The sequence below is a fragment of the Anopheles coustani genome, chromosome 3 (assembly GCF_943734705.1).
Source record: "Anopheles coustani chromosome 3, idAnoCousDA_361_x.2, whole genome shotgun sequence".
Classification (NCBI taxonomy): domain Eukaryota; kingdom Metazoa; phylum Arthropoda; class Insecta; order Diptera; family Culicidae; genus Anopheles; species Anopheles coustani.
In genome coordinates, this window is record NC_071288.1 from 53,870,717 (window position 1) to 53,942,805 (window position 72,089).

At 47.1% G+C, this 72,089-nt stretch overlaps 1 protein-coding gene across 1 annotated transcript; it reads left to right on the forward strand.

Annotated features, from left to right (window-relative positions):
* Window positions 1–28,744: 28,744 nt before the first annotated feature.
* LOC131258536 (B-cell lymphoma/leukemia 11A) lies at window positions 28,745–57,012 on the forward strand. The gene is made up of 5 exons (XM_058259871.1): window positions 28,745–28,796; window positions 38,885–39,034; window positions 39,270–39,506; window positions 40,745–41,038; window positions 53,933–57,012. The coding sequence occupies exons 1-5, from the start codon at window positions 28,748–28,750 to the stop codon at window positions 57,010–57,012; spliced, it is 3,810 nt and encodes a 1,269-aa protein (XP_058115854.1). The 5' UTR covers window positions 28,745–28,747.
* Window positions 57,013–72,089: the final 15,077 nt, after the last annotated feature.

The following is a 72,089-nucleotide window of genomic DNA, read 5'->3' on the forward strand; positions in this document are numbered from 1 at the left end:
TTGATGCAAGATTAGATGAACACTACCCTCCGGTACACTTCACTTGTAACCCAGGTCAAACGTCGAGGTTTCCCGAAATTTTCCCTTTTCTCCTGCAAGATGACAACCAGTGCAATGGCTTCTGACCGCGGGCCAGAATGGTACAGTCCGAGGGGACACCGGTGACAACTGGGCTGGAAAAAGGGTGATATCGAGTGCATCGAGTGGATCTGCCACACCCAGCTGGGATGGATTTTTAATTAAGAGCGGTTATCCCTTCGCAGTGTGATAATGGTTTGGCGGTTTGACCAGGATGTATAAAGAGTAATATACAATTTTGATTTGAAGGAGATTTGATTCAAACAAATACTGCAATAATACATATTAAATGATACAGCTATGGAATATAATATCTGCCTGAACAGATTTAGCATTTGGATAAAATAAGGGGTCATAGAAGCCACCAAATTAACATTAATTCCACATAACAAGCCAATAGTGGACGAAGGAAATTGCATGCTTTGAATCGTTGCAATGTTTGGGTGCAAGACAAATATACATTAATCACGTTCTGCAAACCCCCCGGATCTTTTCTAGAATTCTGTAGCATGGTTTTGTGGTGGATATACGGTATCCATAACTCGTGGTCACCATGTATCCACGAATACTGCCATCAAGGTTCTTGTTGTTTTCTTCCTAAATGATGGTACCAGTGATATAGTGATCAAACTGAACAATCGTAACGATGATTCGAGTCACTTATTAATCACTTCACTCCGAAGATTGCTGATTTAAATCACGGTCGCCATGTGGTGGGGAATTTGAGCTGTATAGCATAGGCATGCAACAGTTTGTTGACCAAATCCATTCTTTTGCCAACATTTTATTGAAAAAATTGTCAATAGAAATCCGTTGTCGAAGTAAATATGGATTGATATCCACAGGCATTTTCAGAAGCAAAGAAACAGACTCGACAAGTTGTTGCATAATTTTGTGATGTGTTTAGTTCGATTTTTTGACAGGCATGTTTAAAAGTATGCTACGTAATAGACGATGAAATGAACCTTATCAACGAAGGTTCCATCACTTTCAGTCGATTTTCGTTGCTATACTTAACCAAAAACAAGTTGGTCCCTTCTGCATACATTTGGCTGAATCGGAAAAAAGTATCCATTCACCCACCGACGAGGGAAAACTCTCCCCACATGCAGGCTGCTCTCGAAACCACACGCACATCTTAGCAATAGCTGACGAGGCAAGATTCCTATCACTGTTACATGGTTTTCGCGTGGACTTCATTCCCCCGCACGACGTCCTAAAGGCCTTCAAGATGATGGCTAGCCCCCCACTACTATCGCCATCTGGTGGCGCTTCCGTTCCAATTGCAACGCGAACCCGTTTCCCCGAAGGAAGCCCAGGCGAACAAGATGAAGATAATTATTAAAGTGCACTTCATCAATTCCCGATTTGGCAAAACGAAAACTCGCGAAGCTCGAGCAGGGCACCGAACGCGACAGGTGCCGCGGTGCAGCTCGGTGTCTGCGTGTGTGATGGTTGAACTTCCCAACAAGTGTGTGAGAGAGAACAAAGGCGAGGAGAAGGGATGGGGGATTGGAATGGAATGGGGACTCGTCGATTCCATTGCACCATTTCCGCATACATTCGCATGTTATGGGAACAACCTCACGGATTCCACGCTCTTTTACGCATGGGCCACCGACCACCGCCTTCCCTCTACGTGCTCCGCCAAAGGTCCAAAGGGGCCTTCCGATGTTGGCATGGACCGTTAGAATTGCACCGCTTTTCCAGCGCACGGGCAGCCAGATCGGTTAATTAGATTAGACAGATTTTCCCTACGCACCCGGCACGGTGGGAAGATACCGAGCAAAGGGTCATCCACGGTGGCCACGGAGGCTTGGAAAGCTAGGAAAAAATGGCGAACGCCCCGGCAATTAATAAGTGCCGCAGTCACGAAAACCTAGCCACCAAGGGCCTCGGGAGATGGAAATGGAATTGGACGGATGGATGGATGAATGAGTGAGTGAGTGAGTGAGTGATCTCCAAAGGTCATGCCGTGGTGAAGTGATTGCGCCTGCAGATTCCTAGCATAATTTCTGGCTTTACTCTCCCACAAACGTTTGCCCTCGACCGTGGAACCGAGCAGCTGCACATGATGATGTGGCACATTGTTTGCATACGAAATGAGGTGAGAAATGCGCACGGGTGGACGGCATAATTTCCCACAAAGGCAAAGCGATCGTAGGCAGCACGCATCACGATTCGCCGGAGTCCTCGGAGGAAGACTTTATGACTACCGCTCCTGGGCTGCTCCAGGGGACAAAGATCCACCGAATGACGATGTTGATGAGAAGGTGGACGGCCGAACCGGCCGTATGATCAGTCCGACAGGCCGGTCCATCTGCCGCCGGATCGTTCCGTTCCCGAGTTCATCGCGCGCGCGCACCCGGAGTCTGTCTCCATAAATTGACAACTGCCGCCAAGGAAATGAAGTCCTCTTCGGGAAGGCAAACCCTTCGGTTCCCACCGGTACGGGAGTTGGTGACACTTTTCCCGTGACCTGCCCCGACGTGGCACGTTTTTCGCGGGCCGGGGAAAAAAAGAACGCCCCAGTCGGTCCGAAGTCGGTGCGCACGGGATTGTCATGTAAAATTGAGATGAATGTGACATTCCGTGGTCAATTAGAGAAATAAACTGCCAGCGTTCTCCGAGGTCCACAAGGATTCTGCTTTTTTTTCCTTCTATTCCTCCCTTCGTCCGAGGAATCGGATTTTCCGATGCCACGAGAAGCGCGCCCCGTCGTCGGCGTCTCGTCGCCCCGTTTGAAATGTAGATGAATGTGACAGACTTCAGCCGGGACGGAGGAAAATTTATGTCTTACTCGGTGCAACGCGTCCATCCATCGGGCGGCGATCGGCGAGATAGGCGCACTTCGGGACCGTCGTCCGGGAATGCCATTTTTCGCGGCTATTAACAACGCCGCCCTGTGGAGCGGGTTTTTAGTCTCCCCCTCCCTATCTCTCTCTTCCTCTCTTCCTGGGCCGGATGTTGGGACACGGTTGCGGCTTGCACGGGTCCGTTTTGGGCAGATGGATAAAGATAGATTGAGATAATTAAGCCGCAACGCGACCTGCCCTTCGCCTTTTGGTCGGTGGGGCTGCCAGGCTCGAACAGGCCGCTCGAAGGTCAAGATCATCAGGACTGCACCTAAACTCTCCGAGTCTGCGTTACACTCGTTTCACCGGACCTGGTCCGAAATATGAAAATTGATACCAATCTCCCCGCCATCGGTTCAATAGCCTTTGGGCGAGCATCGATGCGATCCATTTGCTTACAGATTTCCTGTAAAGGTCTCATCGCGGGCTTTTTACTTCTCAATTTGCATTTACCTTCACGACGTTTTAGTCGATTTGCCCAAAGGATAGTACGCTCAGGTGGATCGTACGCGAGTATTTTCTGCATGATAGTTTTTGCGCTACCGATCGTATGCGATTTGTGTGATTCTTTTTCTTCAACTCACTTCCCATTCGTTCGGCCTCGTTGATTTCACTGATTGTTATCACTCGGCCGCATCTTCTGGCTACATTGCCTTTTAAAGGGTTCTGCTTTTTGCTCCCCGAGCGATCACTTTAAATAAAATACGAAACCGAGAGAAAAAACCCTCCCCACTGCAAGAAAAATTCGCGGATCGGGTGATCTTTGTATGCTCGATGGGAATAGTTTTGTGATGCGAGCAAAACCTAATAAAAAATTGCCTCCAAAGTCCACTCAGACGACAGCTTTCGTTTGCCTTCCGAAGAAGAAACTTTTCACTTGTGGGCCTCCCTCCCTTTTATTCCATCCGCATCTCCTAGGGGCCTAGGTAAAGCCTTCTTATAGCTATTGCTTATCTTTTGCCCCGGTTTGGCTCGATTTGAATATTTTAAACTGCATAATTTCCACCGCACACCGTCAATTTCCAACGCACGTAGATCAAGCAGGCATCTCGGCAACCAGTTGACTAAATAAGTAGAAGGATTTTTTACCCCATTTCGTTTATGCATCTATTCTCCTACACAAGCTCTTATGGGAAGAATACAGGCTCTTATAAAATACCCTTGAATAAATGGCAATAGAGAAAAAAAAACAGCATGTCAAACAAAACCACATGCAGATACAAAACAAAAAAAAAAGGAATGGGAATCGATTTGTGTAAGATAACGATCTGTGTCGCTGATTTAGCATTCACCGCGCTTGCATTCGGCACAGAAGATCTTTTATCGCCTTAAAAAAGGCTTGAGAAAGAGTGAGAGTGGGAAGATGAGAGGAAGGAGGATGTTGAGGACGTAAGGATTGCTGGTCAAGAGATCGCTCATCGGATAATGCATGCTGATCTGCGAGTCACTGACCTCTCGAGGGTCATTTGAGTTTATTCCGAATACTCAAATGAGATTTTCCGAATGCTCAAGGGCCAATAACAATATTTAGAATATAAAAAACTATTTCTTCAAATTGTTTGACTTCAAAGCGTACAACATGCAACTACAGGATTTTTAACCATTTTACAAGTTCTCTTTACAACAAGTTTTTGCACATTTTCGTTGCATTCTCTTTCTATTTGGCGACAGGACGTTCATTTTTCGTAATGTCTTCTCCAACAAGGAAGCAGCCAAGATTTATGATCTCCGAACTGTGGTTCGCTAGTTTTAGAGCAATTTATGGTTTCATTTCTCGAAAATCATCCTCCCGCTCTTTGGGCCACCGACTCGTGTTCCTTCAACCGAGTTAGCGACCATTCTTACGACACTGATAACAGGCGCTAGTAAAGAGGGAAGTACAAAAAACCATCACCAAACGAACAGAACGGCGCACGAGAGGGGCAACGTTGTCGTGCGGCCATAAAACAGAAGTAAATTGATTTTGCGCTCCAATGCTTCAATCCACGAGCCGCGCGCTTGGCGAACGCGGGCTGAAGGATTCGATCGGAAGATCTAGATCCCGAAGCGATTACGATTGGCAACAAAACTGGGCATTGCAGTCGTCCGATAGTGCATCGCGCGTCCGGCTCGCGAGAGAGCCTCCCAACCTTCGAATGAAAACCTGGCTGATCGTTATCATCCACCGTGTATCATCCGGTCTCCCACTCCCGCCAGGTTTCCCCACCCGCATCGATTCAAAACCGAAGGCAGTGCAATTGAATTTAATTTAAATTTATGTTCTCTTTCGCCCTCCGACCATCGGCTAGAGACGGTGTACGATTTGGTCTAGCCGGCTCATCTATATATCGATTCCTACCGCGGCGCAGTGGCTACTCATTTTCCTAGCACACAGCCTGGCGGTATGCACCTCGCGGGGAGTAAAAAGAGGAAGCAAAGGCAGACCTCCGATGGTAAAATTAATCGTGAGAATGTTTGCCCACCATTTCTTACTCGTTCAGAGCACCGGACCCGACGAATGGATGACGGTTCTGGAGGACTTCTTAGAAACCGCGCCGAGTTTGGGAAGCTCAAAGAAGCGGACCTCGCCAATAAACTCCATCGGGAGCGCCATTTCGATGGTCGGTCGTTTATTTATACCACCTTTGTCGATGTGCTATCGGGATTTTGCCGGATGTTTGGTAAAACGAACTCGGAACGAGATATATTTACCCAAGATCAAAGTGCGAGCGAAGATAAACACAAATTATGAGTATGCCAAGGGAAAACTATACTTGCAAACACCGCGTCCAAGCGTTTTGCAGTCGATGTCGAATTTATTCGATCCGGTTCCGTGTCAATCACACGCGACAAATTCTTCCGCAACAGATGACGTACACGATGCGGAAATATTTTGAATCGGAAAGAAGAAGGAAAACACTAGAATAGTGTTAAAGTTTTCACTTTCACTCCACGTAACGTGCGCCGCACTGAGCTGAGAAGTTTGAGAAAGAAAACCGGAAAAGGACTAGCTCTGAACGAAGTAAAGGAAGACGTCTGGCATACTTTTCCAGCGCCGTTGGAAAATAAAATTCCAAACACAACGCGAACAAAAAAATCGACCCAAACGTTCCGCTTTGTCTATCGCGGACTCGAACGGAGCAGGAGAGAGAGCTAACTCTGTGAAGCGGAAGCTCGTAGGACTCGCAGGACACAAGGATACAATCACGCGGTGGAGTAAAAATTAAATTTACAACTCGTGAAAAGCGAAACTTTGCCGCGACCGCGACTCCAGGCACTTGTTGGGTTCGGAAAAGGCGCGAAAAAGAAGGGGCCAACATTCTGCGCGACCGGAATACATAAAACGTCATGTTTTCGGGGTGGGGAAAAGAAATGCAGGCAATCTCCTTGCTGAAGCGAAGGAAGTGTACTTTGAACGAACGCGCCACGTGGCACAGGGTACTCTCAGTTCACTTCCCTTCCCTTTGCCTTCAGCTCGTGTTCCTTCCACCACGAGAGCATTTCCTTCCTTCGACGTTCGACGCGGGAGTATTTTTATATTCCTTCGCTTTTCGCGGGCGCGAACGTGCGAAAGCAAGTTTTTGCATACCGGAATCGCGATCGGGCCTTGAATTAGGGGGTCACGACTGACACTACCACCACAGCAGCGTGATGACGATGATGGTGATGACGCCACGTCGCGAGCGGTGGAAAAATTCGCACCATGAAAGTAAAACCAAAGCACGGCCAAGCGAGCAAGCAGCGGTTGCCTTTTCTGTTATTTTCTTTTTCGTTCCCCGAGTTTTCCACCGCCTTTTCCTATTGTAGTTGTGTGTGCGTGTATGTGGGTAGCTTCGTGACTGGGCGCGTCTTTTTCCCTCCAGCAGGCTACATCCACAAACAGTTGGGTTTTGAGGGAGAAGAGAAAGAAACCTGCTCGTCCGCGGGATCAGTGACTTCGGAAAGCGAGAAAAGAAAAGTTTCTTTAAACTTGCAACCTGAAGAAATTCAAAAATCGATGAAATTAAAGTCTAACGAGCTTGCCTTGTGAGGCGGAGGCTTAAAGTTTTCGCACAAACGACCCTTCGTTTCGCATTAAGAAACACAGTTTGACGATGGAAACTGAAATGTGGAGCAGCTTCGTTCGCTCATTCGTTTGCTTCGTTCCGCCTAATGTTTGCTTCTTTCCTTTGTCGCCGCGCTCCGAGTGAGTTGAACGATCTTCAAGCGGCGAACAAACGGCGATAGTCCGATAAGCGTTTCCCGATGCAGTCTGACCCGGTCCGATGCTGGCCTTGGGTCTGGCCACTGGCAGATCCTTCTTCCTCACCCCCCTCCTGACGAGCGGGTTTGCACAGACACTTAGAAATACGAGATATGAGCCGGCCGCAACCGGAAACCTGTTTGTGTAGCAACTATGTTAAACATTTTTATCGTCTGTGTCGAACTGTAATCAACTGATAAAGTGTTACTGGCCGTGCACTCGCGGAGAAAGACCAGCAGAAAGCCGTTGAAAGAAGTAATGTGTAGCCTTATAGTTCAACTGATGGAATGGAAAACACATTCGCATTGTCCCATACAAGTGACCGGTTGTTTCAAATGTGGACCTCAATCGCTAAAGTTCATCGTCTTCAAACAGTGCGTTCGTTGTTAAGTTTACAAAGCAAGCAAAATGTTTTTGATCTCTCTCCCTTTCTGGGTTTGTTAGACTTGCTCCTATCATCTTATCGACCGTATCGACATTAGATATCGTGTTCGATTCGATCACTTTTCGTAACAACACATGCTACTAGTTGTAGCACCAATCAAGATTCTTGGTATCATGCTTGATTTGGATTTTTTTATCGAAATATCTCACTGAATATGATCTCTGCCAGTTGCAACTCTTTAGCTAACCCATTTTATAATGCTCCTCTAATAATAAATTTGGAGCAGAAATATCATAATTTTTCAAAACGTTGATTGATTTGTAATTTCACGGGACATCAATAACGCGGCGTGAGAACATTATTAATCCTTTCCAAAGCATTACCAAAACAGAAATCCCTCACCTTGTCAGCGAAGTTCCGAAATGACAAAAGGATTCTTAAAGATGCTTTCATTTCTCCTTGAGCCGCAGCCCATCGAGTTTACCAGAAGCGTAGTTATTGTGTATTGACACAATTCTCACTCCTCCTCGCCCCATTGTCCTTGGGTGCTCGGATAAATCATACCCCAACACCGTGCGAGAACAGTGGATTCCCGAGCATAATATAAAAAAATGCTTCTCCTTCTCCTACAGTGCAAGAGACCCTTTGGTGGTTACTTGAGGGGCGACTTTAAAAGCGCTCGTCGGGTCAGGAGGAGTGTTTCGGCCTCTTTTTCAACTGTTTTCCCACCGCCACCGGACAACCGGAGATGCTAAATCATCGAGGCCGGGCATGAGGATAAAAATTTGTCACTAAATATTAACTCCTTCCGTTTTATTCCCTCCGATCCCTCAGTTCTTCGCTTAATCGGCATCGCACCCTGTTCACGGGAACATCGTGACTTGTTCCGAACCCGCTCCAGCAAAGCGCGGTTCTAACTAAGGTTCCGAAAAAGAAACTCAATAAGATCCTCCGGTTCTTCGCATTGGGACTTGAAGGGAAGGGCAACAAACGGTGGAAGAGTAGAACGCGCAGGGACATCTTCAATGACCGCCGCAGCCACTGAAGCCACTTTCCGCTCGCCTCCGGGTGGCTTTCAATTTCGCCACAATAAATCAACCTTCATAATAGTAAATATTATTTATAGTTTCACCCTTTCACCCGCCGCACCCTCAAGGCCAGAAGCCGGCGAGAAAAGCGACCGGCCAGAATCGCGCCCACGAACGCGAACGTCCTTTCGGGCTGGACCGGTTCTTTTCATATGCATTTTGTGTTCGCCGCTGGTTCGCTTGGTTTTTCGGTGGATGCCTCCAACACACAATGGAAATGCACACAGGCATGGACACACAAATCCACCCCGCTCTCTACCAAGCGTCCGTTTTCCCAGTGGCGTTTCTTCTTTCATCGTTACTTTTCCTCCGCTTTTCGTTCGACCGGAGAAGCGAAGAACCCTTTTCTCGCTGAATGGGTCAAAGACGAACGGAAAAAAGCAGATAAACTTATGCACTGCAAGTGACAAAAGCATCGTCCAAAACGCAGGGGCAAAACAAAACTTGACTGCGGGATCCCAAGATCTGTCCCGGTTCTGGTGCTGGACGCTGCGCTCGCATTATGCATCGGGACGACGCCGGTCCTGGTCGGCCAAAGGGTAAAGCGAAGGGAAACAAGAGAAGCGAGGAGAAGGAGAAGGAGCGGTTCGCGTGAGCTCGAAGTCGGAGGCAAAAACCGGGACAGAGTCGCCGTTGCATATAATTTCTCACGCTCGGGCGACTCCGGAACCGGCCATTAGAACGGCATTGAGTACGGGAGGCTGGGATTTGTGAACGAAATCTGGGGAAGATTTTGAGGAGAGGTGTGCCGGACGATCGAATTCAATAAACCCATTCAAACGCGGGCGCGCACACTCACACACACGCCTACTACTACTGTTCCAGGCGCGAGCGAAAAGCTATCGACAAGGATGACAAAAGATCACCAAAGCAAGCTGTGAATCGAAAACGGCCAGTGCAAGACCAAGCTAAGCATAAACATCGGGAAGCATAAGAAAACTTCTTCAAAAACATCCAAAGACCTACAAGCGTCCTCTTTGAAAGCCTTTCAACAACAACCAAAATTACCCTATGGAGGAATGAAACTATTTTCCTTTTTCCTCGTTCACTTCGCAACATGTGTTGGGGTAGGTCGCGTCTACCCTTCCCGTGCCTCCCTCTTCCAATTGACGACAAATATGAAATAACTTTGTTCCGCTGCCGCGTTAGCGCGGGTGGTAGGAAAATACCGATGGGTACACATGTTGCCCATGTTCCGAATGGGGCTCGTGGCCCGTGGACTTCGACGGGTCACCGTTTTGGGAATGGCACCGACAGCTCGACGATACGACGACACGCGCCTCCGATGCGTTTCGATGTTCGATTTGCCGGTTATTGCCGCAAACCCAACAAGCCGATCCATTCAGTTAGTTAATGAGGGGGAGGCTTTTGTGAATGGCCTGGAGGAGATACTTTCGATGGGATCGAAATTAATTGAATTCGCAAGCCGTTTTTGGTGAGCCTGCGCAAAGCGGAAAACACGCGGAGGCACACGCGGAATGGAAATTAAGTTCAAATTAAACCACCGCAGAACAAGGAAAGCTAGTTAGTGGAGGAATTTTGATTAAATGTCGCTAAAACACGCTGTATTGGTGAAAGTATTTGCAGCTGCAGTGAATTGCGATACACTTCGTCAGTCGAACAACTAATTTAAATACTGATGGTCGGGGAATTACAACCCAGCGGCGAGAGGAGGATGTCCTCCGAATGGAGACATACACGCATTGCTGTTTGAACTGAAGAGAAAATGGAAAGCATTGGTTCTCACTAGTGAGATGATTTATTCTTCTTTTTTTCTGCAGTTAAAAGAGCTCTATCATATTTAATTTCAACCCATATGTGCTAGTTTAACAGCTATAAAAAATCTTTCTTCTTTTTCTGCCATCATCATAATCATCATCACCGTTTACGATTTATCGATTTATCATACTTTACACCTGCAAGGTTTGCCTCCAGAAACACAGTTAAAAATAACTAAATACAAGGAAGCCTTGCAAGAGTCTCTCCCTCCTATATCTCCACGGTGCAATATGCAGTCGATCGAAGCGGATCTATTTGCTCACTTAATTCTGCACGCCGCGTCGTCCGTGGGAACCTTGCAAACTTCTGCTTCCATCCGTCGCTGACCGTTTCGTATCACGTTAAGTGATTTGTTTTCCTTATACCCTCTTCTCAGTGTCGTTTCCTTCTTGGGTCAGTTTCACTTGAACAGAAGGAACGTTGGACCATCATAAATCATCGGAAGTCTATGAAAGCGGGAAGGGGGTTGACTGTCGGTTCTATCGAGTCCTCGTACCGTTCACGATGACGATGTTGATGGTCAATATCGCTCCAACTCAGAAAGGATTAACAAGCAACGTGTACGACAACACCGCTTACCCCCTTGGCTCGATTTCTTCCATTGAGTCCCGTTTTCACCCGTTTGTAGGTTGATTCGGGAGCGGTTTCTCGGTTCCAGATGGTCGCCGTCGTCGTCGGAAATGGTGATGATTAGAAGCGGTCACGGAAGCGACCATATTCCCACGTGGAAACAACCGTCCGTGGGAGTTCCGTCCGGAGCGATGGGCATGAAGAATTGTGCCGTGCATGTTGCCGTGCGGAAACGGCGGAAGTTCATTAGTCGCCCTTGGTCTTGGAACTAACTTGGCGAGCATTGAAGATGATGCAGCTCCCAGACCCAACCGATCGCCCTCCCCGGGACTAGCGCTGCTGATCTTATCACCGCTGGGAGAGGGCAACCGCGTGCGTATGCAGTTGCATGTGTGCCACCCTCACCTGACGTAGGGCACATTTTAACGGGTTTTCTAAGCTACCCTGCGGACTTTTTCTTTCTTTCCTTCTTTCTTTAAGGTGGAATCGGTGCGGCGTATCTTCAACTTTGCCACCGCCGTTACTCTCCCCAAAGGGAATCGGCATCCAAAGGGAGCTGGATGACGCTGTTGGTTTTATTTCTAGCACATTCGGTTGAAACGATGTCACGAAAGTGTTGCCCGTGTTTTCCCCACCTTTTTTTCGCCTTCGCCACACATGCGAATGGTTTTGATTTGAAGAAGGAAAGCAACGGTGCATGGATGCATTTATGCTCTGGACCTGGCGGGGGCTCTGAGGCTGTGAAAAGGGGCGCCGAAGCGCGTCCGAACCATTGTGCTCACTAACGCTAATTTTTAATTGCAACGGCAACCGTCCACCCAGCATCCCTGCTGCGTCGCACCGTCGAAAATACGACCCAGGGCGGCTCTTTGGGAGTCACTTCGCAGTGGAATGATTTTTGCTTGACCCGCCTGAAGAATGGGATGCTGTGGGTGGTGCTCTGACCCGTGGGAAGTGGAAGCCGCCAATGGCCGCTAAGAAGAGGGGGGGTGGTGAGGGGAGGGGTTCGGTTATGAGGACGGTGATTTTGTATGTGATTAGTACCGGGCGTGTGAGCCTTGTAAATCACTGCCATCATAATGCTTGTGAGAGGCGAGTTTCTGGACCGAAATGGGGGAAGCGGGTGGCGACCATGCCGCGGGTGAAAGTGCAATTGTGCATCATGCATGCAGCCACCCACGCACAGACACTCACACACGTGCCCATGGATGCTTCGCAAAAATTGGCGAGCACGTTTTCATTCGCGCGTAATCCCTAACTCATTGGTGTTTTCTTCGACGACAGAGTTTCTCAACCATATTGCAATAACGATACATCTAAGAAGTTTAAAGAACGTTACTTGATTTAGCACGTAACAATAAAAAAAATCGATTCAATTTAGTAAAAACTCATTTATTAAATTGTTAGTTAGGCGAAGGACATAAAGAAACGCACTAAAACAATTTGAGAAGACTGATTTTCGTTTCGGAATCCATCTTAGGTTCAAATATCCTTCCACGATCCAACTCTAGCACTCTTCTGTATAGTAAACAGCTGAGCATCCACTACACTATTCTCTAATAGGTTTTAGTGACTCTCCTCTAAGAAATGCCAAGTCCTAATGCGGCATGTCAGTTTCCAAACATTTTCCAAATTAAGTAGATGACAACGCACAAATATCCTGCAAATTTGTGCTATTTTCCGCATATTATCCAGCACAAATTATTAGCTTACCGTTGCATTCGACGGTCATGAACCCTTCATGACGTTTTAAGCTGTTATTTGTAAGTTTTCTGAGAGGCTTAGATGATACGCTTTTTAAATTTCGAAATTTATAACGAGATCTGGTAAAAAAGTTGAGAATCACTGTTTTACGCATTCATACGTCAACACATACCCAACCTACTCAAGAGCAGGGTTAAACGAAGGCAGAAGGATAGGAAAAGGTACCAACGGACCTCATCAGCTGTGCAGCTGTGTACCGCTGGGCCAAAAGTCCTGACTTGCATCGTTGGCACGTTGCCCTTTCGGAGAAGTCGTGCTGCAAGGGAAAAGCACGTCGAGAAAGAAAACGGCGAGGTGTGTAGAGCGAAAAATAAACCAAAGTCGGGAACCAAACCCGGGGACCGATGGAGAAGAGACGGAAAAGAACGGAAAAACAGGTCCCAGGGCGAAGCTTTTTCGAGGCTCCAGAATGAAACTCCCGCGAGTGAGCTTGCAGAGCTGCTGCTGGGAAGCTGCAGACTGGACCTACCTTAAGGTTAATCGGAACCGAGCAGATGCGCTCCCCACCATGATGGGGAGATTAATCATGTCACAACAAACCGCGTCGGCCGCGCGCGTGTTGACGTTTGCAGTTCGCATCTCACCATCTCGCAGTCCCGCCAGGTCTCGCCAGCCGTCTCATCAGCGCCTGAAGGGCTTCTCACTCGACTCTCATCGACGAACGCGCTATCCTCTCACTTTTCGGTGCCCCACGATTATCCGTTTGTTGCCCTTTTGCTGACAGACGCGATGCAATTTCGTGGAGCAAAATATCGTTGTTTTTTCTTTGCTCCCCCGGTTTGCCTCCCTGTTCGCGATCTCTCTTCCTCGAACCGCCAGTTTCTTTCTGGCATCCACCACCCCCTCGGGCCCTTTGCAGACCGCCCTTCCAGGGCGTCGGGAGGGACTTGTCTCGTTAATTTTTCGGAATACGGAAAACGGGAGTTGGCAGGGTAAGGGTAAGCTGCACGACGAAGCGTGGGAGATTTCCCTTCGGGCTGTAGCGAAACTTTTTTCCTCCCTGTCTCCCTTTAACACCCCCTACGCTTCCAGTGCCTTATCCACCCGTCGCTTTCTTCAGTGCCACAACGGAATATGAAAATTGCACGCGGTTTTATTTGCGTTTTACCGTTCGCGGCTCGTGCACGGTCCGCTTCCCTCACTCGCACCCCGGTTGGCTTCGACCTCTGTTCAGCGGAATATTGCTTCATCTGCGAGCCGCACCGCCGTTCTTGGTATGTTTTTCTTTTTCCCTTCGGAGAGCGCGTTGGCGCGTGATTTTCGCGCGCGCTTTCGCGGTTCTCGCGTTCATTGATAAACGCGGACTAGTACCGACAGAAAAAAAAAACCGACCGTTTAATGGCAAAGAGCGCACCTTGTTGCTGCTTGGCGTTTAGTGGAACGGACGCAACAGCTGGCAGCCCATTTGAAGATGCTTTTTTGGGTACGATACCATATTTTAGATTTAAATCTGTAGCATTTATTTTTTTATTTTACATTTCCACGAGGAACTGCATTTGAATTTTGACTGGAATGAATCCAATGTTGCTTTGATTAAAATGATCATCTAATTTTATTTTAATAGACAAAATTATGCACAGGTCATCGAATATTAATTTACGGAAAAATGCTATTCTTGATCACTTTGAAGAATTAATCCATTGAGTAGCACTTCTTTGAGGCTTTTTTTATTCAAGATTAATCCAATGGTTGAACAACAAGTTCAAACATACTTATTTTCTTTATTTTAATCTGAACATTATATCAAATTGAAGATATTTTACATTTTTATAGAAGGTTGATTGAAAAAATTAATCATGTCTTGTGTGGTTAGGTTTGCGCAGAACAATAGTTTTAAACCGTTTTATAATTGGCCTGAATATCTGACTTTCAACTATTCGTGCCACACAGTTTTTTGAAAAACTACTCCCATTTATTATGTGCTTTGCATCCTGCTATCTTGCTCTTACTTACTAAAAATATTAAAACTTGCCTTCTTTTCGCTTTCATTTCCTTCGTATCCATGCTCCATCCTTGTACCTCTGATGGAGTTTTTTTCCATCTTTGATGGCCCATTGATTGTGCCACAAATCGGAGCTGCAATAATCAAACATCTCACAACGAATGATACCGCTCCGGACTCATCAAAGCTCGTCCGCCCGAACCGCCGCTAATGATAATTCACTGTTCTCCGTGGAGCAAAGTGCAGCCTTTACGCGAATGCTCAGGGCCATCAGTCGTAAGTGGAGGCCGTTTGGTGGCCACTTCAACTCGAGACGCCGATCAAACGAATAAAAAAAACAAAAAACCAGAATCGCCAGCCGAAAGGACGCGCTCCAAAACGACGGCTTAAATTACTGCCCAACACTGCCCTTTTATTGCCTTCCGAACGCGTGCCTCCCTCTTCCCTTGCGGACCGTTAAGCATAAATTACATGTTTCACTTATGATCTTTTAGCACCGACCGTTGCACCGACCGGTGGAAAAGTGCAGCGGCTTTTCTTTTCTAGGCAAGTGGTCTTCTGCACGAAATGGATCATTGTTGGCGATTCGGCGGGTGGGAGTGAGGAAATCGGGTGACTGACTCTTCCCCATCGCGAGCGCTTGGGAAAGCGGGCTGGCGGTTTCCTTCCTGGTTAACCTTTTTCAATCTTTCACCGAGCGTTTCTTGCTTCCAACGGGTTTTTTTTTCGTGTGTGAGTGTGTGCGCCCGTGTTTCTTCCGTCCACATCTTCGCACCTCGTCCGGCAGATCGCGCTGGATCGAGGAAAACGATTAAAGTGCAACCCCGGACCCATCTCGTGTGCGAGTGTGCAAACACTTGCGCCGCGGTAAATTATGAAAATGGACACTTCAAATTGAATACAATCGTGTGAATCTTCTCATTACAATTAATTTACCGCCCGGGCAAACGAGAGCATTGGTTGGATGGGTGGAAGGGCGTGCCGAAGGGCCGGAGAAGGGGAGTGATTTTAGAGAAATGCACACAACAACCGTCGCCGCATTCCGGTGGCCGCTTGCTGTAGGTCAGGGATGGGCTCTGCACGAACCGAAACCGAAACAAACGGGAATGTTGCCACATGCTCGCGTGCACGTGGGAGCCGCCATGTGTCGCCTGGGAATCCGAACGGTACCTCCCGGATGGCAAACAAAACGAGTTGAGCAAAACATATGGCGTGGAGTCGACCGATCACTGAAGGGAGCAATATCTAATCCTCCCAATTCGACTCGTTTTTATTAGAAGTAGAGATTTTCTATCGGTATTCGGTCGGTCAACCCGTCCACAAACCGCATCTAGATCGGGTGTCCACGTCCACCGTTCTGCCCCGAGGACAACACACAAGCCTTGGAAGCCCTTCTTGTCGCTTTGACCTACCGGTTCACCGCGCAATTGATTCGATCCCGCGTGACATCGGCCCAGCATGCCACCGCCGGGCTCGAAAGCGGGCTCAAAATCGTGAATTTGTGGATGACCTCCGCGCGGGAGGACCTCGACTGAACTTTCCGAAGGCCCGACTCTAGGAACTTGACGCTGATATTTGAATGTTCGTTACCTCACCGTGCTGTAGGCTGCTTATGTGTACGATTTATTAGCAACCAGTTCACCGTCTAACATTAAAATAAATCTCTAAGCATAGGGGATTTGATTGTCTTGCTAATTATTATCGTTCTCTGGAAGTCATACCTGCCTTTTAACAAACTTCTTTCCCTAAAAACATTGTCCAGAGTCTCCCGGAATAGTTACCGCCACCAAGAACTCACGACATTCTACCGAACCAACGTGAGCATCCTCAGAACAATGTTGGCCTACCACACGATGCTGCATGCTGTTCCTCCCCCCAACCAGAGGACTTCCCCTCGACGGGGTTGATGATGAAATTGTTGCACTTAATGGTCTCCATGTGCGCATAAATCACGCGGATATGAGTAGCATCGGGTTGGCAAATGTGTCGTCGCCTAGCCGCTCGCGCAAACAGAACGGAAAAAACATAAAACATCGAAGGCTCTACCGCGCGAGTGTGTGTGTCAACCATCCCTGACCATTTCACGACCATGTTCTCCGGCGGGGGAGCAGACATGACAACAAACAAAACTGGATGGGGGTAGAAGAAAAAAACCCCATCCCATGTGGTCTCAGTTGAGGTTTTCCTTTTGTCGGCTTTGCTAACAAACACAAGTAAATGCGGTGCAACCGTAACTCTGGCTGTGGCGCTTTGGCTTCTCTCACTTGGTCTATGATTTATTGACCTCCTACACCGCGGTGAAATCGGTGGGAAAATGGATCGGATCGGAGAAAAAAAGCCCCCCCTTCGCGAAAAGGTTCATTGACTGTGGGTTTGGCAAAACACTTTGCAGATTGGAGGTCTTGGAACTACAGGACAAGGAAGTAGAAGTGATATGCCTTTCATGAGTTGGACCATAAAGTCGGTCAATATTTCGTAAAATGTTCGTATATATATTCTTTTACGGTTATTCAAGCCATATGAAAACTCCTTGAGTTTATTACTTTATTCTTCTAACTAACGCAATGCCAAGCTTGGATAACATTCTTTCATAATTTGTAGCGGTCAGCAAAGTGCGAATCTGTCCTCTATCAAACCGCAAAACGAAACCCCATGTGGTCAATTCTTCGCGTTCCTTTCTAGTCAGTTTCTTCTGCAACTCTAGGGCACTGTACATCGAACACATGTGGCCAGATTCGGTGTCTTAAGATCAGCGTGAGAAAGAAATCCTCCTGCCCGCTAAATCCCAAACCACCGAAGGATCACCGCATCTTTGGCAGAGCGACCCTTGGGTGCATGAAAAATATCTGGAAAAAATTCATTAACTTTTCCTTCTCTCATCCACCAACTGACCATCGCGGGAAAGATGAAGCTGGGAAAAGGAAGAATCACTGCCCCGCAACCTCGAGAGTCCCGTTATTCGTTGTCCTTCTTTTTTTTTACTGAGTCCATGCTCGGCCCGAAAACTTGACACCCCTGCCGGCAGGTCCTCGGCGTTGCTGATGTGTCCTTCTCTTGCTCGAACGCAAAGTCGCGCACAAAGTGTCCGTTAACATGACAAATTTAATTTGTTATGTGGTCGAGACGGACGAACATTTTTTTTTTTTTGCCCAACGGACCCTTCACTGACCTTTTCTTTTCCGTTGTCCCACGTTTGTTCGGTCACTCGCTGCGTTGAACGATTTCAGTGCCACTTGATTCCGCCCGGCACTACCACGTCCATGGCCACTTGACATACGTCCTCGCGATGTTCTAGAGAAATGCGGTTAGGACATGAATTTGCATCTTGAAAACATATTTCATGTAGCTCGGGTGTCTTTTTCGGGCTTGCCAGCTCTGTGCATCCTGCCACCGTTTGTATTTGTACGGCTCGAGAAAGGCAGAACAAGCAAACGTAATGGATTTTGACCAGGGATAGGCGCAGGCGAACGTCTCAAGTGGTCAACTATCGTTTTGCATCCTCGCAGCAACATGATCGTGACTTGTTTCTTGTGTCGCTCGCCCTCGTTCCCCTTGCTTCCACACTCCGATTATGTCATTAGGGTCTGTGGCTTTGAATCTTTTTTCGAACCATTTCACAAGCAGATATTTTTTGTCTTTCACGTCTCACCCATTCTGTCATCTGTGGTTCTTATAACATAACGAAAAACGAAAACCGCAAACTGACCAAGACCGTCGGCTGCAAAACCTAAGGAAAAGCGAAAGTGGCAAAAACTGTCCAGTTTGTTAGCTTACTCCACATTCGGATGTGTTCTACTGCTTGATATTCTGGTCGACAGATGGTTCGGGATTTTTCGCTGCCTGCGCGTCTAATCGCATAAAGATACGCAAATTGATTTTGGTTTTTGTTGCTTTGAGCAAACGATCGGAAGATGTATTAGGTCTAGGGTAGGAATAAGAACATTTTTTTCTTTCTTCAAACAGCCAAGTTAACACACGGACGCAGGCAGAGTAAACAGAGGTATTTTTATATAGGGGTTTACGTGAAACCCAAAGCCTTCAAACGTAAACACCGCCTGCTCGAGTCGGCGGAAGATTCGTGACGACACAAGTGGAGAATGATTAGAGACCAGACTTGGTTGTACTACAGTTGCCAGTTAGTCGAGCGTTTTGTTTTTAAATAAAAAATCGAGCATATGATGGATTGCCTTTACTCAATTTACAAACTGTTCAGATATCAGAGGAAAGTGATAAAGAAAATAAAATGTAAATGTACTGGAATATATGTGAATGAAAATTATTCTATTAGAACATCATTTGTTGTGTGTTTCAGAAGCGCACTCCCAATTTTGTTTGAAATGTTGTGCCTTTGAGTTGTTATGACATTCAAATAAAATGCCACAAGGATCTCTTTTGTTTTTGTTTGTCGAACGATAAAACTCACAACGGGAACGATTGCCTCAATCCTCAATTGCTCTATTAGAGTTTCTTTTATTCTTGGTGTCGTGCCCGTAAAATAAAGCGCATACAAACTTCGGACTCGCATAGACAAACAAAAAGAGGAACCATTGAGATAAGAAAAAAAAGAAAAGCAAGTAAAACCTTCCACTAGCCTCAACCAAAAACCGTGCCAAAACAAAACGGCAACAAAACACACTTGCCGGTTAAATTTACGAGCTGTTTACAACCGATATAATACGTAACCAAACAGGACTCGCCAGGGGCCAAACGGTTTGTTGGCGATAGCGAAAAAGGAATTTGGAAGAAAAAAGTAAAAAGCTGGCGGCAGAAATTCTCCTGCGAACGATACTCTTAAACAGAAGAAACACACCAACCATCCAACCATTGTCCTGCGAACCGTGGCGTTAATCATCGATGGGCACCTAGCAGTGCGAGGGAGAAGAAGGACCAACAACCAAAAAAACACAAGACCCCCAAACAACCACCAACATCAAACACGGTAACGAGAAAAAACAACATGACCCAACATAGAACTTTGCTTTCACCGCAATTGCGAGCGACGCGGCGGGCGAGGACCAGGGATTTTTATTGCTTTATTGAACCGACCCGAACCGACCGGCGAAAGGTGAAGTCCCGGGGAGAAAAACTACCAACCCTCAACGAGCAGGACAACAGGACAATGCGATGGCCGGCGGTCCGATCCATCGCCAAAACCACCAAGACCAATCCGACGATGGTCGAGGATCGAAAACACGGAAAATTGCCCGGAGTTTCCGTGTCCGCACTTGTCTGCCTGCTACCGTTGGGTTTAGGTCACGCACACCCCATCCCTTTCGAGCCGCTCCGAGTCCCAACGGTGGGCAGCGGCCTACCGGGAGGGCTTTGTTTCAATAATTAGGCTTCATCCAAAACAAACCATAAAACCATAAAGCTCACCACTTTGGAGACAAAATCAGCACGAAGCGTGGTTTTATGATTCACTTTTTTCGGTTTTTTGTTTAAACCTAATTGTTTTTTGTCTACACCGGGAAACTATTTATACGATCAGTCTGTAATAGCTTTGGCAAATTCCGCACACCTCGAAAACACAATGCAGGTCATGTTTGAAATCAACGACATCATAACAAGTATGCAGGTCACTCGGGTAAAGTAGGCTATGTTTGTACCTCGCACAATTTGCTCGTTGGCGAAAAATGCCGCCAGCAACCCGGGTTTGCCCATCCGTTTTGGGGCGGATCCCGGAGGTTCTCTCTGTGGGTGGATTGTTTATGCTAGAAATAATATGTAAATCATTCCTGGACACTGCGCTTGACCGGTTGAAAATATCCTACCCTGGCGAAATGAATGTCGGGTAAGGGAAAATGAACCCCGCTCCATTCGAGGAAAGGACGTCCTTACCCGGAAAAAGGACTCAATAAATGATTGAGAACATCCCCAGTTGAATTGTGGCCGGCAATGGCTTAGAAGCAAAAGGAAACCCGAAAATATGGGAACTGTACATCTTTCGGACCTTTACCTTGATACACACACGTACACACGCGAGCACAGGAATGCAGTGCGATGGGAAGGATCAAACTTTTCACCGAATTCCCGCACGTCCAGCTTTCCTCGCTCGACCGCAACACCTGTAGTGCACTTTCCCACGCACGAATCAATCAAATTGGCTTGGACGAATTTAAATCGTTCATCTTTCTCTCGAAATTCGTCCTACGCCAAGTAAACCCTTGGGCCAATTGGGAGAAAGTTTATCCTTTAATCGGTCACTTGACAGTCGCACCTCCGAATTCAAAAACTCCAACCAAAAAGAATACGGAAAAAGTACCATTTGTGGTGGGTTTCTTTACGGGACCGTTTTTCATTATTTCGTCCAGTTTGGTCGCCTCCGAACGGACGGATCACGAAGGGCTGGACAACAATGCGATAATTGTAGCCCGAAGGGATGCTCTCGCCAGTCGCTTCGAAAGCAATTCCTTCGCACTCTGATTGGGATGTGGATGGCGAATCGAAGGTTTTGGTCTGTCGTCGTTTATTTTAATTCCATCCTTCGGTAGCTAATCCTCCGAAGGCGCACAAAGACGATGAATCGGGTGACGAGCCCCGTGTGGTTGTGTTTCGAGTACGACAAGTGATTTTCGAACAAGATTTATGTTTGATGGCATGCTGATCGAAACCTGGGAAGGCACAGACGAGCATCGAACTCTGGGATTAGCAGGGCTTAACTTATTATTTTCTACAATTTATATTTTGCCCTCATGTGAATTTGTTGTTGCGCTCACCAATTTTGTTTTGCTTGAAAAGGGGAGAATACGATTTCATATTAGGTGGAGTCGAATGATCCAGTTTGACCCATTGGAATCGACTGACATTAGACCCTGTTTGTTTTTTTAACGATTCGTTTCGATTCTCCACAATCGACCAGTTTTGTGGCCATGGGAACCCATGGGACATCGAGAAGAAAGAACTAGCCGTCGACGAGAAGCGCATTATCATTTGCCAATCTACGGTCCGGCTCCGAAACAACGGACTTGGGCCAGCGCGACACGATCGTAGAAGCCGTCGGCAGCCGGCACTGACCTCTGGTGAACATGCTCGCTGAGGAAAATCTTTAAGAGGGGGACAACAGCACCGACTGCCCCCAGCGGTAGGAGGCATTAGGTTACTCACGTTTTCCACCTTCGGAGCCCCCCGGCAAACAGAGTGAGAGTGGTAAAGGTGTGTCTCCGGGGAGTGGACCATCGAGCCGGGATCTGCTCGATTTGCTTGTGCAGGAGCAGACCACCGTCTTCTCGAGTGATGCAATACTGGCCGCATAACATCACAAATATGACTCGCCACCGGTGGGAAGTGCGACGACACGGGGGGAAAAACGAAGCAGATCATGGGGTCCCATCGAGGTAAAGTTCATTTCGGAGGGCCAAACCGTTGAATCAGGATTGTCGATTTTGTCTTCCGCGAATAAGTTGCGAACTCGTGCGATATGATGAATTTCTGTAGCGAAAGAAATAGCTTGAAACATAAAACCTGGATGAAACCGTAAGCAAGTTAGAAGTTATTTTTCACTTCAGTATTCTGTCCAGCAATTATTACTATAAAAATGTATGGCTCTTTATTAACTAAAATTCAAATGGTTAACACATGTTATTGGATTTGAAATGAGTTAAAAAATCGGAATACTTTCTCACTTTATTAAAAGGATCATCTCACCCTTATTCAGTGAAGTTTATCAAACCAAATAAAGTAAAACACACATACTGATCCCATTCTCTTTCTCTTCCAGGTACGGTCCTTCATTCATTGTAAAGCACAACCCACAACAACCTAGTTCTGTTTCCGTTGCCATTGTGTAAGTTAGCCGTTTGTTAAGTGTATATTGATCGCTGTTGCCCATGGTTCTTATCCACGCGCGTTCCCTTTCATGTTACTGGGTTTATTCGTAACCATACCATTTCTCTCCAAAACCATCGAAAAGGCACGATTTTCTTCCAAGATGTTTATTATTCCATTGCTGGTGGGAATTGTTTCGTTAGTCATTGTCTCATAACTGCATGCTTTTTTCGTTCTTTTCAAATTGTAGCTAACAATCAATTCTTTCGTAGAGCTAAATTTTCACTGTAAGATATAAATGTTTGAGGTATAAAGTTATAAACTAAATGCATTTCACGCAGGACCTGGATGTTCCGGTATTGATCGATCTAAGATCTTTAATAAATTGGTAGTGTTATCCAATTGAACCAATTGATTCGTATTGATTGACTGTAAGATAAAGGGACACATATCGTCTGGCCAGGGCTAAGACAGACGCTTGCGAAAAATAACCAACAGCTGTCCGTACCATTTTCCCAGCCGGCTAAAAAATGTCTTTTTCCCATTTCTCACGGTCTTTAAAGTGTCCATCCCATGACCGGGCGGGTTTTTGCGAGCGTTATCTCACGCACGTCACGGTATCCTCTGGGAAGATGCCACGCTCGGACCTGGCAAGGATAGTCACAGGGGTGACGCGCATCCTTTCCACGCATTTCCCTAGCCCTCGGAGGATCTCTAAGGATGAGCCCTCCGGATGTGCATCGCGGAAAGAATGGGAACAGATTCGCCAATGATCATCATCGCCACCGTGCGTGATCATTCCCAAGACGGTGACGAGGTTTTTTATTTTCCTTTATATTAATAACCCAGATGGATGAAGGGCGAAAAAAACCCTCATCCTAGGAAACGTTAGCCCAATGTCGACGAAATAAACCCCCTTGGTTTTTTGATCGAAAGCTGCCAACGGTTGCGAGGGCAAAAAAAAACAACACAAGACCCTGAATTAAACAAAAAATCATCCCCTACCGATGATTGCTGCATCCTTCCCTACCCTACCGGTACCGTCACCCAGGTGTACAAGCCTCGTCTTATCTCGCAACTCCTCAAGAAATAGAGACAGAGAGAGTGTGAGTTCCTTACGCACTGCCAAAATCTCGAGGCATCCTTTTTTCCGAGGGTCAAAATCGAGCGCTATGAGCCGTTTGGAAGGGAGCAAAAACTCCTAGGGGGTAGTTTTTCAATCTCCCGTCTCCCAATTCACTACCTCGGACCGGTAACGCCGTGAATCTTAGAACACACGAAAGAGAAAGAGCCGCATAAATTGTTTTTTAACGCTTACCGTACCCTCACGGGGTCCTAAAGACGCACACTCGTTGCTAGCTGTGGGTCGCTCGACGCAGTTTTTTCTTTCCAATTTCTTTCATTTCCACTACCCCCGGTCCACGGCGCGTTTGTTTGCCAGATCATACGGGGAGATTTTTTTCCCTGCTGCACTTCTCCCAGCGGAATCCAGTGGAAACGCGATTTGATGTACGATCATCTTACGCGGGGTCCTTCGGCTCGAGGCGGATAGTTGGTCCGCCACCGGGGGAAGATGCTGGAAAAAAGTGTTCCCTAGGAAAAAAAAACAGGAGATTCCTTCATCCATCTCGCTCACACATCCTTGGTGTGTTTTACCGGGAAAGGAGGACAACAAATAAATCACGCATTCAAACACGCACGCAATATTCTAATGTTCCTGTCGAACGGCGGGGCTAATGGAAATCTAGAAAGGCAGGAGAATGGAAAAAAATCATACCCTCAGCGGAACAAGGCATGGACGGAAATTTAAAAAAATTCATCCTATTTGGTTGCTTTTTTTCTCACTCCCGATCCCGTGTCCCGCCAAAGAGTGTAACGGTATTCCAAACGGTGGGTTGAAGGATTCTTTTTTTCCTTGCCCTTCGCCACACCACCAGCCACACCGGGAATGTTTTTTCTAACGTTAGTTTTTTCCCTTTGCATGCGTGCTGTGTGTTTCTCAATTTTCCGTTGTTGTTTTCGCCCAAGCTCCCCGGCGCTCAGGTCGCTTTCCGATGGCGATGGCTTTGTTATTAATATAAATCAAAGATATAATTAAGCATTCATTCACGATGCGTTCCGTCTCTCTTTTTACCCGCTTTTCGCTCAGTCGTTTTTTTATCTCCCTCTCTCTCTCTCTCTCTTGCCCCGTGTCCCGGTGCAACTTCCGGCCAGGCGCGAAGTGGGCCAGCGGATGGTTTGTTGATGGACGGCGGAAGTCGATCGGTCCAAAGGACGACGGATGTGGTGAATTTGATCCTGGTTTTTTTTTTGTTGTTCCAAAAGCCTGTTTAGTTTGGTGGCCGATTTTTTTTATTTGACGCTCTTATTCTGGCAAGATCTTTTGTGCGTGTACCCGATACCCGTTATATTGTGTGCCGGTAGTTTTTTCATGTTATACCACGATGATCCTTTCTACTTGGCGCAAGTATTGTAAGAAGAAAAAATGTCTTGGATGTCTTTTACAAAAAAAGACCATCTTACCAAGCAAACTAACACGCGATAAGAATGTGTTTTGGTGGTTTGCTTTGGAAAAAGCGCTCCGGAAAAGATCCGAACTGCCAAGGATGTGGAGATCTTGAGGCTTTTCAAGTGCAGCTCGAGCAGCGATGAGAGAAGCAAGGCTCGTGTTTTTGAATTGTTGATTAATTTTCAATCTCCCTGGATGGCTGGTGAATAACGGAAATTTTCTCTACCGGTCGCAAGGATTCATACCAAGGAGCATGCACACTCACACCCTAACAATCCTGCTCCTTCACGCTTCCTCCACCGGATGCACCGGATGACGATTTCCACGGTCGATTGAATTGTATCCACCGAGCGAGGGCGAGGCGAACGGGCAGGATCTAATATAATACCGTCGACCGGATATAAGCCAATTCCAAATCGAAGTAAAATGCGGTCCGCTGCGCTTCTGCAACCTCCGCCCGTATTGCGTTTGGCTTGCGCGATCGCCAAAGTGATGCTACTCGAAAGGATAGTGGGACGGTCCCGCTTGGGCACTTGGAAAAGGATGCGGCGAAGCTGTGGGAGGGACCGTTGATGTAAGATGATTATTTTCTTTACGCTGCCCCGCTTTCCTCCGTTAATCGGTTGCCAGCTGCGTGACGGTGGAGGAAGCGACCGTCCTTTGAAGGAACAAACATAAAAAAAAAACTCACGGTAGCAAACGGAGGCGGCGTTGTCGATCGTGGCGAAAGGATCATTTTCTTGCGCGGCCGTGTTTCGATTCGTCACCGGGACGTCGATATCGACGGAAATGAATTTCTTTACAATTGAGCGTTTTTTACTCCCAAACCAGTAACCCAGTCTCGAATTGCAAAATGAAATAGTTCTAATAAGAGTAAAGCACCGAAGACTTTTAGGAAGGGTTGGAGGGGAAGGGTGAAATCAAAAATGATAAAAACGAAAAATAAATGTGGAAGATCATGAAACATATAATTGAGGACGATTCCATTGGTTTTGTCACTAGACGATACCTTAAGTGAGCTAATAGATTGGTTGAAAAATACATATCACATCTCCTTGGTTTTCACTCAAGGAAATTCATTCGGAGTAGTTAAATTGGTTATACAAATGAAAGACTTTTTTTTGCATTTTATAATAGTGATGTTCTAGCTTTTATTGATACATTTTCAAAATTATTTATCAAATTGGTTTTTTTACGTTAAATTTAAGGGAAAAATATTCTATTCATAATAAATTAGTAACTTATTCTACTCGCATTATTCGGATTAAAGGATAAAAGTTTACCTCGAAACCGTTTTCACCTTTTTGCGGCAGCAAAATTCAACTTCGCCTTGAGCTTATACCATCCTCCGCCGCAATCAATGCTGGCAAAAGTAAGACAAAGAAGTTAATCGTGCGTGTGTCCTTGCGGGGAAAACTATCACACAGCAGGTCGGAAAATTTTTCACCACCGTTCGGCGATTCCTATCGCCCGCTCGTACCACATAACAAGATGCTTGTCAGTTTTGCTCCATTTCGCTCACACATTATCCTGCTTTCCGTTCCGCCGGCTCGGACACGATGGCTTTTCCCGATGGCCAATCGTGTGCCGCTGGTGCTCTCCCGCCAAGGGTCGGGTGGGGTGGGTGGAAAACTCTCTATCACGCGCGATCCATATCGGGATGGCGATAAGGTACAAGGCATGTGCGTATGTGTTACCGAATGTCCCGCACACATGCACGAAGTGGCCTCACTTATCGACAATTTCGTCTGGAACACCCTGTACCCCTTTCTTCGCTTTCGTGGAAAATCGTACACCGCAGTGTGTGCTAGTGTGTGTGTGTGTGTGTGTGTTTGTGTTTTTTATATATAGGCTTCTCCGTAGTTTGGGCCGTTCGACCGTCCTTACCACAATGGTCAGTAACTAGGGAGCCTACAAAAAACAAAAAAAACCTCTCCCCACAAAACAAATTAAGGACGAACATATATCCTTTCCCGATGAGTGACTTTCGTATGGGTTTTTTGTTTCGCCTCCTCCTGCGTGGTGTCTCTTTTCATCGCTTCTCCTCCGTCTATTCCTTTAGCCGAAGATGCTGAGAGTGAAAAGCGAAGAGAAAGTAATATTTTTCACATAGCGCGAGAGCATTCTACCCTCACGCCGTTTTTCTCCCCTTTCTTGTGCTTCTCCCTCACTCAGCTTTTCATTCTTCGGACGGTGAGAGTCCTTCGTGCGGACATACCGTCCACCGTGGGTCACGCAAAGGATATATCCTTTATGTTTCTTGCCGTCCTACTCAGATTTCCGTCGTCTGAGAGGGTAGGAAAACCTCCTCGACCGGGTGAGCGATTCCGTGTCGCTCTGTGTGTGTGTTTGTGGGGTGGGGTGAGATTTTTTTCCATCATTTCGTCTCACAATTCTCTCCCGTATCCGAACACGAACTCCGAATGAAAAAAAAACCCTCCCCGAGGGTTCGGAGTACACTCACCAACACCATCCTAGAGGGTGTCCGTTCGTTCGTCTGCCCGTTGGTCCTTTTTTTATTTGAAGAGCCTGTGTGTTTTCTGCCCCGACCAGGGTGAAGGACGACCGGGAGTGGTGGCAGTGCACACACTGTCGCACAAGCGGTGTGTCTCTTTCTCTCCCGTACCGTCCCGTTTTTACGCTCGACGCCGTACGTGACCCCTGAGCCGATGTGTGTCCCTTTGGTTGGGTTTTACGTGAGGGACGTGAGTGCGTGCGGGGTGTGCGCGCACGCGGTGTGGCGGTGGACAGAGTCTCTCTCCCCGTGTGCTCGTGCTCGTAACGACCGTCAGTGCAATTCTGCTGATCGACGAAACAACATCAGCACCAGCACCAGCAACAGCAGAGCCAACGTCCAAGACGTTGTCCTTTCGCCCCGTGAACCACGCGCCCTCTCTTTCACTCACTCGCTCCCTCTCTCCCTCTCACACGCTCTCGCTGAAGAGGTGCAGCGGTGGTATTGGTGTGGCTAGAGTGCCGCCTAGACTCCAACGGGCAGGACAAACGCGACGTCGGCGAGAAAACTCGACCACACACCGGAACGTCGTCAGCGCGAACGGACACGGAAACGGAAAACCCAGCGGGAGCGATTCCGCCAGTGCAGTGTATGTAGTTCCTTGTCCGGCGTGGACCGAAAACATTCGCGATTCGCCAGTCCCCCGCCAATCGGTTGTTTGCAGGGCGCGCGTGTGTGTCGGCAAGTGATGTCCAAGCAAATGCCAATGAAACAAACCTAAAACAGCAGCTCCCCGAATACCGAAACAACTGCAAAAGGAAACGAAGCAGGCATAATGACACGCGCCAAAAGTTTTTCCCGGTGACAGTGAAATGCCCGTGTGCGTTGAGATTTTTGTTTACGTCGTGCGTTGGTTATTGGTTTCTTTTCCATGCCTGAAGAAAACAAAACGAATCTTTTGTGTCTGATGCTAATTACACCGGTTTTCCTTGGTCGTTTCTTTTTTGGCTTGTGTTTGCCTTAGTTCGCGGTTTTGTGATTTGTCCTTTCATCCTCCGCTCGATGGAAGGTTTTGGAAAAGCACGTGTGCGTTAATATGTTGTGCGAAGAAAGCGGTTTCAACTAAAATTATGATTTACCGCTATCAACAGTGAACCTAACCAATAAGTTATACGAAAGATTATCAATCCTTTTACGAAAAGGATAAACGGAAGTGAATGTTTTGTGGCATCGTTTTCACCGTGACATTTGAGTGCAGTGATAGTTAGGGTCGTGGTCCAAAACGGGGAGCACGCAAACATTTCTTCGGGAACACACAAAAAACACCCGCCACAAGATGCTGTCCACCAGCGAAGATGCCGGCTTCTACTCGCACAACCGTGATCGTGAGTTTCGTAAAAGAAAAATGTGTTTTTGTTTTTATTTTCCCTGAGCGGATTTCTTTCTTCGGTGACGACGACGACGACGACGACGACGATGCCGACTTCCTCGGTGACTTTAATTCGTCCTCGATAGGACGTGAACAGGGCAAGAGGCTTTAACAGCTTTATTTGGGCCGTGCCGGAACGTAGGGTCCTCGGGGCATACGGAACCTGGGCGTTCGGGGTCATATTTCGAGCACGTCCTGAGAAACCTCTAATTTGCAACCCCCGAGTAAAGCACCTCTTTTGGGAAGATTGTGCCCTGCGCCCGCCAGGTGCCCGCACACGCCCATCAATGCCGGGAAACCGGGATTGTACCAGAGTTCGTTGCCAACCGCTGAACATAGTTCGTTGAACTTGATGTGAATGGAGTTTGTTTAATGTTTGCAACGGTCGAAAGGGTTTGGAAACCATTTTATGCAAACTGTATCTCAAAGAGGAAGTCAACTGAATTTTCTGGATTTGAAAATTGAAAGACATTACTTTAAACACACGCACACACCCAGCTCCGTTTCGAATCATTTTCAGCTGAAAGAGAGAGTAAGGGAGGGGGAGAAAAACCGTTGACGAGTGTACTCCCACGCAGATAAGCCCTCCACCACCATATCGCTCGTGGACCCCGGTTATCGGGTTATCGATCCGCGAAAAGCGAGATCCACCCAGGAAGGTGTGGGGGGGGGGGGGGGAGGAAAATTGCAGCTGCATGCACGAGCCTTGTGCCTTCCCTGTCACTTTGTTTGCTCTCCCGCCCCCTTTCGATAACGCCACCGCCCCATGCCCACCCCACAAAATACTTTAACGGTTGTCAACGTTGGTGGTTTGAATTAATACAAACGACTACGACTGTTTCGCGTGCGTGGGTGAGTGTTCCAAGCCGTGGCTTTTGGCATTTTGTCCATCAATTGGGCAGCGTGTGTCACCCACACGCTACTTCCTCTGAAGTCTCTATTTTTCTGCCGTTTTAAATTCTTATCTTTCTTATTGGGGTTTGGTTCGAGCCAACGAACTGTAAATATACACCTACACACTCTCACACACACACACGCTCCCCACTTCACCGGTATGGTTCCAGTTAGACCAGCAGGTTCCGTTGCCGACCGATGGAAATGAAGTTATAAACTGGAAAAAACAACATTAAAAAAAATACACACACTCCACCGTGTATTAGCGATCCGGTTTTCATTTTCCTTTCGATGCTGAAACACGACACGGAGCGATTCGGTCCGAAAACCGGGAACGCCTGGTGGGGGTGTGTGGTGTGCAAACAGATGATGAGCAACAATGTGCCGGCTTGTTTCAGGCTTTTTTAGGCCACAACAAAACCACCTTGAGCCCGGGAGGGTGCCCCGGTTGATGTGCCGTAGCTGCGTTTCGTTCTTGTTCTTCACCGTTTTGCCCCGGAAGTCTCGCGCTTGGCTTGGGAAATTGCCCAGGGTGGCAGGGAGTGAGCGTGCGGTGGATGGAGGTGGTTTGGTCCACCTCCGCACACCGCAAACAACGCCGCACTGATAAGAGCGTCCGCCGGTGGACGAGAACCGCGCACAACGGACCTGACCAAACTTTCAATGGAGAGAAAAAAGAAAACCTAAATAAAGAAAGGAAATTATATTCTCGAACTACCCCTAACCAGTGTGTGTGTGTGTTCCAGGCGGGTGGCCACGAAGGTGTCGGCGTGGTCTAGTCCAGTCCCGGCGCCCTTCCTCCCACCCCGCCCTACCCTCCGCAACTTTTCTTTTCCATCCGTCTGCGCCGGTGCAAATGTTTAACTTTTGCGATAAGAGTATTCCTCGCGGTGCCGCGATCGTGCGAGGGCGTTCGGTTAAAAAAAGGTGACCGACTATGACCACCCTCTCACCTCTCCCCCAAGGCCCGGCCCCGCCTCAGCGTGTTCAGGCGGATGTGTCGCGGATGCCACGCACTGATAACGCGATATATGGGTCCTGCAGGCCTGTGTGTGGCCTCAACCGATTATTGCTCCAATGACCAGAAGGTTGTCAGGGTGTTGCCTTCGTTTCTGGCGCTGGTGCGGGCCCTGCACCTTCCCTTCAACGGTCGCTTCAACCGTCACACCGTTGTGGGGTTTTTTTTCATCGTTGTTGCAGGTCGTTGAAAGGGTCGGGAATGGTACTCCGAGGTGGAAGGGCTAGTGGCGTACCCGTACACCCACACGTAAATGCAAATATGTACGACATCATTTTCTTCAACCCCCCTCTTCGATACTCCTGCGGCCCCATGCTTGCCCCAAACTCCACTATCATCGATGGGTTTTGTTGGACCCCCTTGCTTTCTCTATCTTGAATGGTCGCGTTCGTTTGAGGTTAACCTTTTCTTCTTCCTCTTTTCTCATGTTTCGGTTCTGTAAATGTTTCATCCACCCTTTTTGGGGCATCATACCGCCCGCTCCGTTCGGTCCATTGTATGCAGCGGTTGTCTTAAGTACATGTGGAGCGGCCAATATTTGCACTATGATTATTCAAATTTACGACCACTGACGAGCTTGGGGTTTTCGTGCTTCCCTGGTACTGGTCTCTATTGACACCGGAACGAGGTGGCTATCGGGATGTTGCTGGAACGGGTTGTTTTATTTAATTAGCCAGTTGTTTTTTTCCCTTTTTTCTGTTCCCCACACTAGGAGCTTACTCATCGAGTTGCCTCGAGTCGTGGGATTTTTGTTTAGACTAACGGGGAACAGTTTACGTCTGCTCATTTCTCGTCAACGGCCGATCCGATTGCGTCGTAACGAAGCTGCGTTCTTCAACCATCCCACTCAGTCACAATATTCGAAGAAGATCTTTGCTTGGTTCCTGTTTTTGTTCTGCTTTTTCTGCGTTGAACGTTAATTCACTTATCGTGGCTGCGAGGTTCGCGAATCAAACAATCAACCTCCTTCGAGCATTTTCCACGTGCGGAACTGGCTTTTTCCACCCGGGTTGCCGCGGGGCGATTGTTTTCCCGTTCCGCACAATCCCTCGGTGCACCATGTTTCCTACCAAACGCCTCGAGCATCCTGGCTGGTTGACCGCCTCTCGTGACATCAAATCAATAATTCGACATTTGTGCCTCCTGAGCGGAGGAAGGAAGGAACGAATTGGAAGTGGAACATGGCTAAACAAAACAAAAAAAACGCACACCCAAATTGGACATATTTTCCGGGGACAGTTCCGTACGCTTTGTCCCAAATTTTTTTTTCGTACCCAAAACAGCCTATAATCATCGGAAATCGCCAGCGGCATCTTGCGGTGCTCGCGTCCTTGTTTTTCTCGGGTTTTGTTTCACCGACCTATTGTGGTGTTGCTCGCCAAGGGTGGTGGTGGTGGTGATGGTGGTGGTGGTGGGATGCTGCTACTGGCCCAAATATCATTTACAACTTCCTAATCGAATTTGTCCGTCTCGCGTCGATTCATTGGGTTCGCCCTTGTCGCCTTGTCCTCGTGCAGGACTTCCTTTCCTCTCGGTTGTTTGTTTCCTCTCGCGTCCTCTCCTCGTTTGTCCTCGTTGAACGGTGGTTTCCGTTTCCGGCGCAAATTTCGACGGTCCGCTGAGCACACGCAACCCCGACCCTTCCAGGGTGAGCATCGGTTTCAATCAAAATCGGTATGAATAAATAAATAAAAATATTCTTCCATCGACCACAACATCACTCTTTTCCTCTCTAGGCTTGTCGATATCGACGAGGGTGTATGGTTCGACGCTCGAATCACCCATCCAACATCGATAGCGCCGTTTTTCTACACGACCGTTCCGCGACAGTATCAATGAGCGGATAATAATTTATGCATCGAAAGTCAATCAAATAGTGATCAAACTATGGCGACCCCGCTGGGGAAAAACAACCCACGCCGAAACGACACGTTATTAACGTCGATTGGTTCTCCGAGGTCGAGATTGCCTGGCGACCTGCCGAATAAATGCGTCCAGTCGGACGTCTTGCCGTTTCGGGGATTTGCTGAAGGTGCAATTCCGCGGATTGCGATTCCTATCAGCTAATTTAGCGGAAAAATTGCTTTACTTCGCAAGAAAAACAACCATCTGGGATTGCTGGTACTCCGAACTGGTAGCGCGGGTTCCTTATGGCTGTTTGGTTAGATTTTTTGGGGCCAAGAAAGATTCCTGCTTTGGTGGAGAATATGTTTGCCAAATGTTGCCAAGAGCTTTGCTTCGTTGCGAATATGTTCGATCGGAATTTTATTGGCTCCCGCTGCGTGGACATGGCTTCACGTATCGTCTTGCCATCTTTTGAGAGCACAAACATCTGATAAGGTTGACTTCTATGTAGGGAGCGAAATAAATTAACTCATCATACATCATCATCCATCTCGTAGAATAGGATTTCAAGAGATTCTAATTAAAGTCCGTAGTGATGATTGCTTCACGAGCAGGATGGAGCGCGGAAAAATATATTTACTTACATTCTGTTATTTTCCATTTCAAGTCCGCTGAAGATTTAGACCTTTTATTTGTTTTCTTTTTCCTGTTTTTGTTGTGGTCCGTCTGTTCAAAGGATTCTTATGCGCATTATAGTTTACGCAAATGGGACAATTCGGATGCTGTGTCAACGAAGCACGACAAGATCTTGAGCTTGAAGGACAACTAGTTTGTTGCTCGTTGACCCCTTGTGGAAAAGGGTGAAAACTTTATTAAACCGTGTGCGTTTTTTTGTCCCAAGATGGTAGCAAATCGGGGAAGATGGACCAAAGAGAATGATGTTTTGCGTTTGTAGTTGTTTGGTGCGTGTTTCAAAAGTGGGGAACAAATTTCATGGAACATACAATATGTGAAGATTTTGGTGGATGGCCTTCTAAAAGTTCTCATATGGGTTTATGCTTCTTGAAATATGTCGTTTTCTCAATAACCTTATCGTAACTTCCATAGAGTTTCGAATTAAAACAAGCTTCAAACAGGAATGCCGCCGTATTTTCCTGCCCCGCTTTCGATTTGCATCGTTTCTACAATCAATATTCGCCAGCCTGATTCGTATTGATTAAACCTTTCCGCTTTATGGCTCCAAGACGCTAACACCAGCGCTCTAAGAACCACCGGCCTTGGCTTGGCATAGCTCCATTGTCGAGTGCGTGCATGCACTCTACGTGTACCTCAAGAGCCGTGAAGTCTCGTTCGCGGATCAAACGCCAAGTAGCCGCCCAAAAAGTACCCTCGAGTCGGCGGCCTCCAGCGCTCCGGGACGAACTGGACGAATTTCCATTCCATGGCTGCAGCTGCACCTCGGCTGTCGCATGCATACACGGCTGCAGTTGCACTTCTCAAGTGAGGGGAACCCGCGAGCATGAAGAGAAACGCGGAGAGAAGAAGGACCCGTAGGACCAAACGGTCGAATAAGGGTCCGATAACCGTGGAGAGGACGGGACGGTTTGCGGGGGCGGATTGGTGTGGAAACAAAACTGATCGCTGCAGATGATGATGATGTTGATGACGGTGATGATGGTGGTTGACAATGATTGACCGATTTGCCCGACCTTCGACTCCATTTCGGCCGCTCGTCCGCTCGACAAATCGGAACACGGAAAGACAGGCGGCTGACCGTGATTCGATCCGAGGGGACGGTTTGGCTTCGCAACGGAAGGACATTAAATCGAATTGAAACGTAAAACCTCTAATCTTCGGTTGTCACTTCCGTTGTTGTGCTGTGGAACATTGGAACCGGCAAAACCGGGGACTCGACAATGAAACATGGAGTTTCAGAAGCAATAATGAAGGGCTCGAATCAATGCGTTTCATACGCATTTCAAATCAAATGTCACTTTTGACGTTTACGGTCGCTGTCAACGAAATTTCCCGTTGTGCATTAATAAAACGGTTTAATCCTTTTTCGCTGTGGTCTAAATCAATCTGTTTAGAAACTGCAGCAGATGCCCTCGGTTGCAACAATTTCCTTTGGAGGACTCGATGCTCCCTTTGAAATTCGTAGGCTTTTCTCCTCCTCCGTTCGTCGTTCGTTCGTTTGTTTGCTTTCTCTTCCCTTCGCAACGCAACGCAGTCTCCATTGGTCAATTTCTGCAACGCGTGTGTGTGTGTATGTGGCAACCTATCTTCCGGACATGCACCAACGTGGAGTGTAGGCACGCATCACGCACCCCTTTCGGTTCGAACTCAACGGCCGTCCGCCCTGTCCATTGGTCATCGTCATGTCAAAAGAAACGGAACAAGAAATAAAAACATTCCCATTGCCCAAAGCCTTTTGCTTCGGCATGCGTGTGTGTCCGAAAGTCCAGCGAAGCGTAAAGCGGCGAGAGAGAGCCACCGAAGTGGACGCCCATTTTTCCACTCTACACGCTCGAGCGCGCACACACACGCACACTCGCCACTCTTCTGCTGGTCACTCTCTATCTGTCTCTTGCTGCAACCAGCCATCTCACTCTTTCTCCACAGGTGTCTCATTCCTTTCCATTCGACGATAGGGTTTACGATGTCGACATTCGGTGCGGGATATCGGTCAAGCCGATATGGTTTTCCAACCACTTCCCAATACTGTTTTCCTCCCCCTTCATCCCTCACTAGAACTCGTCCTTAGAACTGACCAAAAGGCGAGGGAAAAGTTCGGGGCGTGCTGAGACGAACGTGCCAAGTGGTGGGATTATTTACGTCCCTTCACGCAAGTTTTCGCCTGCCTTCCCGTGGTGCGAACATCCCGTGGTCCTCCCGGCGACATCGTGTCCATTGACCACTCTCAATAAGGGTAATTAAATAAGCCTGATTTACGACCGTTCGGGAACCGTCATCGCTCGGTGGGGGATTTAGGGCAGTCGAATCGACGGAAAGGAAACAAGTGTTATCCTGGGATGTTGTTGGGGCGGTCGGGAGGGTGGTGTTAATCCCGATGGTTCGGAAGTTGATGGTGGGCTCAGCATTCAATCCATCCAATCGAAGCGAAGAGGCCGAGGATTTAATGTCCGGCTTCACGACCGGTTTTAATGTGCTCTGTGCGGTGTGATTTTATTAATTTAATGACACCATGGTGCGGGGAGTGGAGTGCCCTGGAGCATTATTTTCGCACTCCCACCCCCGTTCAGTGAAAGCCCCTCGTTGTTGTCATCCCCTTCGTTCGCCACAAACACCACAAGTTTGCACATCAATTTGCTCCCGATTAGTGTTGCGCAAATCAATCGAATTGGGTTCGAACGACATACATCGTTTGTGTACGTGTGTGTGTTTTTTCGTCCTTGTGTTTCTTGTTTGCCGTTTAGCTTATCTCGTTCGCTGGCTCGGTCGATTTCCCCCCAGGGCGACTAAAACGCCGACGAGTGGTTATGTCCGCGGGGCCAGCTCGACCATTTGGCCAACACGTTTGATCATTAGTCATTTCCGGCACATCGCCGAGGGTGGGGCGGAGAGGGTGATGCAAGTTGTCATAATGCTTTGTTTTTGCGCACCAGAAAGAGCCCATTGTTCCCGGTCGTCGGATCGAAGCTGCCACCGGCCACCGAACCCCGCATTCGAGTCCGCATCTCTTCGCAAGAGGCGAACGATAACAGTTGTTTTAGGACGTTTTTTTCCGGTGTGGGTTTGGGAAAGGGATGGAAGCACATTCATATGACCGCTCGTGTGGACATGCTGTTCATTTATCAAATTATCGATTGTTGTTGGCGCTGTGGGACGAGGCCTTCGGTGTTCGCTTGACACAAAGTTGACGTTGAAGATAAGAACGAGAAAGGAAAACAATCGGTTGCGGTGTTTCACAAAAGAATCCGCTGCTTGAGTCACTTTCATAAAGAGTTCTACAATTAATTGCAGAATGTTAGCATTACATCTATATTTTTACGGGTGTTTCTTGCAAAATAAAAAGGTATTTTATGTTTTACGTCTTACTAACGATTGCAAATATATTCAGCTTCGTCAGCTTAACTACTCCTTCTTTTAATGATCCCCATTAAACCATTAAATAAAAGTGTCCTTCACATATGTCTTCAGATTCGCTTTCTCGAGAAACCGATTCGCCGCAGAGGACGCATAAACTATTATCCTGCACCAAATCTCACGTCGTAAGCAAAACACATTTACGAGGCCAGTGTTATTGGGACTGCCGCATATCGATACGACCGATCATAATTTATCGATTGGCCATTTCGCATTTTGGCGACAATTAACATGCACGAGATTTCTCGCGCTTCAGCGAAATAGGAAAGCGCTTGAGTCATCGACAGACCGCTTCGGCAGATTCGGGTGAAAATTATCATATTAATTGTTTTATTTCTGCGCCACAGTCGCCATTGAGGATGAAATAGTCAGTGTGTTTAATGTTGTCGCCGAGAAGCCACACCGTTTCGGAATCCCTTTCTGCTCAAGTGGGTCAATTTCGGGTCGGCGAGCATAAATATCAGCGAGCACACTTCTCGCAGGGATTGATCCAACACCATAGTGTGAGAACTCGCCTCTTGCCTTGCGTAGAATTGGGTTGTAGATGACACTTTATGGGTGGTACGGAATCTAAGAGCCAGAGGCGTTTAATGACTGCCCAAATGCGTCTGCCCGAGTTCCTCCGCTTCGCGCGAACGGTCTGTGATTTTTATTTCAATTTTATTTCCACCCTCGAAGTTGGGGTTTTCCGGATCCCAATGCGCTTGCACTTTTACGGTACGATCTTCGGTCGTCTGCTCGATTCAGTGAAGCTCGATCCAGCGAAGATGCCAGACCGTCGCAAGAACATCGGTTCCAGGTCGTGCCGGGTCTGACCGAGGGTGGTGGGAGGTGCACATTAATTACACATCTCTTCCGAACTGCGCCCAAGTGGTTCTCGGGCCGCCGCGAGAGGAGGGTGAAATTTGTGACCATTTTCTCTTCCCCTTCGGCTGGGAAAAGGGAAGAGATATAAAATCGAACGGATTTGTCCGACCGACCTTACGCCTGCATCGACGGGCGCGTCAAGTATCGAAGGAAAATGGCACCCTTTTTCCACCCGGTGGCCTCCCGACCGATGGCGAGAAATTTATTAGATTAATTCCGGAAAAATGAAAATAGCGCAATTTATAACTCCACTCGATATAAATAAGATACTCGGTGGGGACAGGCCGGTGGGAAGCCAGAGGCGTGGGGAAAGAAAGAAGGTGGCACTTTTATCACTCACTAAAACCGTTATGCTTCGGTATGTCCTTTGTTTTTCCCGTCACAAGGGAAGTGAAAGTTGGAGCGCACGGGTGAAAAGACCTCCCGGGACTTTCCCGAATGTAGGAATTCGTACATCCCAAGCGGTAACTTTATAAAAGTGCCAAGCTGGAAATTCCTCCCCCGTCCTTCCACAAGGAACTGGTCGGCGTGGTTCTTGGGAATGAGGGTAGCTATTATTCTTGTAGCTCATAAAAATAAAACGAACGTCCCCGAGCCTCTTCGGGGCCATTTGTGTGGTCCGTGTTCCTTCCTTCCGGAAGGGCTAACTGGTCAGATTTGGTAGTCCACTATCTCGCTCCACGGGCCCCGCTTACCCATTCTCGTGGGTTGAGAGTTTTGAGTTGCTTTAATTAAAATCGTAAAGAACAACACAGTGGCTGGCGTACCGTCTTTTGCCCCGCGCGTTCGGAATGCGTTCCGGAATGGACTTCCGGAATGGAATCGTGCGATCTGTGGGAGGTGGAGACATGATACAGGACATCCCGATACGCGGGCTCCTGGCTCCGGGTTAGAACTCTTTCACGTCTTGGCCTTCCGGACAATGGGAGCATACGCGCAAACTTGCCAGTTGCGAATGCGGGGGCCCGAAAAAGTCATCCCTCCACCGTCTTAGAACTCCGGGAACTCCGTCGCCACCGTCGACCGCTCACCGAACCAAAGAAATCTAATTAAATTCATTAAATTAGCTGTGATGAGATAATAATTTTTAATTCTTCGCCTATTTTCCTCCCCTTCCTTTTCCGCGAACCCAACGCCCTCTTCACATCTCTGCAATCCATCCGAATCCTTTACCCCCGTTTTTTCCTTCTTATTTTGCTCCTTTCTCCCTCTCTCTCACATCAAACACCAACACACACATTCCCACTCAATCACCCGAACCCCTGCTCGCTGCTGCTGCGCCCCCCTTCGTTTCCATTCGCCACCATTTGCAGATTCCGAAACGGGAGAATCGGACGGCACGCAGGATATCCTTACATGCGGGTCCTGTCAGAAAACGTTCGCCCTGTCCGACATCGTGCGGTTCATCCAGCACAAAGTGCTCCAGTGTAATAAGGAAAACTATGGCCAGTGTTTCACGCAAGGTAAGTTCGCGCCTGGTGGAGTCCTGGCGGAGGCCAATTCGCCTCCCAAACCCCAACACTCGCCCGTTGCTAATTTGAGTCCTGTTTTTCCCGTTCTTTTCTCGGTCGATCTCTCGACACGTTGGTGTTTGTCTCGGGGACACTTTGTGCCTCTTGCGACCTCCGGTGTACTTGGTGTACGGGTCCGGGACCTTTTGGGGTGTGTTTGTGTGTGCGCGTGTGTGTGGATGTATAGGCTCGTCCGGTGGCGCCGATCGCGACTCGGACGATGGCCGGCGGCTGATGTTGGCCAACACTAGCGGCGGCCTCGCGACCCGACGGGCCTCGATGCCGAACGTGTCCAGCCGAAGCGTGTCCTCGAAGCAGGCGAACAGTACCTCCACCTTCGATCGGGTCCATACGCCGCCCCCGACCAGCCCGGCGGAGCTGTTGCGCGATGGTGCCTCCAGCACACCGAAGCGGCTTGGCGACGGTGAGTATTCTTCGCTAGTGTATCCTTGTATCCGTGGTTAGCTTTGGCCTTAGCTCGCTCCATTCGGCAACGTAGAGAAGTTAACATAGTGTCCTTGTCAAGCTTATCCGCCTGATTGGGTTAAAAAAATCTTACTTTAAAAAATCACAAAATAAATCATCCGAATTTCGGTAAATTTTTAATGTCAAGTTCACTATTTAAATTTCAATAATTACCACTGTTTTGCTTGGCGGTATGTTTATGCGGTATGGCGGTTAAATGTTCGTTATTATTTTTATCTCTTTAGTATTGTTATTTTGTTGCTTTCTTCTGCATTTATTGTTTAATCTCGTTCAGCTTACTCCGAGTTCAAATTTATTTTCCCCGATTTAAATTATTTACTCCGTTATGAAACAAATGATCAGAAAACTAAAACACATCCATAAGTACACACAGAACTGCAAACAAATCTAAACCAAGTATCTCATTTTAGCGCGCCCTTATTTCCCACAAAACACGAGCCCGGGTTGTGTGTAGGTCCACCCCGCACATTTCGTCCGAGCTACTCCTCTTCCGTACCGCACCCAGGAAGACCCAAGCAGAACCATACGTTCCAGGACTTAATTCCCTTTCGCTTGGCCACAACGCGATCGGAACCGCTGTTCTTTATCCAATTTGTGCTAACCGAGTTAACTAACGCTCTTCTTGGTGTGTTTTTACTTTCTTCTTTATTCTAGTGAACAGAAAAACCGTAACTGACTCTCCGATTTCTTCCTTCCGAAATCTCTCTTTCCCATTGTTTGTTTTTTGATGGTATCCTTTCTCCAATTCCCTGTGCCCTGTGGCGCTCCGCCCTGCCCAACCGTTGGTTTTGATTTTGTGGGAAATGGGAGAAAAACTATGAATAAATCATTGGATCATGTAGTGTAAGGTGTCGATGTTAGTGGATGTCTTGGAAGAAAATAGAGAGAAAAAATCTGAACATCAAAAAACAAGAAAATCGTGACCTTTCCATCTAGCTTCGTACCGTGTTTTAGCCTATTGGATTCTACCTATAATCCTTTTATTTGTTTTGTGTTATTTTTAGTTTTGTGGGTTGTTTTAATCCGTCCCAGAAGAATTGTGCTTTGTTAGATGTTTTGTGCATTATTTAAGTAGAGCAAAGTTTCTTTTATCTCTTGCAATATTCTAAGAAATCGCACTCACTTCAAACACTACGACCGTTCATATATGTTGGTGCGCTCCCTTTTTTTTTGCAGAACCAGAAAACGCTTCCACCCACTGCGCGTCGCGAGGAGCCAGCCCGCTCGGTTGCAGCCTGGACGACGAGCACGACCAGAAACCGTCCGTCCGAGCGATCGAAATCAAACAGGAGCGCATGGAGGTCGATCCGCGGCCCGAGGACCTCGACTACGTCAGCCGGAAGCAACAGACGACCGCACAATCGCCCCGGCGGAACGGTTCGCTGGACCGGGCGGACGACATGGCGCTGCGCAAGAGCCGCACACCCAGCACGGTCTCCGACGGTCCCGAACCGCACACGGTCAACAGTGGTAAGTACGCCTTTAACATCATCGTTTCAAAGCAAAATCTTGATTGGGCATCGCTTCAAGTGCCCTTGCGGCTCACCTGTATGTCCTTGTTTCGACCGATGGTCAGCAAGGGCTCCCTCGCAGGAGCGACACACGAAAAGAAATAAACGAGCCAACATGCTCGAGGGAAGCTTATTGACGAGGACACTCATGATGACATGTGGGATGATTTTCATAATCCACCGGAGGGGGTTCTCTGTCCACTAGCGACCTGGACAACATTCAGAGGGGTGTTTTTTTTTGTTCACGCTGCCAAGACTCTGTGAGCGTGCAAGGGTTGTGTCCGGTCATATCAATTACGGTTGATTAATTATTCATCGCTTCCGGGAAGGGTACAGTTGGAATGCGTGAGCGAGGAGGATGCACGGGCTCTCGTGTACTAACCTTCCCGTCTAGGCGATTAATGCTAGCCAATTCCTTCTTTACCGTTGGCTGCGAACTGTCCTGCATGGGCACATTTTGCATATGCACTTTGCATTCTTTTTCTGTGCCTCGCTTGTATGACAAACCGAAGGGTCAGACCGGATGCAATTTACTTTCCGGCCCAGAAGCGGGCGACATCGCATCGTTGACTGCAGATGGTCATCATCTTTGGCGAGACGGCGAAGAAAAAGGGGTGGAAAACATCGTCAAGCACATGCCACTCATACGTGGCCAGGGAGAACTGATTCCGGTTCAACAAACGCAGACGGGTGTCCACATGCAAATCCTTTTTGCCAGCTTTGGCGAAGTAAAGTGGCGTTAATGCGTTCTGGTCAGCGAGCAGAGAGTAGTTAAATGCGTCCCTATTGTGAAGCCCGTTGAGGGAAAGCCTTAAACCGTGCTTTATTTTGCAGAATGGAAGAAATAAAAACACGCTCCAAGAACGCCGGGATGTGTTTGATCAACGTGGAAAGTAAAGCCGTGCGTTACGTTTAATGCCTTTAAACGTTACGCTTTCCGGCCTTTTCAAGGACACTACCAAACTCGAGCAAACATGGTCTCGAATTCTTTTCTTTTCCTCCGGTGGCCTGCGGGATGGCAGAAGGGAAGAGAACACCTTGGTGGTAGGTTTGGGGATTGTTTGCCGCCGGCCTAACTTCATTGTGTCCCGTAACACACCGGACAAACAGCTCCGAAGAGCCTTTTCCGTTTTCCATCCCCTCGTCGATGACGTCTCGACGTCGGTTCTCGGTTCTTGGCTGGCTATTGAAAGTGTCACGATTCTTCTGTTCGTTCGGATCGTGTCCACTTACATCGGAAAAGGGCGCGCCACACCGACCACCCTCGACCGCTCGGAGGACGTGGTGCTGTCAATAGGATCCCTGCTTTTCCGTTCGCCTCCCATTCCGATCGAAACACATCAAGTGGCCGTCCACCTTTGTGCATGCGGGATTCTTTGTTTCGTGCCTATGGGTAGATTAATGCCGGACACGACACCCATGGCCAGCTACTTGGCCTCTGAGGTCGCATCCACGTCGCCACACTCACGTCCCACGTCCGGCTTCCGGGGAATGTGTGTGTGTGTGTGTTTTTCTGTTTTCGGTTTTTCGTGACTTTTCGGTCATATCCTATCGTCGTGTGGCGTCGGTGGTGCACCATCGATTTCCCTCCAAAGGCCACAGGAAGTAATCCTATTTTCCCTGTTCCAGGGTCGTAGCCCTTTTTTCTTCTCCCTCTTAGTGTGTGGGAGGTGTATGTTTTTCTCGTCTTGTGTTGGGTGTTCTCTTTTCCTTTTATTTACATTGACTGCAATCCTGGCAGGTCGTCCCATACCTGAGTGGACTATGGAAAGATGGCTCACAAGAGTGTGTGTTTGTACGTGGAAAGGCTCAAACCATTAGGGAATGCAAATGAGCAGCGATGGATGTGGGCTAGGGTGCGTCATAATGACGCAAAGTCTCGGACAGCCCTGTCACTGGAAGCCACCGGAAGGACAGTAAGTTCCGGTGTTCCGTCACCCGGTGGATGACAAATGGGTTTGGGTGGCTCTATGAGACTTACGGCTTCAAACTGACACTTTCATCCCGTTCGCAAGTAAGTGGATTCGAAACAAGGGCATCCGAGAGAAAAATGATTCCTTGTGGTGAGAGGGGGTTTCCAGCGGAGGAGGGATGGCCGTTTTTACCGGTCACATGCTTGACGATACGCGTGTGAAGTGAGTGACTAAGGTGACTTACTTGATGACCAAGCACCGGAAAGCAACGATTGGCAGTGGCCTAAAACGTTCCAGAAGCCGAGTCCGGAAGTTGACCGCTGAGTGGTGTTGGGGTGCGGGGTGTCGTTTATCGTTCTCCAACGACGCACACTCCTGCGGGGCAAAGAGCAAGGGTTTTTTTTATGATGAACTGGAACGAGGCGATTCGTTTGGAATTTGTTTTGAATATGCCAACCTCCATTTCCATCATTTTCCACCCACCGTCGAGTTGAGTTGGAAGAGAAGGGTTTTTTTTATGGAATAACACTCTTTTCACACACAATTCTGCTTTTCTTTCGTCCCCCAATTTGGGTGGAAAATGAAAAAATAAAAATCCATCCTCCCCAAAGGCGACTCCTTCGGTCAATCCTACCCGGATGAGTAGCGTTTGATGGGGTTTGAATGTTTGCTCGCCTCGTTTTATGGTTATATTTTATTGCATTCGGAACAAGCTCTTGTGGTGTGTGTCTAGCCTGTAGTAGCTTGACCTCCCTTGCAGTGACATTGTTTTTTTTTTTTCTCCTTTTTCTCCCTTCGACTGTGCGGTAACTGGACCCTTTCCTCCACTCTACGGGGGAAAGCCGGCAGGGATTCTGTCTCTTGCAGCGGCTTCTTGTGGTGCATTGTTTCCTGGACGCCACCCGACGCGACCCCCACCTACCTGCCCCCCACCTCCTCTGATGATGGCAGGACACGGGCGAAAGGGTTTAACTGTTTTCGCTCGGTTTCGTCTTTCCGCTTCTTCAGCATATGGAAGCGGGCAGAGAAATATGCTCGCCATGCTCGGTCGATTTCGCAGCTTCTTTTGCAGACTATGGGGAGTTTTTTTTGTTTGGTCTCGCAGTCCGAAGTCGTTTTGCTTTTTCTGGTTTGTTTTGCCCTGCGGTTTTGTGGTACATCCGACTCCATATCCGCTGGCAAGTTACCAAACTGTTTGCATTATTTTTCACTTTCCATCGACTTTTCTGGACGCACGTTTGAGGCACGCAAGGATGTTGATGGGGGCAAAGGAAATTGTTCACTGACTTGTGGCCAGTTTACCCTCTTCTTTCTTTTGATTTTTCTTTTTCAATGAACAAGTTGTTAAGCACATTTGATAGGTTGGCACTAGAGAAGGTTGATTCGTACGACATTAAAGTTTATCGGAAAAAATTACCTTATCTAAGCTACTCCCCACTGGGAAGAGGATTATCTCACTCAATGGATAGCTGCAAGAGGTCGCCGTATACTAAAGAAAGGGATTCTAGAAATAGTTGTCCTAACGTAACACACTCCTCTCCCCGATCCTGGTGAACCCATCCCCGGGACGATGAAATTGACTGCCTTTTATGTGAAATCCTATTCCGGTTAAATAATATGAGATTTCCTTGGCGTATTATCCGCGCTCGGCTAATAGCCCTGCGTTGCCATTGTGCCTTGCAGCCCGTTTCCTACACCCCGTAGGTCCAAGGGCGGCTAAAGACCCGCTGCGACAGCCTAAGGTGGCTTAGTCCTAGCCATCGACGAAGGAACGGATCCTTTTCGCTCAATCCTTTCGATGTGCATGCTGCAAAATCCTCACTCGCGCGCTGGCCTCTTTGGAGCATCCGGGAAAAGGCCACCCTGCTGCCAGCGATGGTGTGGTAGTGGTGGTCCATTGGAAGGGAAATTAAAATGTCAATAGTAGTCCCCCGGAGGGACACGGCCATACGATCCCTTGAGGACGCGCCCACGTTCACACACACACACGCCGAATCCTTTTGGTCCATTCCTTGAGCCAGTTCGAACGAATGGACGGATGATGACGTCATGTGTCATGGCCAGCAGCGGAAGATGATAGCTTCTAGTTCATAGAGCTGCGATAAGACGCCCGGTCGCCATCTGTTCGTGACACGTCTTCTGGCTGTCGTCAAGCTCCTGGCGCGACTCCTCTCGAGGGTGGACGGGGCCGTAATCCTGCCGGTGGAAGATAATCCTTTTTCTCCTTACTCCTCATCTCACATCGCCAGGGATGTGCCTTTCGGTGATCGTCCTGTTGCGCCAGTGATATTTGTTTTTCTAAGATGGATGCTCCAAGCGGATCCGGCTTCCGGTTGATTGACAAACGAATGTAATTGATACGCACTCGTCAAGGGGAGACTGTTAAAGGATTGTCCTGATGGACACAATTAAAGACTGCGATTGTTACACGAATCCGGCGATGGGATCGTTTTTTATTAGTTCCTTTCCAAACAAAAAGAGTTTACTATTGATTTAATGTTAAACTTTTCGCATTCGTTAATATCGCATTAGGTTAATTTAGTCCCCTGTTGCGAACATTTTTTGACACATTGCCACTACACCGTTTGACAAATCCGGTGCTGGTCGCTTCCATCTCCAACCCTCACCCGATGTACCCCGATGTGCGGAGGGATTTCGGAAAAATGACGCAGCATCTGGCTGCATAAATTTATATTTTCCTCTGCGCTCGGCTCGCTCCTTCTCCCTTCTTACAGCAACCCGTTACGCCACCATAATCGAGCTCGAGATCATCAACATCATGCATCGCTCGGGCCGATGTAAAGGACGGCGTGGCGTAACCGAAAAAATCCAACGTTTTTATCCGGGCGCATTCAAAACCGGGTGCATACCCAGGGGGAGGAAGGTGGCAGTTGGTTTTCCAGCCGGTGGCGCACGCTGACGGGCCTGTCTGCGCGGGGGGAAACAACGGGCAAAGAAGCAAAACCAAACTGAAACCATCCCGAGGAGGAAAAAGAAAAACGCAGCTAGAAAGAGCATAATTTCACTTTCGAACAAAAGATCGACCCGCGCTTTCGGGCTGCATTCTTTGGCCGCGGTGTTTTGGTGTGTGTGTGTGTGTGCACCGGTAGCCGTGAAAATGAAACGAGTGTCCTTGTGTTCCTGGCCACCGTTGGCGGTGTGGTTTTTTGTTCCCGGTGTTTGTGGAATCGGTACGCTCGCTAACCTATTTATTAACCTTCATTTGATCCGCGTTTTGTGTCGCTCACAACGGGCTCAACGTGAGGTAGTTTACCCCTTCCGGAAAAGGGGTAAGTTTTTCGGCTCGACGCTCCGGGTGGTTACGCAGAACCAGCAGAACGACGCATAATGCACCAGAATCGCTCGTTCTGGCAATGAGAAGGGATGCACATGTGATGGATTTAATTTGATCTTCCATGTTGTTCTTGTCGTACTTTTGAGTTGCGTTTATGTTCAAGAAATTTTGTCAACTAAATTTTCTAAACTTTTTTCATTCCACAAACATTCAACATGTTAATGAATGGTAAATTACCAGGAACAAAACAAATCGTGCAACCAAAGGTCAATTTAAGTTTTTACCTTTTCCGGGTGCGTCGACGTATCGAAAGCGAAAGCATCAAACAGGAAGTGAAACTTTGTTGACTCAGAAAAGGATAAGGGAGGGGAGGAAGCTAAGGAGAGGAAACGACACGACACGGCAGGCGTCTGTCTCGGTTTGTCGGCTTGTCACCCGCCACTATCCTGGCCGCTTCACGGTTGACGGTATAAATATTAAAACCGTGTCGTCTCACGGCGTACTTATGTTAATTATCCGGCGATGCTTTAACAACCCCTTCGAATTACATCGGGGAAATCGAGGGGGTAGACAAAACAAAAAACTAAAAAAAAAACACCGCCGCGCTCGTGCCACGGACGCGGGCTCGGATGGGACTCGATTCAAATTAGGAAGGATTCATCGTTGCGTCTCGTTGTTTTCCTTCACGTTTTTTTTTCCATCGTCGCTGCTTCTCTGATTTCCGATGCGTCCCTTTCGCGGAGGTGATGGTTTCATTCCGGTTGTGTCGTGTTTTTTGCTCGTTCCGTACTTTTTTATGCCTCCCGAGCGCGCGCTTCATTGACGGGTTTCCGGTCGGTCGCGTTGTGGCTCCCGGTGGCTTCCCATCTTCGTTGGGTTTCACTTTACGGGTTGTACGTGAATAAACGGATGAACGGGTGTGACCGGAACCGGGAGGTTGACAATTAAACATCATCTTCTCCTCGGGCGGATGGATGCGGTCAGTAAGGCAGTGGAGACGATGGCAGGACACCATCACGCTCTCAGGAAGGGTTTACTAATGTTTGCCATCGTAAAGTGCGTCGGAAGCGGTCGGTGTTGAAAATGAATCTCCACTTCCGCTGCTCGGACGATGAATTCTCAACCTTTTCCGGAGCTTGCGGAACCCCTCGAAGAGGGTTAAGGGAACGATAAGCTGATAATGGCATCGGGGCGTGATGGCGGAGGGATAGTAAAATTGTACCCAAAAACGCAACAGAACCCCTTTAGGGGAGGCAGTAATAAAAAAAGAGGGGAAAACACCCTCACTCTCCACGCGGTCGCCTGTGAGCCACGTGAATGGGAATTCCTTTCCGGAAGTGATAACAATTTTTCGCTCTTCGGCAGATTAAAATCCCCCCGCCCGTCTCGGCACATCCGGGAGAAACGGATCCCACGAACCCTACCGTTGGCCGTTTGAGGTGGTCAGATTTTTTACCCCCACGTCAATGAAAGCCTAGTGAAAATAGATAGGAAAAAAAGGGTCAACAATATGTAAATCAATCCACCGGAACGACGCTACTCGGACGTGACTTTTCCGAGGAAAAACAACCACCGGCCCTCCGAGTCCTTACAGGCCACTTTGGCTTACTTACTGTGGATGTCCGGAATATTTCAAACCTAAATCACACACGTAAACCGGGAGGTAAATATTGCCCCAATGATTGAAAAATGCGAAAAATACCGGATTGTGGTTTGCGAGGTGATTTATTTATTTGCCCGAGCCTCCCCTAAAAGGAGCTTAGGAGGATTGGTTTCACATAACACCATCGACATGAAATGATAATGTGGTCGGAAAATGGATGGGAATGTAAATGTAACAACTCTAGGTCTTTGATTTTCACATTCAAACCTTAGAATTTTCTGTCCAAATGGTTTCGTTGGTTGAAGAAATTAGTCTTCCTGAAGCCTGATGTTTGAACTCGTTGGTTATACAACTCCGAACAGAAGCACAACATATGGACAGTGCGCGGAAAAAAATCATAAATTGTCTCCCATCGGGATGGCCATCCCGGAAGGACATTGAGAAAAAAGGGAAAAACAAAAACCAAACACATAACGATGACGATGAATCTTTTGTTTCCTTGCGACCAATCGTAGGATGATAAATGACGAACTTTCGGGAGGCGTTCTTGGGCGATCCTTGGAACCGGGTCCTTCACTTAGCGAGCAAACTCGTTTCCTAGGAAAGATCATTATCATCGCATCTTTCTTAACCGGTTCTCAACGGCGAGTCACGATCTCCGGGGTCCGTGCAGGATCTCCTACCCGTCCTGGTTGATTTATGAAAAAAAGCCAAACAAACCTGCCAGGGCAAGCCAAACCTTCTGGGTGCCCTATCTGCTGCCCTCTGTGTTTGCTTTGACACGACATTTTGGTGGGAGGATTGTGTTTATTTGTTGTTGTTTATTGCTTGATCGTGTAGGGATTTTTTTCCTTCCACTCTGACGTCTCACCTGTGACCCTTCTGATTTTTTATTATTATTATCGAACCGTCGTGTTCACCATTTGATCAGATGCTTTCGATTTCAAGATCCCCCGGCCGAGGCGACTGCTGGAGACTCTGCTTGTTGTACCAGCTGGCCCTGGAACCTGATGGGATCATATGCTCCGTCCTGTCCCGGGACCCCACTCTCGGATACGGAAGCGTCGACGTCCTCCCAGGGGATCGCGTTTTAGGCAGCCCGTGCCCAACACACGCACCTCATCGGATCACTTTCCCCTTTTCTTTCGAGATTCGTTTACTTTTCCGTGGTGTCTGTCGGTAGCTTTTTTACTCACCTCCCATTCACCTCTGCTCCTTCCTTCGGTCATAACCAAATCACCTGGCCGCAGCGCTATCTCCGGGTCGAAGTTGCGTCGAACGGGTTCCGCACGCGTGGTCCTGTTTGGAAAAAAGAGCGCGCGCGGCGTGCGCACGCGCCTCTGTCGAGCACACTTCAAAGGGGTTCCGGGGCGATCGTGCGCACGCTTTAAACCCTTTCCTTTTTTCATTTAGTTGTTTTTTGGGCCGATTTCAAAAGCAGCACGCTTGCGGAAGCGGATCTTCATCGGATCGTCGGATCTTATCCTTGCCCTTCCCCTCATGGTCATCTGTCGTTGTACCGAAATGAAAATGAAAGGCAAATAAGGTGCCCCTGATGGAAAGGGTGGAAAAAGGTGCTTTGGCAGCCGGGTTGCGCATGCCTGGAATGAGGAATAATTGTTTTTTTTTTGTCGTAGTTGAACCCTGTGCCACTTCAGGTCGGGCTTTAAATAATCGATCTAGGTGGTTGCGCATCAGTTTCCCTTTCCGCGAGGCTCGTGAAAAAAGCGAATTTGGAAAGGATAGTAAAAAACCACACCCAGAGGAAATAGACAAAAAAGGACGGGAGGTCATAAGAATTCTAGGGGGTCACTCATGTTTTTTTTTTTTATATATTAACGCTACCTGAATACACTCACCTACTCGTTCGTCCTGTAGAAGATCTCCATCGTCTGGGTCGCACCTAGTCGCGGTTGGACACATTCCTCCTTTCTGTGTGGGTGAAGGTTGGTGGTTGCTCGGTACAAACGCATCAGCATAATCGGCCCGGCGCACAATGGGTGTAATAACACTGAATTCGCCCCGTGTGGGCGCTATGGCGAAGGTCCACCGATGCAGACGTCCCTTCGCGTGGGGAGCTTTGTGTGTGTGTGTGTGAGGCGTCAGTTGTTCATTAATCTTTTCGCGCAAAGATGCTGTTTGCAAGCCAGAAAACTAACAGAAAATCCTGCAACACGTGGCACACCTTAAAATCGATGTGCAATCAAAAATGAAACGTGCTCGGAAAAGGAACAAAAACGAGTCTCTATGGAATGCGTCCCATCCGGGGAAGATCCGACGGGGGATCTGCGATGCGTCGACGGTGTAGACATTATCGGCCAGTCGAACAGCTCAAGCCGAGTGTGTGCAGCGATGACAGCTTCTTCTTTGTCTCCTCCACGCAAAGAGAGTTTACATGAGCATCGTCTGAGGAGGAGAAGGCCAAAGAGTGGTGAAGTAAACAATACCCACGGAAAATTGCCACGTCGATCGGTTTGAATCCATTCTCCCCGCCCCGGACTCCCTTCGATCACGGTGGATCGTTGCCGACCAAACTGTCCACGATGGTGGCGAACCTAGTAATTACAGGATTTTGCACCGAACGGGGCGTGTGCGCCATGTCGCGGTTATGTCTTACTTTAGATTGTCGAGCATTCTTTCCCTCTTTCTCTCTCTCGCATGCTGCATGATTAATTTGCCACATACGAGATCACACACACACACACACACACAACCTCTTCGACTCGTGGACAGTCTCGCCAGGGGACCTTCTTCGGGTCCGCGCAACAGTGGTGCGATATTTGCAACCCGAGACCCCCACGACGGTTGATGGCCGGGCAATCAACTTGGCAACACGATGCGTGCGGAGTCGCTGCGTTGGCGTACGGAAAACAATGACATTATTGTTTCCGACTTTTCCCGCATTATCGTCACCAGGTTGTAGAGTGGAAGCCCATTACTCTGGCGTGTGGCAGGAATAGTTTGGCGTGAGGTTCGTCGACCCAGTTCTGTCATCCCTGGCGGGACTAGTTTGGACATAATCACACAGACGGTGGCGATTGTGATCGATCGTGTGTTTTTTTCTTCTTAAATAACATGAATTAACAATGTGACGTCAAATAAAAAATAAAAGATATATCTGTCACCCTAACTGAGATTGTCCTGGCGCTTGGTAGTCGCGAAACACACCCGATTATTGGCCGTGATAAATGAAGTGAAAATCGTGTCCAATTTTGCTTTAAAGTAACAATAAAATGTAGTCCATTCCTGTGTCGCAACGATGAAGAGTGAAAGAGAAAGAATCGAAATGGTTTCAGTAAAGCCACACATGATGCCTAAAAAACCTATCATAAATGTTGTGGCCAACTGTTTCATCCTCCTTCTGGCCCTTATTTTTTCTCTAGCCCTCCCCCTGCGCGTTCGGTTGTTGCGATTTTTAGGATAGCAAAATCAACAACGCATGGATTTAAAAAAAAAGAAAGCATCCAAAATCTGTCCTTCCCGAAGGCGGGGTACGTATCGCTACCGTACGTGCCCGGAATGGTGGAGTGGCATTGAAAATGTGTCGAACGCGACCGAAGAGCAGCAATTTGGAAACGGCTTTTCCCCCTCGTCGACAAAAAGCCAGCTCCGGACGATACTGATTAAGTCTTGTTCGGACAATAAAATAAATGTTCTCGCCAATGTCCTTTGGTTTTTTGTCTCTACACACACTCGCACACATGTACATTGAAGTACATTTATCATGTGTCGTATCGAAAGTGATTACGAATCATTGATCATATCAAGCGTGCTTGTTTGCTAGCCAACGTGTTCGAGGTCCAATTCCCGGGTGGGCGGAGGTGTGAAAATTATCTCCCAAACCCCAAATTCAATTTTCCAACCGACGCCCATGTTCCGTTCGTGCATGGTCAATTGGTTATGGTAGTTTTACAATTATCCAACGGTAGGCAGTAAGAAGCTACCGAGCTGTCGATTTTAAAGGAAAATTGTGTTGAAGGGAAAAAACTCCGGCCACTTTTACCTATTTTCTTGATGGCTTAACGAGAGGCACGGACGTCCTGTCGCCCTCGTTATGCTCGGGATGGGATGTGGTAGTTTTTTTTTGTCACTAAAAAATTACATTTGACACACGAAAAACACACGAGGTTATTCCAGCTGACCGTGGGTTGCGGTAATGGTGTTTAAGGGCTGTTGTTTTTTTAATAAAACACTATAAATTTCCATAAGGCAATATAAAAATGGAAAGTCCCCTGTTTTTCTACACGGCACCGTCCACTCCTCGCACCCTGTCACACATGTGAATGTTAGTGTGTTGGTTTGTGTGCGTTTTTACAGTGCACAGGGTGGTACTCGATGGTGGGGCTCGGAAAATTCACCACGAGGCCACGATGTGATGGGAAGGGAGAGCAGCAGCGTGCACTCGCAACGCTCGATGGATGGATCCTTGGTGGGAGGAAGTGACTGAAGGATGCAACTGTGTGGGGGGAGGGGGAAATAAAACGATTCCCGGAACCATCTGCTGCGCGTTGGCCATCCACCGGTTTCTTTGTGTAAGGGAATGCCACCTTTTTTCCCCTACGCCATACGTACGCCTTTTCCCGGAGGCTGCAGAAGAGACGTAGGGTCCGGAAGAAAAAGCAGAAGCCCATCGACCATTGGCCCATTGGCTCGGGCTGAAACTGAGGGGGGGGTGGGAGGGGGGCTAAGGAGAAAAAGAAAAGGAAAACGACAAACCACCATCCATGTGTCCGGGCTGTCCGCTCATTTGTATTCAAATGATGCCCACGAGCAAATGCGTGTATGTGTCTAACGCGGGGGGAAAATGTGTGCCCATCCGTTGGGATCGATGGGAAGAGTCCTTTGGAAATCTCCCCAAGGTGGGCGGCTGTGGGGAGAGGAACGGTTTCCTTGGCTTAGAAAATGGACGGTCCGATGTGTGATGTTTCGAGCGCAGGCTCTTGGGGAAGCTTTTTTCTTTCCTCCGGGAAAAACACGGACCATGTGCAGATTATGGACAGTTTACGCATAAGATTGAAGGTCCCACGTACGAAGGACGGTGTTAACTGTAGGTGTTTTTAAAAGTATATATTACACAAAGCTGTTCTGTTTTTAACACAAGACAAATAAAAACGCTCCTCATTTTTCTTTGGAAAACCTCAACCGGTGGTCAGTTATCAGTTAAAAGTGTCGTTGTGTGACTGCGGAAAAATGACAAACACGAACTCGAAGCTATTTTTTAATTAAAAACCAGCACCAGGTTCTTGCAAACAATGCAATCTGCAGTTGCGTTGCGACAAAGAATGTGGCTTTCCGTCCGTTGCACCCCCCGTGTTCTATTTTCCAACCAATCGCACATACGCACACGTGTGTTTGTTCACAGGAACTGCGAATTAACGAACCTTTGAGCCGATTTTTGTGTGTGTTTTTTATGTCGTTTTCCCCCTCCTTCCTTAACCACCCCACCACCCGTCCCGTAACTGCATATCCACCGACACCGAGCGGTGCAATTTATAAACAGGACATCGACGCAAACGACGAATGTAAATAGCGCTGCGTTCCGTGTGTTGTTCCGCTCGCTCTTTGATGCAGTTTTTCCGTTGCGCGGGCCAGGCTTAATCCATGTCGGCGGACATCCTCTTCAGCCGGGCCGCGTCCCGGTTGCCTCGCTTTTGGCAAAGAATTCGTTCATCAACCGCCTGCATTCCTCTCCACGTTTTGGGGCAGTCCCGTTTCCCACAGGGGTTGGAGGTTACAAATATTTATATCATTCGCCCGTTCGTTTCGTTTCCCAATGCCTACTATATCAAAGGAAAACAAAACCAAAAAAAAACTGAGCATCCACTGTAGGGCGAAATGTCGAATTCGATATGAAATACTTTGATGTGATGGGCCACCCAGCGATCACGGGGTAACACCGCTGGCGGAGAAGAGCTTATGTTATTTGTGTCATGTATATGACCAAAACAAAAAATAATCCTTTCGTTCCTGGCGTGCCACAGTATGTTTCATAACTATATGTTTTATTTTTCGTTCTCTTCCTGCTCTCTTCTCTCCGCGCAGAACCCAGCAATTACGTGTGCTCGACGTGCAAAACCAAGTACCATTCGGCATGGCGGCTCGTACAGCATGTCCAGCACGCCCACGGCGTGAAAATCTACGTGGAGTCGCTGGCTAGCACCGGCAACCAGGATGGAGGAGCCGCTCCGACCGAGGACTCCGACGCGCCGGAATCAGCAGCAGCCTCCGATGAAGCTACGCCACGAGACGAACCTGAAACGATCTGCTCGGAACGATGCGCGACCGACACGAGCGAGATGCTTCCGGTCGATAGTGCGTCACCAGCGATCACCACTTCTCCGAGGCCAGCATCACGGTGTGCGAGCCGTAGCCGAAGAGATGTCTCGCTGGACACGACCACTGAAGAGAAGGACCAAGCACGTGACGTTCGGGAAAAAGACTCCCAAGAGAAGGTTACGATGAACGGTGTGGAGAGGAAAGAACAGAGGGTGCTTAACGGAGATGGGTATGGGTCCGACGAGGAGATCGAGGTGCGACCGAAGCGGACCAAGTTGTCAAATGTAAGCAACAGCAGCTCGGACGGTGGCGAAGGTAAAGTGTCCACCGGCAGCCCGAAAGAGGTGATAGCCTTATCGCTCACGAGTCCACAAGCGCTGATGGCACCGTCCGCCGCTTCGAGGCAATCGACCACACCGCAACCTCCGTCTATGCAGTCCCCTTCGCACCATCAATCACCACCTGCCTCGAGTGTTCCCGCCTCGAGCAGCGCGATGGCGACGGTCACGACTCCCATCACGACCACTCCGGCGCGTTCCGAATCGACACAGAGTTTGCCACCGCCGGGATTGCGCGGCCATCACACACTGTTGCCCCCGCCGGAGATACACCAGAATCCGTTCGGACTGCTACGAATGCCCCACCATCCGCACAACCCGCTGTTCGGGCGGGCGGCTCACCATGATTTCCGCATGGAACACCTCATGTCGGAGCAGTTCCGGAACCACGGCCTGAACCTAGCAGCCGCCGCCGTTGCCGCGGCTAACCAGCTGAAATCGCACAGCCAACCGTTTACCCCCGCCACCGGAGCGACCGCCTCAGAGCGGCCACCATCGGCGGGAGCGGCCGCTGCAGCCGCCGCCGCCCTCACCCTCACACCGGGCGTGCCGGGATTGGAGCCGCACATGGACTACTACTCGCAGCGGCTTCGACAACTGGCCGGCACGACCAGCCCCGGGGCGAACATCACCTCCAACTCGTCCAACTCGCCCAGCCCCCGCAAGCAGCCACACTCGCCGTCGCATTTCGCCAGTCCCTCGCCCTCGCAGCTCCCACCCACGCCACTCACCAACAACTCGCGCCCGCAAAGCCTTACGCCGCCGGAGAAGCACACTGAGCTGGGGCTGGACGCCGGTAGCCTCATGGCCAATACGCCCCGCTCGGCGTCGACGCCGCCGAATAAGCAGAGCCAGCACCACAACCACCAGGCGTCGGACGGTGCGCTCTACTCGTGCGACTTCTGCGGCAAGAAGTTCCGATTCCAGAGCAACCTGCTCGTCCATCGGCGGACGCACACGAACGAGCTGCCGTTCAAATGCACCAGCTGTGACTTCTCGTGTGCGCAAGCGTCCAAGCTGAAGTCGCACATGAAGCTGGTGCATTCGCGCACCCGACCCTCGGTGGCCATCAGCGAACCGGACACGGCGAGTAACGTGGACTCGATCGAGAGTGACTCGGACGATTCGGACCACGACCTGATGGACGCGGATGATCTCGATGCGGATGGGCGCGACGGTGAGGATCGGCATATGGCGCACGATGGTGACGGTGAGGACGACGACGACGACGAGGACGATGATGAGGACGATGAGGCGGAGGATCTGAGTATGAGCAGCACCCAGAGTCAGTCGAAGAAAGACGGTGGCTCGCTGCAGATGTCCACGTCGCTTGTTGGCGAGCTGATGGATAAGTTCGGACTGTCCAACATCGCGCAGTACTCGGAGGCGTACAAGCAGGCCCTACAGGAGTCCGGTAACGCACTCAAGCTGCAGCTGACGAGCAAGGATCGGGACAACAACAACAGCGCCATGGCCATCCCGGGGTTGGCGGAAAAGCTGAACGGATTGCCGACGGCGCTGCGGATCAAGGAGGAGTTGGCGAAGAACATGCTTCAGCACCACAACCCTCAGCTGCCCCAGGTACCGCTGTTCAATCCTTTCGAGAACCCGTTCGAGGCGTCCAAGCGAATGAAGCTGGAGGGTGGTGAAAGCTGGTGGGGCATCCCCGGACTGCACCGGAACGAGTCACTGTTCGAGAACATGAAACCGGGTCGTGACGGAGGAGTGCGAGGCCCTTCCGGCGGTGGAGGATTGCTTCAGCCGATGATGAAGAAAGAGAGTAAGCTGCGCAATGACACGTGCGAGTTCTGCGGGAAGGTGTTCAAGAACTGCTCCAACCTGACTGTGCACCGACGGAGTCACACCGGAGAGAAGCCGTACAAGTGTGAGCTGTGTTCGTATGCCTGCGCCCAGAGCTCAAAGTTGACGCGCCATATGAAGACGCACGGGCGGCTCGGGAAGGACGTGTACCGGTGCCGGTTCTGCGAGATGCCCTTCAGCGTACCTTCCACGCTCGAAAAACACATGCGCAAGTGTGTCGTAAACCAGGGCAAACTGCAACAACAGCAACAGCGTGAACTGCAGCAACTCCAGCAGCAACAGCAGCAACTGCACCATCAACAATTAGCCGCCCAGCAAATGGCCGCCGCCGCCGCAGCCGCCGCACAGCGTGACCGCGACCATCATCGCGACCGTGAACGTGATCGGGATCGTGAACAGCACCACCAACACCTGCACCATCAGTCGCAGCAGCAACAGTCGGCGGCCATCCTAGCAGCCGCCGCAGCCGCCTCACCATCCCATGCCGGAGCGCCTCAAATACCGCCCGGCTTACTGTTGCCTCCACTGCCAGCCGCCGTCGCAGCAGCCGCCGCCGCAGCCGCCGGCGTCTCTCCGACGGACGAAAACCTCACGTCCGGATCACCCTCCAGCTCGTCGTCATCAGCCGCCGCTGCAGCAGCCGCCGCCGCAGCCGCCCTTATGAAGGAGGAGGCAGCATCGGCATGACTTTACCCTCCCTGGAGTGCGTACGAGCTACCCCCCAGTCGAATGATGTCCCGCATTTACTAGCCGCCAGTTCGGCTGCAGTCGCCAACGCCCTTGACCCTGTCGGCCGCCCGCTTCGAGGAGCGGCGGACGATCGGGCACGGCATGCCAAACGGGGGAAATGCGCTGCTGTCGATAAAACCACCAACACAACCACTACCACGCATGCCCTGACGGTCGTCCACCACTCCCTGCGTCACACTTGTGCCGGCAGAGCACGCCGGTGGCCGACGGGACAGTTTGGCGGCTGAGCTACTGGCGGCTAGGGAACAGTCGCATCCGCAGGAGCGCACGATATAAGCAAAAGGTGATCGATAAAACAACAAAACCATACCTTTTTATTGTTTTTCTAGAGGCATTCATACCAAAGTTACAGTACTTAGAGTGTAGCCAGACGGCTAAGTAGCTGGCGGCTGAGTTCGGTTTGGATGAATTTTTTTTCCACCGATCTCGAGATGTCTTTCCAGTCCTGGCGGGCTGGAACTGAATCAGTTCCCCCCACCTGTCCCAGCTGTTCGTATTTCTCATTCGAAACATAGTGTACATAATAATTTTAGCAGTTTCCCTACATCGACGTTCACACGTTCCCCTCCCTTCTTCCAGCCGGACCAGTCGGGTAAAAAGAAAAAGATTAAAAAGACGAACAGGAAACAGAAAGGCATTTATCTTAGATTATAGCATAAAATCGAGGAACAGAAAAGGAAAATGGGATTGCGTCGGAGTAAAAGACGCGAGAGATAAAGAGAGTTAAAGGTTAAAGCACGTCTCTGTGGTGTGCCGTACAAGAGCACACTCGAGAAGTACAGTGTACAGTATTTTAAGCGATGATAAAAAGCAAAACCCCAAGTATAAAACAACAGTAAAAAGAAATAAGAACAATAAACCTAAAATGATACCCTATGTAAAGGCAATTTAAAGTGGTGTAATAAGTAGAATGAATTGAACGAAATAAGCAACCGCGCATCTTTGAAAAGCATTAAAACACACACAAGGCGTTGGGAGGCAGGTAGCATAAAGGACGATAGGAAAATTTATGGATGTCTCGTGTGGATGTGTGCAACTAGGTAGTATGCACGAGTGCACCACCAGTGAGGATGTTGGCCAGTAGTATTTAATATTTTCGAAACGTTTTTTTAATGCTGTTATTTTGTTGAGGTGTACTCTCCGGCCCTGTTTTCTTTTAGGCAAATTGAGGAAGAGGTCCGTTTTTCAAGCACAAGAAAATGGAGGACACAGTGTACGATTATCTAGTTTGGCCTTAATTCGATCAATGTTTTAGCCTTTATTTGTGGCATACCTCCGATGAAAAACACTGTAAACGTTTCTTTTGTTCTTTGTCTTTCTTTTCTTTGTTTGTTTAGCCTCTGTTGACCGTTTATGCTTACATTAATGTGTTAGGATTTATGAATGATTGAACTTTCTTTAGCACCCTAATTGGGAAATTGTAAAAAAAACCTTCTTTGAAGCACCCTGTATAATATAGCATAAGAATGCAACAACTATATTATTTTATCTTGTGCATTTTACTTTCCATAACAGTACGGCATAAGTTGTGACACCGTGCGATTGTTTCCTTCATCTTACTTTAAGACTGATTAAGCATGATAAATTGCCTTTGGCCTTCTTTTACATGATATGTGTTTTTTTTAAATTACTTAATCAGCAATTAGAGCGGACCCGTGGCAGCTAGGTTTGTTTCCATTTATGCATATATTTATTGAAAATCCACTGATTAAGTGCGGACTTTTCTAAGAACTTCAAGCGTATGCGTCGCTAGCAAAGAAAGCTAAACAATTCCTTTCAACCGATTTTCCAACGATCCCGGTCATGTCAGAGGTGAAAAGAATTGTTTACCCAGCTGTAATTCCGAGGAACTCCTTGCAGGGCTGTTCTTTTGATAGACTCTGTAAACATTGTGCGAAAATAAAGACGACACAAATTATTGAACAATGGTAAAACATGTTTTTCATTCTTTCAGTTTAGCATGTAATTTGTTACTTATTTACACTCGTGTTGCATTTTCGTTTTGTACATTCCTCAAGTGATGAGACAAGTCTTTGCTGACTTGAAAACTCGCAGCGCAACATAAACTCTTTCTTTAGCAGAAAGCAAAGAGTGAGACGAAAAAGACGGAAAAAGAAAAGAAACATCCTTGACATGGTAAAACGGCACCGGGGAAAAATTGTTCTAGTGACTCTCAACAAGAAAAAGATTCCTATTAAACATTATGAATTTATATAAATGTACAAATTGGAGCTAAGTGTATGACGTACCGGCCGTAACATGACCAGCGGGGATAGTTTAAGAGGATAGGAAGATTTAAGACATCCCTTGGACAACCTAGCGTCTATATATGAGTCGTTAGTGGAGGGTCATAAGTCGAAAAGTGCGGCGAACATTTTTTTAAAAGGACAGTAAATTATAAAACATAATTAGATCACCCATTGGTGAAATTTATTGGGTAGAAAAAAGTGAAGTGATGGTGCACATACGTAGGCATTATAAACACAACATACTAAAGAGACAAACAAATACCAGAAAATGAAGAAATAGTGACTCTCACAGATCGTTTGAAACATTAACATGTTCTCTGATGTGAATTCCGATGCAGAACGTGTTCATGCACAACGTTCTTTTAGAAACAGGCGAAGCAACAAAAGGCAATTAATAGAGTTAAATAAACATCTGAGGTTTGTAACCCAACCGTCGACTAGTAAGAAAGAGCCAGTCTTAGGTTCATTCCAAAATCATCGGTGAATGAATAAAACAGATAAAATTCAAAATGAAAAAATTGTACAGAAAATCTACAATCTTACAAATCCCACGGAAAAGCATTGAAATGTGCTAAAAGTGAATAAAAACAATTCCCAAAATAAAGAAATCACCTATATTGTATAACGAAGACGGAGAAACGTACTTACTGAAAAAAGGGTAAATAAAACTATAAATGTTTACAAAAATTAAATCTTGTGTCATTGTTCAGGGATTGTTCAGTATTTCCGAAAAAGGGTAAATTTCTTTAAATGTGCTCTCTCAGTTTGATTTTTTAGAATTTTCATCATTTTAGCTTGAACGGTAAGTAGTTTAATGTTTGAATCATTAACATTTTCATTGTATATTGATAAAAAGGACCATTGTTTAGAGCAGGTGTCGGCATTTCCCTAAAGGGCCAGATGATTAAAAGGAAACTGAAACCGCGGGCCGGATACCTGAAACGTAGACTGAATATTTTCAAAGCAGTAACCTTTGTAATGGAATATCATCTTTCTAAATAGTAAAGTTAGAACATCGCCCCATGAGCGCCGGGGCTCACCACCTCGACGGCGTGGGTTCGAATCCCAACCGAGACCGGACCCTCCCCTGTACGAGAGGACTGACTATCCACGTACAACAGGGAAACAAGTCTCGTAAGCCCTTAACGGGCAGGCATGACCAAGAGGTCGTTACGCCCAGAAGAAGAAATAGTAAAGTTACATAAAAAGTGGTAAAAGATAAAATATTTGAAATTTTAGTATTAAACTTTTTAAAACATTTTCATACTTGTTTTTGTTGAATTTTGATTTTGAATCCCAACATATAACAGGAACACCTCGTTCAACAATTTTAATCTTCATTTTTGGCAAAAAATCAAACCTGACAAATCCGACAATAATTTAGATGGGTTTTATGTATGAACCACGAAAATTTTCTTACGGGCCGGATAAAATCAGTTGGCGAGCCGGATTTGGCCCGCGGGCCGGACTTTGCGACCCCTGGTTTAGAGAACAAACTCAGTTCGTTTATTTTAAATTATTTGGGAAAACGTTTGAGCTTATAATCTACACAAAAACTTTTAAAAAGTAATGCGGATTGGTTTCGACAAATCATCAATGATCAATAAATTTTACAGGAAATTCATGAACCGTTAAAAAGCGATCGATTATTTGATCTATAAGATCGTTGCCCCGAAATATATGCAACACAATCAACACGCATTTTAAGACCCTAGACCTCTGTCTACACCTCGGTCATCTGGCACATCTTTCTGTAGCCACCTCGTCCAAAGACCTTACACGAACCGGTAATTTAGCCGGTTGGACAGGGGTCATTGAACCGGGAACCCTCTAGCGGCCGGGACGATCAACGATCAACGATCTGGTTCTGATCTATGATCTCAGATTTATTTAAATGAACTGATTAAAACGGAAAATGGATCGCAAACTTTCGACAATCACTTAAGTGCAGGATTATGTAAATACCTGTCTACGATATTTTCTTATTCCAAACCGAATTGGGTTATTATTGGAATAGGAACCTATCGTGCTGGATAAATACAGTTAAATTAACTGATGGATGGCTTTAGAATCTAACGTTTTAATTCTAAAATAGTTTTGCTCACTATGCTCTTCTTTTCTACTAGAAAGTTTGTATTATGCTTGATGTCGAACGAACTCAGCTCAACTTCATATTTTTAGTTTGTTTTCTGTGTATTGATCCAGCACGATAAGTTCCTATTTATTTTACACTTTCACACAATTAATTTTAATGACACAAAGCCCCACGCTCATTCAAGTTAGCTGTTTGCGATTTTTGGCAACATCCTGTAAAATATTTTGTCATCGTTTATAAGTAGCTCATTGCCAAAACACTTTGTCTGAACAGCCTATGTCGATTACTTTACGATCACTCTTAATTGGTCCATTTTCTGGTTCATTTTACTGGACCAATGTTGTGGAATGGAAATTCATGGTCACTTATAATGAAATCTTGGAGCATCAGAGGAAACTTATCGCGCTGCGTAATCTATTCAACGCGAAGAACGATGCCCGGGAAGAGTCATTGGCACATTCTGGACGATGAACATAAAAATATTGATCCTTGTATTGATAGTCGGTATCGTACATAAGAGACAAATAATTGGTGATGAGATAGGTGCAAGGTCTTGTGACTACCTGATGTTCCATACTTTCAGTTTGCTCTATCCTATGGATTCCACTCTTACGGAAAGAGTTGCCTTTTGCTGCTAAAGCTATTATTTTTGTGTTTAGCTTGGTGTACGCTTTACGGCTTCAATCGAAACATGAAAGCAACCATTCCGCCACACGACCATTAATTATGTCAAACCACATGTGACAAATACATCGCTAATGACAATGAGCCGGATATCCTTTTCAGTTGGCAATGTCATTTGTCACTCATCGTTCACGCATTAGCATACGCGGTCGCCACTTTCGACTCCCCGTCGAACGAAGGCGTTTTCCACAGTTTTACGCGTATTTCGACCTTCGATAAACGACTGCCGGCCGTTAAGGGAGGCCCACTGGAAATACAATACGTACATCATGTTCGCAAAGAAGTGCCATTGAACGTGCAAACCACCCAAGATTTCGTATGACGTACTACGAAAAGTTCAGAAAATCATCCGATTTAATTACTGCCCCACCATTTCGTTGGCCGGTGGGTTTTCTTCTGGCCGGGGTTTCACGAATCGATAAGGAGTTAGCATCGAAGCGGACTTGCGCCCCAAACCCGTCGGGAAATGGTGAACAAAGAAAAACGATTTTCAATACGGTATAAGAACGAGACCTTTGGCCAAAGTCTTATAAGAACTTGGTCCCCGCTCGTGGCCCAATGCGTGTGAAACAGTATATGTGTGCGTGTGTGTTTTATACGATTAGTAAAAACCGAGGTGATCCTTTAGAAAAACGATTCCATGTTCAGCCTTTCCCCCCCCCCCCCCTCACCCCCTCCGAACATACCAAGCATTGCAAATACGCCGTTTGCGATGATGACCACCAACACAAGCATACACTCAACGTATATTAATAATTTATTACGACTGGATCACTTACGCCGCCTGTGTTTTTCGCGGCATTAAAAAAGTAGCAAAAGGAAAAACCATAACAACCAACACACATGGGAACGGACGAACTGAAAACGGGTCTGCACACATCGAGGAAAATCGGTTGGTCGGGCAGCGTTCGGATGGTTTTATGATGTGTGAACACGTACCGAACACAAACGCGAGTCCATGTGTACGGTCAACACATGTACGCGAAACCGTGTGTGAGCATGTGTGAGATTGAATGTGGTGGGGGGAAAGGCTCGCCGGAAAAAGGAAACGAACGGGGTAGGTTAGTTTTTCACGTCGTCCTCTGTCTCCTTTGGCTTCGTCGATCTTTCATTCTCGCTCACATGCCTTTAAAGGAGGCTGTGGAATCTTTCTAATCATGCTCTCTCCCTTTGCTATATACTCTCTCTCTCTCTCTCTCTCATTCTCTCCATTTTCTATTACCCTTGTGGTTTCTAGCACACATACCGACACTGCCGACCAGCTCGCGTGTAACAAGGATACCCTGGGTTTCCCCCTCCACAGTTCACTCGTTCCCCTCCTCTCGCACTCCGTTCGATTTGCTTTGGAAGGTATCGGCTTGGAGGACTCGTGGGGGAGCGGGGTGGAGGATTCTATTTTTCATAATTCTTCCGCTCGGTTCTGAACGCCGTATCCTTAGCCTTCTATGGTGGTCCAGCGGCAGGATCAGTAGCATCGTAGCTAACCGAATCCGTTCGTGCGAGCATGTTTATGTGTGTTTGCAGCGGAAAGCTACACATAGTGAGCGTGTGTCCATATTTCGAGGACAAAAAAGGGACACGAACGATGCTCGTTTGTTCGCAGGATACGTTCCCCGGCCCGTGTTTCATGGTTGGGTACACACACACACATACAAGCGCCAACAAGAATGTGGGCAATGAACAATAAAACTTTCCGCAGGCTACAGACGAGCGACGTTGTGTTGTTTTGTCCAGCGTCTGTCCACACGAACAGCACGAATGCTTGCTTGTGCGAGGACCGGAAAGGGAGGGGTTGTTTTTCCTGCCGCTGCAAGAAAAGCCATTAGAACACCCACCTACCGGCGGGGCAGAAGGGACCATAGGGCACCGTCCATCGGATGATGCGATGGACGAACCGATGTGCTGGTGTTGGTTTTACGGGGTGGCGATTTGGCGTTTGACCAATGGCTTCGAGGGAAATTCGGAAAAGGTTGTAATCCGACTGTGTTGGTGTCCGGCGCGGATGCCTGATCTTATCGGGCCAACCCGAGCGCGATGAACCGGAAAGGGGAAATTGTATTTCCCGAACTCGGCCGCACCAAACATAGGTTGACCAAGAGGTGGAGGGTGGCGTAGGATGAGGCATCCAAGTGTGAATCAAAATGGAGGATTACAGGAATTATTTGCTGCCGGGCGACTATTTCAGCTTATCATGTTTATTAGGTAAAATTTAGTTGTTTTTGTACCGGTAAAGCAGTCTAATTGAATTTGTTTGGAGGAAATCTATTCAACTTGGGGATTTTGGTGTACATTTTTTTCTGTCTATACTATTTTTTGCCCCGCCAATACATTTTTGATGGAAATTCAGCCATCGGTTTAAACCGAATATGTTTCATTCAAGCGAAAACTATCAAGCACGATGTTTGCGATGTTAATTGAGACAAAATTGAGCATATTATTTTTCATTCAGTTGATTTAAGAAAATAACCTTGTGATATCAAATTCATTGAACATAGTGCATTGTTATTGTGAAGAAAGTATTCTCAAGTAAGTCATTCTCGAGTCCATTGACCATTTCATTCACTGGTCCTATTGATAAAACTAAAATCGTTTAAACAATAAAACGTAAATTATTTAGTCTCTGTATGTCTTTTTCAACTCCTTCACCCAAATGTTTGGACTAATGGACTTATACCCGGATCGGTATAATGCAAAATATGCAAATCAAACATTTTAAAACAATTGATGCTACTATTTCTTACTCATACCCAGCACAGTAATTGATTCATCGATGATTTTTGGAGAATCGATGGCTTTTTTTAGTTTAAACATGTAAAGCTTTGGTTCTATAAGACGTAAGTCATTGAAAATGGAAACTCAGGTTCTTGACAACATTACCTATTCAGAGCTATGAAATTTAGCAATATTCCACAATTAATTAAATAATTAATTAATTAATTAATAAAAAAATAATTAAGCAGATTAAATTTTCATTTTCACTCGATACTCAGTTATGCTGGCCTTACGTACGTGTAGTATTTCATCTTCAACATACCATTTAAGCATTTAATTTCATCATTGTAGGTTGATTATTCATCTGATGTTATTGGTTTCGGAATTCTTTAGCGAAGTGATTTAATAAAAAGGGCAACACATTTGAAACAGGGTTGAACATTTTTATTCCTTCTAATCAAAGAAATGTGAATAACGTTTGCATTAAACACAAATCAACAAATTTTCGTCGGCGATAAGAAAAATGCTGACCAAGCTGATTGAATTGAGTTGTTGTGAGGCATTCATGACTAAATGCTACTCCGTTTGGGATTCAAAATGTAGGAATATTAATTTTTAAATAACCTCTTAGAGTTGTAAATGTTTTCTTTTTTTCGATTGATTGTAGTTGAGAGGCATAAGAAGGGTTAGCAGTGCTGGCTATATTAATTATATTTGACTGGTTCAACTTCTTCGACGATCTTTGGCCATGATTTACTGTGGCCAGGTGGATATACCACTGGATCGTACTCTTTAGGATTTTCTGTTTTCTGTTAAAGATGCTTAATTCCGGAAGGGACTGTACACTATAACTTTGTTTAAATCTTTCTCGCTGGTTTTCAATCACCATATTGGCGTTCTATGAGAGTTTAGGGACCCCAAAACATTTGAAATATATTGTAATATGATTCAAATGGAACATTAAGTACCTTGATTTTCTACCCTCCCGTCGACGTCTAGTTTCAAACATCCATGATGGTTACGACGTCGCGATTTTCCGTAACATGTTTGATAGGAGCTTCGAGCCGTTTTGTTTAATTGACTTGCTTCGATCGACTCATTTATATAACAATGTCCATTTTCTCTATATTTTTCTTAGCTATATGGCCAGTTGAAGCAACCTTCTAGCCCACAGAACAGAATGATTAAGCCATTTTTCCTTCTGCCTGTCGTTACGGCCTCTTGCAATTTGGGGTTCCGCAGCACTGTCCGTGGAAGAACCAAGGCTTCCAAACAATTTTAACTTTTCTCCATATGTGACACATTATTCAAAATTCCACATCAACTGAGATTGGAGATCAAGAAAAGTCTCACTTGATCAACCAATTTCGTTCCGCGATAAAGCAGGGAGTTCCAACATGGAACAACGTAGTTGATTTAACGTTTTGACCACGACGGATTCAATTTAAATGTTAATTTTGTACTGAATTTAAAAGAAGTGTTACTCTTTATGTGATTTTCAAAAGAAAATTGCTAGCGTTTTCCAATTTTGCATTAAACATCGTTAAAATTTGTCTGTTTTTACTTATGCAAACGTTGCCTTTTACAACATTTTGTAAATAAATTAATCAGATGTATAAAACAAAGCATCGAGACATAATATAAACGTATGCAATATTGATGCTTTTTCCACACTTTTTATCAAAACATTTATATATTGTTGAAAGAATTGTTAAAAACCTGTTGATACGAAACCTATAATTTGTTTGTTTTTCGGAAGCAGTGAAGGACTTGTCTCCGTAATGTGAGAATGTCTCCGTAATGAAAGCAACAATCGCAGTGCAGCAAACAACAATCACATTTTCTGTGTTTCACAACTCTTCACAGCAGTCACGCTGGTGAAATAGGTTGTTTTACCTAACCGAGAGCCGGTATGAGTAAATAGGAGAAGCATTTAAAGAGTTTGATTGCCGGCTAAACTTCAAACGGCTCACGCATGCAAGCGCTTGTTCCTTTCGGTTAGTTTTGATTGATGTTTCGAGAGTGTGCGTAAAGAAGGATTTTCATGTTTGGTGTTTTACACCGCTTCGTTGGAAAAACTATTCTATACAGAAAGTGCATGTGCATAACGATTGCGTCGTTGCATTTCGTTCTGTTTCCATATTTCTATTCCACTTCCCACTTCACTTGTTGGTTCTCGTAAGAGACAACTGTGCCCCTGTACCGAACATGCTCGGAGCCCTGTGGGGCCGCTATCTGGTTAAGAATTTAGCGGTTTTCTCTAGTTAGGTCCTGCTTCACCCGGTGGTGGTCTGGTCTTTGTGAAGGGTTAATGTAAATGATTTAAGCTTCGTGATCAGGTGCTTTATTACGATTTTAATTTCATTTCCACCGCAAACTCTTCCAGAACCGTCCGGGCACCGAACATCGCGGGGACAGGGCGGAGGCTCGTGGGCACAACAATGGCCGTAGCAGACCGGTGGCAGAGATTTCCCTCGACGCCCTGGCAAATCTCCGCCAGCCTGACGAATAAATCATTTTTATGTCCACCCTCCTTCACGCCACCCCGGATTCGGGCCCGTTTTTCCGAGCTGCCGGGAGATAGGAGCTTCGTATGCATCCACACAATCGGAAAACCTGGGAGTTTGCTCCCGAAAAAGGAGTACCTCCAAGGGTATTGTCGAAGAGACCAGGGTTAGTGTTGAACGGCCATTCGACGGTGGATTTCGGGTGGATCGTTGCCCCGAATAAAAGGGCGGGTTTGAGGACCTTACCCAGACAATGGTGGAGACTGGCCGCAACGGCAACAACACCGACCACAAACCTACGATCCAGGGGCACCACTTATCAAAAAGTGTCATCCGGAAATGACATCCATTCCTTCCGGCATGGCGGAGAGAAGGATAGAAGGGAAATACAATTTACCGAGAGGCACACCGTTCGCAAATCGTCTATTCGAGGGGATTAGTTCGTTCGATTCGTCCCATGATTCGACAAATATGAACCAATGGTCGAAACCTTGATTGCTAAGAATTTTGGACAAGGCGTAGAAGACACACTTCGAACCGCTTTAACAATCTTCCTTCCGGAAGTAGTTATATTCATTTGAATAAATTATTTTCTCCGAGCGATTGGTTTGCAAATAATCCAGCATGCGAAAATAAGACCGAGCCGGGAAACCCGTATCTAGCTGTCGTTACCTTGCTAGGGCATTTAAATCATCCAGCGCCGGGATGGACGAGCGTTAAAGGGTTGAACATTTTCACCCCCTATCTCTAACGCACGGTCCATTGAAATGGCCGGCCTGTCTCAAGGGCCTCCCGTCGTGTCAGAGTCACCGAATCAGCGAACGATGTAGCGCACAGTCTCGGCACAGGAAACACATACTCTTTGGCACTTCACAATGCCTCCCATCCTACCCTCTGCCCGTGGCCATTGAAGGAGATGGTGACGCGTTTCAGAAGCGTCGAACGGCGCCCCACGCTTCCTGCAGGATTTGTTGTTTATTGTTTTATATTTGTCCTGCGTGGGGTTAGAACAATGACCGAAGCAAGGGACGTACCTTTGCAAGGCCCGAGCGAATGCAAGGGTTGTTCTGTGTAGTGCATCCGTGTATGGTTGTGCGGAAAACTGTTCGTTCGCAGTGTGTGGAACCCCTTACAGCGTCAGTGGTTGAAATTGAAGGTTTGCACTCCATAACTATAGTGGAGAAACAGACAGAGGATGAGCCGCAGTGTACACAAGGGTCTCGAGATTCTGATTTGTAGAGTTGGAATGAGTGTTGGAAGGATGCGATTGAGGATTGCGCAGAAAAAATTGCTATATTGATGTTGGAATGGTCAGGTGCATCCAATTTCAATACATAATTTGTAAGAAATACGTAGGTTTGTTTTGAGTCTTTCTAAACCTACTACTAAAATTGATAAATAAGAAATGATTGGTATAGCTCGAGAATTAACGTTATGTCGGAATCAAGACCGGACCCTTCCCTATCGAGTGGACTGACTATACACGTACTCAAGGAGAAAAAGTCAAGGAGAAAAAAAAGCAGAAAAAGCCCTTCATGGGGCATGACCAAAGACGGTCGTTATGCCAAGTGGAACAAGAAAATGCATAGGCAGAGGATCTTTTCCACAGTTTTCTTGGAATTAATACTAGAATTCTAGAATACTAAAATACTAGAATAGAAAGGATTTGAATCCTTTCAACTTTTGTTTTACCAAAATGTTTATATTTTGTAAATTCAGAAAAAAGATTGCGCTAGAAAGCAAGTTTAATACATTAAGCCACCTACAAAAATAATTTATTTTTAAGATGACAAATGACGTCGCAAATTGAACTAGAAGTTGGGATTTTTTTAATTTTCCATAGGTTGTTTCTCCGTACGCGAGTATTTCGATGCGTCAAACGGGATGCGTCGTTATAGAAATCGACGTTATTTTCGATCTTTGTGGTCAATTTATGATGTCATTTGTAATCGCAAAAATCTCACTTTACTTTTTTAATGTTTCTTAATGTATTTGATTGCTAAGAAATACTTTTTGTTTTCAAATTTATATTAAACATTTTGTGAACATAAAAGTTGAAAAGAGTTCAAATTCGCTCAATTTTATTAACACCGAGCTGACGATGATGAATGATGAAGAAGTATATCAAAAACACTAAGTTACAGCGTGTTGCACAGAAAATGTTCGTTATTCTATAACATCGAATCGAAGTATGATGCCCGTAACCCATCGACAACAGAGCAAATTTGCATGGAGATGCTAGTCTAAATTAATTGCGTCAATGAAGTAACATGCATGCATGGATAAATATTCATGAAATGCAAAAAACTACGCTAAAGTATAACAAAACATACAATCAGCGTTATCGGCCAAACAACCTAACCAAACATTTTGCTCATGTGACAAACATGAAAAGGGAAAAAGGTACAAAATGAATTAATATCGCTGTTAAATTTAGAAAGTGAAAAACATTAGTACGGAACTTTAGATTTTACCAAACTAATCCAGAAAGCACGATTTAAAGTGTTTCTGTTTGCTTCTTGACTAGACATTCCTCGTGCATTACACATCAGCAGGGAAACGTATGACTGAAGAACCGAATAGGTAATCTGATACATCACGCACGGTACACGGGATTGTACGTTTTACTCTGCGCCTTCTCACAGAAGGCTAACTGTCGAGCCACCGTGTTGTCCCAGGTCTCTTACATTCGTTGTACTCGCGGTTGTGTTTTTATGAACTAATAAAAGGTACCCAGCATCAGCAAAATTATATTGGAAAATTCTTCCCTACATATGAAAAGAATGAGCCAATAATGGTAATAATAAAAAAGGCACCAGAACCTCGGGTCTTACTTTTCCGGGTATTATTTTCATTCGTCCCTTCGGTTTCCAACCCTTTGAGATGACGTAGAGCTCAGCAAAAGAAAACGCTCTTGTGAGCTCTTGCGAAGCTCATAACCTGGCTAAGGCGGTTTGTTTGTGCTGCTGTCGTGTGTTAACGGTAGCATCGAGCATACCCGCATGTAAGAAAGAGGGAACGATTAGGGAAGATGTCTTCAAGAAGGTTCAAGGTATTCCTAAAGACCGCATACGAATTCGTCCTTCAAGGAGTCACCTCACCATAGTTCAGGAAGAAGTCACAATTGCAGTGATTTTTGTTTTCCTTATCGCTGTCTTTTGCTTACTGTGTGTGTATGTATGAAAAAATGTGTGCTGCTGTGGAACTTGTTATTTTCTTGATAATCTGAGTTGGGAAACCAACCTGAGGTTGACTTTCAAGACATTTTTAATTCGAGGTAGAAATGCAAATCCAAATGTCATTATTACTTCAGCATGAATTTTTATTGTAAAACCATGAATGCAACAACATTGTATTCGTCGCACTTTAAAATATGAGAGAATCCTATTCAAATGTCACAGGAAAACTTAACAATATTTATATATAACAATAAAAAGTACTACACCAAGGGATAACACTGATCTAACCAAAAATTTAAATAGCTAGTTTTTAATACACTTCACATAGCAATCGGCAGTAAAGCTCTTCATTATTTTTTGTATGCTATTTATTGTATTATTCAGTATGTAAAATCATTCAACAAATAGAAACAAGCGAAGGAAAAACTAAAAGAGACACTATTGTTTCAAGTACACAGCATGGGGAGTTTTATTTCATAATCTATTCTCTATTATGAAACGTAAGCCAACCTTATACTTTAAATAAATAAAATTTACACAAGGTAGTATACAACAATTTAGTTAACTGTTTTAACTTGCAACATAACAACTCAATACAGAATGCGCCCATTTTGGTCCACTCTCACTATGGCTACCCCAGCTGTATCAAAACTCCCTTCGCAGGTAAATTCGATCACTTCCGCTAGGCGGTCGTTTGCACACCCTTCCGGGCGACCTTCGCGGCCAGCGCGCACCCAGAGGCCATGGCGCCATAAATCAGCTGGTCCATTAAAAATCTGTCTACAAATTGAATTCGACCAGTCCCGGGGCCCGAGGGCTAATGTGTCGCTTTAACGATCGCACTGTACGCACCGGCACTGTATTCCCTCCCGAGGCTGGTCAACGTTGCAAACTGGCAGGAACCAGGCGAACCCTTCTGATTCCCAGTAGAGAATTTTATTTTGTTTCTTCCCGGGAATGGTACCCTTCGACCAACTCTTTCTACCGAACTGGCCAATGGCGACGGCGATGGTGAAAATATGTAAATTAGCTTCCAGGAAAGGGTCATCCAAAACTGTCTCAAATATTGTCGTTGCGAAGTTTTAATCTATTATTTATACGGACGCGCTCGGAAGGGACACCGGATGCGGACGCACGTACTGCCGACGACTTTCGGGGCCACGCACGAAGGTGATGGCGGTAGACAAGGACACCGGGCGGTTAGGCGAGGAAGTAAAACAAAAAAAACTGTATGGACGCAGGTACAGGAAAATGCTCTTAGGCACGCTCGCATACATTTCCGTACGGGAGAATTTTCCGCAATTGGCATCGGACGCAACCGGGAAGGAACCGCGTGAAACACCCTGCGCTTTCCGTACCGTGAGTGTCCGTAGCAAGCAATGACGAAGCACGCTTCCGAAGAATAACAACAAAAACAACAGCGAACTACACGCCGATGAAGGGTCGAAGGGTTTAATTAAACCTTTCGGTCCCTGCCCGGTCACTTGCGGGCCTCTGCTCAGGTCGCGCCGGGTTCATGCGGCCGTGCGTGCATCTTGTTTTCCCGATGTCGTCGGTTTCGGTGTTCCTTTTTTAAACACTTCGGGGT

Excerpts from the sequence above, each read along its gene's own strand:
- LOC131258536 (XM_058259871.1), top strand. The coding sequence starts at position 28,748 with ATGCTGTCCACCAGCGAAGATGCCGGCTTCTACTCGCACAACCGTGAT. Across the intron at positions 28,797-38,884 it reads CTACTCGCACAACCGTGATC|ATTCCGAAACGGGAGAATCG; the intron begins GTGAGTTTCGTA and ends CACCATTTGCAG. Across the intron at positions 39,507-40,744 it reads ACCGAAGCGGCTTGGCGACG|AACCAGAAAACGCTTCCACC; the intron begins GTGAGTATTCTT and ends TTTTTTTTGCAG.